The sequence below is a fragment of the Hoplias malabaricus genome, chromosome 13 (assembly GCF_029633855.1).
Source record: "Hoplias malabaricus isolate fHopMal1 chromosome 13, fHopMal1.hap1, whole genome shotgun sequence".
NCBI lineage: Eukaryota > Metazoa > Chordata > Actinopteri > Characiformes > Erythrinidae > Hoplias > Hoplias malabaricus.
The window spans coordinates 27,116,068-27,169,499 of NC_089812.1; the positions used below are offsets into that span (position 1 = coordinate 27,116,068).

The following is a 53,432-nucleotide window of genomic DNA, read 5'->3' on the forward strand; positions in this document are numbered from 1 at the left end:
GTGCTGCATTTTACTACATTTTGTAAACAACCTTCGACCAGGGAAGCCAAAAATCCAAGTCCAGTGAATGATGTCATATCAACATCACTGGTAAATACCATCATAATAAATTAGCTTTTCTCTTCTTCACATTGAAAACTGCCCTACGGTCGCAGTGGCTGGTTAAACCCATAACACTGACCATGATGTTCAGTGTTATGAGAAAGTAAATTAATAACAAATTTTAAAATTATAATTGTAATACATTATAAGGAATAATTAGCTGGCTAGCATGTGGCAAATATACATGGCTCGCTTTGGTTTTTCTAGGGTGACCAGACGTCCTCTTTTACCCGGACATGTCCTCTTTTTTAGACTTAAAAAAAATGTCCGGGCAGAATTTCACAAACGTCCAGGATTTTGTTTTTCTAGAGCTTACATAGAATTTGGAGAAGAGTTTCATTCACAAACTAGTCCCGCCCTCCCCTACTCCGTTTGGGGCGTGGCGTGGTGAAGTAGCCTAAAATTTTCTGATTGGACGGTCTGACTGTAGAGCTACCGTTATTGGTTGATTACCTTCTCTGTAAACATTTAATTGGTCAGTCTGCACGTCAGTATTCGTCCACCCCCACTTCCTCTTTTTCACCATCTCACATCTGGTCACCCAAGTTTTTCACAATTTGTAGCTCAAATGTAACGAAGTTGGAAATGACATAGTTCCCAGGTCAGACTTCCCACTTATACGCCCACTCCAGTGCAACATAGCTTCAATTTCTTATTAGCAATATTGCTAACATGTTGATACATCATATGTTTATTTGGTATGGGGCAGTTTCCACTTTAAATTTGCACTCTATGACATGTGTTACCTATAGAAACGGAGAATAGGAAAAAATACAACATTCATTCAAAAATGGCTGCTGTTTTTAGCTAAACAACATATTATTGTCCATGTACAGATAATAGTATGTCACATTTTGTGAGAACCCACATACTTAAGTTTATCTGAGCTCAGTGAACATTCATGGCAAATGTGCCTAGCTAGCTAGTGGTTACATTTCCCATTACGTAGTTTTTAGCAACATATCTCCAGTAGAAATGAGTACAAAGCAGCAAACTTTAGACAGAGACTTGGCTGATGGACTACACTTGGGCTAAAGGGAAATCTCTGACTCTGAACTGCTGTGAAGGTTAAATGCCCGAGTGCTGTATTTTTACAAGGGGAATAATGTGAGAGTGGTCACTTGTGTCCAAACCAATGCAAGGTGCTCCAGAGTTTTGTGGGAAACACAGGGGCACTTGTCTGACATCAGAAATGAACAGCGCTCAGTGAAACTCCTGCAGGCAAGTCCGACACCAATACCCCTGAACACATGCACGGGCACACACACACACACAGCAGCAACCCCCCCCCCCCCCACACACACACACACATCACTGTTCCCCCTGTCGCTCCTTTCCACTTCCTATAATGGCAGCGATTGCTGCTGAAGGTTACCTGTGCCTGCAGGGCAGAGTCTAGGAGTGTGTGTGTGTGTTCATTCCATTTTCAGCTACATAAATAGCCATTTCCCACCAGAGCAAACCCACATTTACTACATCATCTCACCACCCAACTCAAACTAAAGTCTCAGCAGACGCAGACACACACATGCACACACACGGGCACACGCGCTCCTGCTGTGATAGACCAGACAGTCTGATGTGCAAGTTTAAGCTTTGTCCCAGAGGCTTGTCTGATGATGTAAGGATGCAGGTTGTGTATTAGATGTCACAGACTGTCTGAAAAGTGTGATACCTGGAATGTACGCAATTCAAACAGTATTTCCAAATGATTACAATATTAGATGTAGAAAATAGGTTTTAAGACTTTTTGTGTAACACATAATTGGAAAACAAAATTCAAACATTCTCCTGCTCTTCTGTCAATTTTTGATAATTTGGCATAATCCTTAAAAATAAAATATTAATGCATTAACAGTCACCGTTTTCACTGGTGTAACCCACAACTCACACATACTTTTTGATACTAAACAATAAGAACAGAACAAATTAATATACATGCAGCTCTTTTTCCTTGATGGAGCTTTTTTATCAAATCTTTACCATTTTCAAACTTCATTATTTAATTTATTTATTTGTTCATTCATTCATTATCTGTAACCCTTATCCAGTTCAGGGTCGCGGTGGGTCCAGAGCCTACCTGGAATCATTGGGCGCAAGGCGGGAATACACCCTGGAGGGGGCGCCAGTCCTTCACAGGGCAACAAACACACTCCCATTCTAATTTATTTATTTATTTAATAAAATGACAATACTTTAATATTATGCAACAGTTACTAATTACAGTTATATGCTACTCAAAAAAATGCTTTAAAATTGTTTTGTAAAGCTAATGTATTACATCAAGACATTTGTCTTTCAGCCGACTTACTTGGTTAATTACTGTTCTAACAATATACTGCCCACAGGGGTACAAATTTTACTGGGGTCAACAGCAACTGGGGCCCCTGGGACTGGTCCCCATAATGAATGTAGTGCACCCCTCAGAGACAGATTAACATTTATAGCATTTGCTCTTTTTCCAGAGTGGTTTACAATTTTAAAATGTCACAGAGGTAGAGTCTTTCCCATGGAATCTTAATGGTGTTGTGGTCCTGGCCAAACTGAGAGGTGAACCTTAGCTCACAGTGTGGACGGCAGCATAGTCCCCCACTGTGATAATAATGTACTGCGCCTCATTCCTACATTAGAGCACCAGTGAGTGGGACATCGCAGCAGTGAGTAAACAGGTAAAGTGTTGGATCATTTTTTATTTTCTAATTTAAATCAAGTAAACAAGTGCACCCCTTTCTGCTGTGTATCCACAATCCATCTCTCTTCCTTCACGGCTCTCATTAAGCTGACCTTTCCGTGAATGAATGAATGACTGAGTGAACGTTTGGTTCCTCCTCCGAAAGCCGAATGTGACTAATTCAGCCGAGGAATGAACACACACTGCTCACGCAACGAGAAAACATGTTAACAAGCAAAACAAAGACCTGACACACACACTGCAATCAGAGAGAATAAGAATGACAGACATAATGACAGAGAGAGAAAGAGAGAGAGTACTACAGACAAAGTGAAAAGAGAAAAAGAGAGCAACCAATGAAGGCAGTGATGAATACAGGGAGAGAAAAAAGAGTGGGAGAGAGATAAAGGAGAGACGAGGAGGAAGATGGAGCGAGGAAGAAAGAGATAGAGAAAGGGAGGAAGATCTAGGGAAAAGAAGAAAAAAGAAAAAGAAGAGAGAGAGAGAGAGATTCCCCTGGTTAGAGAACAGTATGTTTTCAGCAGCTCTTTCATATTGTAATAAGGGATTAGAGACATGAGCAGAGTGTGCGCTGCTTCACAGAGACAAAAGAGGACAGCACACAGAGAGAGTGACAGCACACAGAGTGAAGAACCGAGAGGCACTGTTTTGGCTGGAGGAGAGGAAGCAGACCGGGTCATCAGCACATCGCACTGACAAGAAAAGCAGATTCCTTTTCAATGCTTTTTCATTTCCTGTTGAGGAAGAAGCGTACGGAGGTGGAATTAATGCAAAAAAAAAAAAAGGTGTTACGTTTGAATTGTGATTCAAATCAGCTTTTGAATGTACATTTCCTGAAGAGCACATTAAAAATCAAGTTATGGGAGTCACTTTGAGGTTTTGGTGCTTATCCAGATCCATTTTCAGATCTGAGACTTGGCAATTCGTCTATATTTGGGATTTTTCACGCTGTCAGATCAAGCTGTACAAGCTGTCTCAGCAAGCTATACGCAAACTTTTGGCCCTAATCCTGCAGTAAATGCCAGTAAAAAGTTTACTGACTGCAACTACACCGCTGTAAGACTGATATGATGACTGGAGTCATTTATTTCCCTTCACTCCTTGGAGACACCAGGTTTTGACGCCTTGAGTTCTCTGTAGAATACACATTTCTAATCAGATTCATCCACTCTGAAGCATAACTCATGTTACAAAACATTGCTATTACGCATTTCTACCACAGGGGACTCCAAATCCCCAATTATTACATAGTGCAGCTTTAATACAACACCAAGGACGTACATCTGTTTATTTTTCAGCTTGTTGGAAGACAGCAGACGTAGGGCATTGTCCTAGTACTTTCAAATGGTTTAGTTCAAATACCTGCTCTACTCCTTGGCCCAGCAGCCAGGCCTACACTGAATGAGCCGAGTCGTACTCTTCAAAAACATCAAAACGTGTGCATCTTTAACGTGTGTGTGTGTGTGTGAGGTTGTATTGCACAGCGGTACACCACACAGCAGATTAGTGTTCAAATCCCCACTCCAGGGAGCACACCATGCTACATCAATCAAATCTTTGGGCAAGACTCCCAACACTACATTTGCCTTCCACTGCCAAATTCTAAAAATGTATCTGGGTGAATACAAAAGCGATGGTCTGTTACTCACTGCTTTACATTTATTTCAGAAATGGCACACACACACACTCTCACACACACCTGTTTGTTAGTGGTGTGCCAGCTGCATCACTGATTACACTGTGCAGATGTGAAATTACCCCATTTGGGCCAATTTCCCCCCTCTTTTCCTTGATCTTATTGACCATGTGCACAAAGTGCCACGCGTATACATTCAGCTTCATTCTCTCTCTCTCTCTCTCTCTCGCTCTCTCTCTCTCTCAGACACATCCCTCTCAGTCTGTCAGCCTGATCATTAATATGCTTTCCAGAAGAGAAAATGGCCAGCTATTACCTATTGAATAGAGAGAAAAGGAAAGGAGACTGACAGGCTGCCCCCCCCCCCCATACAGACCACTGCAGGGGGAGAACAAAAAAGGATTTTGAGGGTTGTGTGTGTTTGGATTGGCGGGGGGTAGTGAGAGAAGAGACGGGGCATGTGAGGATGGGCAGGAGGGAGTGTGATAAAGACAGAAGGAACAAGGAAGACAAATAGAGTGACAGTGGCAGGGTATGAGTACCCCACCACACACACCCCCACCCACCATCTCCGCCCCCCTCTCTCCACACACAGCCCAAACATGTCATTAGGGTGCTCAGAGCTGGTAGGAACGGAATAAAGTTTATAAGTGGCATCAGAATCAAAACGTGTGTGTGTGTGTGTGACGCACTTAGTTGTGGCAAATCTGTAGGCCTCAGAGTGGTTTTGCTTGGAGTTCTGATTTTACAGACTGTATTTTAAGTTAGAAACTACCAGAACATCTCTCCATTAAAAGGCAGACCACCTTCACCCACTTTTGAATCTGCTCGAGGGGTGTAGGTCGGATGTTGCAAATTCTAAAGTAAACCTGTATGTGTGTTTCTTGCATGTGCGTGAGATGTTTCCTGGAGGTGCTGACGAAGTGCTGATCCGTACATTGCAACACTGACCCTCTGCGCCAACCTCAGGCCTATTTTCTCTCATTAAAATTCTCTCAGTTTGCACATTCTTTTTTGGAAAAGAGTAAAATAGACTTTTCTACATAAAAAATATACACGTATTTTTGTTCACAAGGAATTTTTTGGCTATTTCTTAATAGGAATAATTTGGATATTGTATAGTACTAAACTATAAGAGGGTGGTGCAGCAGGTAGTGTCGCAGTCACACAGCTCCAGGGACCTGGAGGTTGTGGGTTCGATTCCCGATCTGGGTGACTGTGAGGAGTGTGGTGTCTTCTTCCTGTGTCTGCGTGGGTTTCCTCCGGTTTCCTCCCACGGTCACATTGTTATGTGGATTGGTGACTCAAAAGTGTCCGTAGGTGTGCGTGTATTGCCCTGTGAAGGACTGGCGCCCCCTCCAGGGTGTATTCCCGCCTTGCACCCAATGATTCCAGGTAGGCTCTGGACCCACCGTGACCCTGAACTGGATAAGCGCTTACAGATAATAATGATGATGATGATAAACTATAAGAACATAATCACTCGGTAGGCAGAAAACATTATAATAAAAATATTTTATTTCATAGCATACATGGAAATGTAAATATATATTAGTTCAGTTGACAAGAATAAGAAAAAAAATAAAAACAGACAGCAACTAGAAAGTCACATCACCTGGGATACAGTATGTACAGACTAGCTAGACGACTTAAAAAATAAGGAGGATGGGGGACCACTGCTTTAGCATATCAGCCTCCGAGAGACATAAGTACTATTTAAACAGGATTAGTTTTTAAAAGGGCTTTTACCTGCTATAAAACCTACTGTTGTAATCCCAGGTTATATCAACACTGTCTGAACGGACCTGAGTGTAAACACTAAAGACCAATGATGATCATATCCAGCTGTGAAAGATGTCTGCGGGTTATCTGAATTATGGCCTGCATTTATTTACTATATTCCCTGTGACCGAGATCAAATTTAGAAGCACAGGCCTAGGTCAAACGCATGATGCTTGGCCCTGAGACCTGTAGTTTGGATTTATGGGTGATTCTGTAGTCAGCTGTAAACTCCAGAAGCAATGTGGATGCTTCCATATTATATTAACTTAAATCAGCAAGGTCATGGAATTAAATAAAGTGATGAGCATATTCGAACAGCGGTATCTTGGTGTAGGTTTTACTCAGGTATGGGAGAGTAGTCATATAAACAACCCCATAAATAACAAGGTATGTTTGTGTCTGACTTTGCTTCCATTCAGTCAAGAGCCACAAGAGTCAGAGATTACACTCACCCAGTAATAAGCTGAATGATCCGTGTGCTCCCATGAGTTCTTGCTAATTATAATTACTAATCAGAATAGCAGTTTGGCACAAATGAAGTAAACACATTTAAACACACTGTTTGATAAAAGGACAATGCTGGGTCCATTGTCCACAACACTTAGGGCCATATTCCATTCCAGCAAATTAGGCTGTTTTCACACCTAGTTGCTTTGGTTAAAGTCCAGAATTTGTTGTTTTTTGTTTGTTTTTATTAATTCTTATTTTTGTGTGGACACTGGGTTGTTGTTTTTTCATCCGTTTCTTTCACATTGCAATGATTATATTAGCTCCAATTTATACAAAGAGGTATTTGTTGATTGGTCAGGAATTTGGCGAGGACACAGGCCTCCTTTAGTAACCGAATGTATTACCAACAAATGTGTAAATAAAAGTGTTGTTGTTTTTTTTATTTTGCTATTTTTTGTTGTTGTTGATTTGGCATTTTTACCAGCAGCTCTTCCATTAGGTGCAGAACATAATGCACTGACATGCTTGTAGACAACAGTGAGGAAGGCCCTGGTGCCCCCCCCCACTTAGAGGCTTGATTTAGTCACCCCCCCCCCCCTTAAGGAATGATCAATAATGCCCTCATATGATTTAAGAGGTGATTTTACTTTTTGGATACTTCTTTTTGGATTATAATAGGATCATATGTCACTGTAGTGTGGGCCATTGTTAACGCCTTTCCACCAGAAGTCAACTGAACCAAGGCCTGATTGTTTTGTTAAAAGGTTCTAATAATTAAAAAAAAAACCCTAAAGAAAAGTCTGCGACAACAAATCAGGCGTATATCTGCATGCTTGATTATATTCTTTTGATTTATATCTACCTGAAATACTGATGCATTTGGATGGTAGTTTTAGATTCTTACGTCACAGAGCATATAGAGTTAGGGATCATTAATTGTTACAGACATGTTTAAGTGAGGAATCCTGTTCGAATGGTAGTCTCAGATGAGGAGGCTGGTTTTTTTTAAATATTGCACAATGGCGACACCTTATGGTAAAAGTAAAACCGTAAAATTATGGAGACGTTCAAAAGTGGAATCAGTGCGGTTATTAACATTTAACAGCAACAGCAGGCACACACTCACTCTAGGAACTCATCTGGGAATCTGTTCGTCACGTACTCAACAAAGTCAAACTCCTCCACTGCGAACTCCACATCTTTCCACTGCTTGGCCGTGCGGCTGCTGTCAGGAGTCTTCATGGAAAAGCTCTTTATTTTCAGACAGGGCAGCACCACCACTTTTCTCAATTTGACTTCGAACCCCCACTCCTGACAGGGGAGAAAGAGAGGAAGAAAACAAAACAAAACAATTTTTAGGGTTTAGATTTAAATCAGTGTAGAAATGCTAATGTAGTATACACACAAACACAAAATTACCAGTGAGCACGTAGCACATCTGATGATACGACCTGGCTCCCATTCTTCAAACTTCCGCTCTAAATGAACTTGCTCTCCTGTGTGATAGTAATTTCTGTAAAACAAATTAACAGTTACACAGCCATTTGGCTAACACTCCCTATTTGGCTAACAGAGCTAGCTAACAGCTAACTGAAGCTAATGCAACACAACTAAGCATTAGGGTGAACTGTTTGTGATGATTAAAGTGTGATCACTAGAAAAAAAAAATCTTCTCTTAATACCTTCTTTGCTATCTTTTTGCTAAACTGATAGCTATGTTACTGATAGATACAGTATTTGTTCCCACCGAAGCTCCAGCTCCAACAAAACTGTAAAATGTAAATCTTTTCTGAACCACTGTTTTAAATGTGACACTTTAATAAACATTCCATGTAATAACTTTATGTATTGTAGTTTTTAGTTGCAAATAACACAGACCTGGTTACTGTACAGTTCTGAGAGTAGGGTTTGCCTGGTTAATTCATTGTAGCCTATTGATTCTTTTAGCAGAAAGTAGGTTATACCAGAATGTTGCATTACTAATCAGCACTGATTTGACAAGAAATACATAAAAAGATACCAGTGGCCCCTTCTCTACCTCAAAGCTCCTGTGCTACCTAAGAATAGTTCATCACTGCCTAGATATCAATTAAATACAGACATTTTTTAACTTTTAACTGCTATTATTTTTCTTACATTTTCCCCTAGAGAGGCTGAGGAGGGACGGACTCACTTAAAGTCAGGACTGATGTTTACGTGCTGCGTGCCGTTCACCACCCTCATGTCATCTCCTTGGGCAACGGCAGTGAAGCAGTTCCTGCAGATGAACTGAACCTGAGATGGATTATAGCGTGTCTGCTTTTCCTCTCTCTGCCTGCTGGACAGAATCCGCTCCATCACAGCAGCCTTCTGCAGCTCCCACAGCTGACCCCCAACACATCAACACCACACATTAGGAGCAGTGCAGTCAGAACCACAACACAGCAGACTGGGTACCAAATCTAAAGGAACTGTGCTTGGTTTGAAATGCATACCTTCTTGTGGAACTCTCTGGGCTCCATGTTCTGCACTTGAGTGACCGCACTGACGGTCAGCTCTTCAAGATACTCATTGGTCTTTTCTCTGCGTATCTCCCTCCCATCTGCCTGCGCCACCACTGAATACACACTGTCTTGGGCTCTGGCTCGTCCGCTGGCCTGCAGCTGAGCGATCTCATTGGTCAGCAGCCCATAGCGCACCACCACGTTGCATTCTGGGATGTCGAGGCCTTCCTCAGCCACACTGGTGGAGATGAGAAGGTTGAGGCCTCCATTTCTGAACTTCAGAATGGTTTCTCTTTGCCCTCTCTTCAGAGAAAAAGAAAAAAATGTCGTACATTTTGTAATATTTGAGTCTATACATAAATCTTGATTAAGTCTGCATTTTTCTTTATTATTTTCTTTAAAACTGCATACATGTTGGTGATTTATAACAAAACTTCTTTAAAGTTGGTCCCTACCTGTGTCATGTGATTGGCACCGGTACCAGCTCCTGTGAGAATGGCCGCGTGGATGTTGGCGCGCTGCAGTTCTGGGTTGGCACACACCCAGTCGTACAGACAGCGTGTGCCCTCTCTGGTTTTGGAGAAGAGGATGCCACGTGAGGTTTTGTCTTTAAACTGCTTCACCAGAGTCTGCTGTAGCTGAGCCAGCTTGGGGTTCTCGTTATGTTTGTCTGAAGCTAGAGCCCTCAGTTCCACAAGATTCTCTGTGTGAGGAAAACATCATCAATAATGTCGGTCAACAAGTCAAAAACTAAACTAAACAGAATGTATTTCTCATTTCTCAGTTCCATACTACCATCCTTCCCTGTACCATTCTGAATACTGTATAGAAAAACGCTTTTGAATCACAACAGGTGAGAGAATAACACAAAGTTCACACCTTCAAAGAGTCCAGAAAGAAAAATATCAACTACATCAAGTGCGTTTTCGCTCCGTGAGACGTAGAACTCCTCGAGAAGCCGTAGAGCATCCACCATGCGCACGGTGTCGTTAATAAGAAGGGCGTCATTATATTTCCTCAGGTGTCGGGCACACTGAGACAAAAGCCTGTTCTCCTCACTAACACCTGGAAACACCACACAGACACACACACACACACATTTGTTGGTCCACTAACAAATACAGCATATATAATGAGTCTATTTCTACTATACCTCAGGCATTTAGATTTGACCAAAGTGTACTTCTCAGTAACAATCAACATTTATTTTCACTTCTCAGAAATATAGAGTTTAATTTAAACTCTTAACTCATGCACTGTCGCTGTCAGAAAAAACCTTGTATCTCCATAATATTTTTCAACATTTTTACATTTTAGGAACATCAACTGTCATTTACATTGTGTTCAAATTTCATTTAAATCACACCAGCAGAAACTATTTAAAATAGCTTTGAGAACAATACTATTCCATTAAATTCAACACCATTCATCCACCATGCGTTAAAGATCAACCTGCTCTTCATTTTACCACCGCAGTGGTGTCCTCTTTAACATGCAGCCCACATTCAGCATCAATGACTACCACTGACCTTTCTTCTCCAGCTCCACCACATCAGACTCATACTCCTGACTGCCCATCTCACGGAGAGCGACCTTAGACTCTGACGCCATGAACTCATGGATCATCCTCATCATCATCTTCAGATGGTCCCCAAATGGGTCCTGGGAACACGTGAGACCAACAAACATCACAAGCATGACCACGAATACAAAGACCTCTCCAAAGCTGGCCATTCAGAAAGAGCAACACCGAAACAAACACTTACGAATTGTCGCACATTCACAATGTCATAGTTCTTCATGGGTCTGGGCACAGCTGCTTTAAGCTCTGGCACATAATTCTTTGTGGACACAATAACAGAGTCCAGATTTGCACAGATCTGTGGGTGACAGTGTGTGAGAATACATCAATAATAAACCAGTCAGGTGTTTTATGACAGAAGTTCAAAGTCAGTCCAATTGTGCTAAATCAACAGCTTGTTTTCTTAATAATAATAATGCTTTTTTTTGTGACATCACAAAATCAGTGATTTCAAAACTGGCTGCTTTGGCATCTTCCATACATGGACCTGGGTGAATATATCTTGCAAGTTAGCATTTGTTTGCATACAACTTTAAACTCCAAATGATATGGCTCCTGTTTTCAGGGCTTTTAATGCATTAATATTTAATATTATTTAGTTTATACAATGGTTAGTGCTCATTCATTCTGTCTTTCCTGATTCAAGGCTGTTTCCAAACTCAGCACACACCTGTAGCACATGACTGACAGCTCCCTCGAGGGTCTTGGCCCCCCCAGTGCCCGGTGAGGCAGTCAAACCTAGAATCTGAGGCAGATTCTTTTCTCCCTTTATCTTACTCTTCACATAACGTGCCATGATCTTATTATACACGTTGTCCTTGTGCGTGTGGTGACACTCATCTATGATCAGCAGCGTGAAGTCTGAATACAGAGGAAAAGCACAGAGGGAACAGTCATTTAATTATTAAAAATTATTTCAGAATTTCAGTCAGGCTGTCTGTATTAATATCACTTACGTCAACACTAATGAACAGTAATAAGTAAATAAATTCATGTTAATGACATCACAAACATGCATATATTTGTATCTAGCTTTGTCAGCGAGCTCTTGAAACACGTTAATTGTGCTGCAGAGTTAATTTGGGGTTTTGTTCGTTACCTGTGAGCTCCACATGCTTGTCTTCCTCTGTGTTCGTTAAGGCGTTCTCTAGGATCTGAGCAGTGCAGATGACAAGGTCAGAGTCCTTTACCACACGGCCAAAAAAGTCCTTCTCCGGGCTGTCTCCACTGATCCGCACAATCTTTGCAGAGTGACCCAGGTGGGGCCGGAATTCTTTTTGATAGTGCTGGTCAACCAGGTGAACCTAGGAAAAACACACATGCACAACTCAAGTTTAACGATTGAAGATTACAAACACTATCTCTTCAAAAGCCGTTTGGGGACATCTCATCTAAGATTTATTTAGAAAATAAAGAACCCACAACCTCCAGGTCCCTGGAGCCTTGACACTTCCTGCTGCGCCACTGTTCCGCCCAACTTTTGGACATACAGGGGTTGGACAATGAAACTGAAACCACAATAATTTATTAGCATGGTGTAGGGCCTCCTTTTGTGGCCAATACAGCATCAATTCATTTTGGGAATGACATATACAAGTCCTGCACAGTGGTCAGAGGGATTTTAAGTCATTCTTCTTGCAGGATAGTGGCCAGGTCGCTACGTGATGCTGGTGGAGGAAAATGTTTCCTGACTCGCTCCTCCAAAACACCCCAAAGTGGCTCAATAATATTTATATCTGGTGACTGTGCAGGCCATGGGAGATGTTCAACTTCACTTTCATGTTCATCAAACCAGTCTTTCACCAGTCTTGCTGTGTGTATTGATGCATTGTCGTCCTGATACACGGCACCGCCTTCAGTATACAATGTTTGAGCCATTGGATGCACATGGTCCTCCAGAATGGTTCAGTAGTCCTTGGCAGTGACGCGCCCATCTAGCACAAGTATTGGGCCAAGGAAATGCCATGATATGGCAACCCAAACCATCACTGATCCACCCCCATGCAACAGTCTGGGTGGTACGCTTCTTTGGGGCTTCTTCACACCGTGACTCTCCTGGATGTGGGGAAAACAGTAAAGGTGGACTCATCAGAGAACAATACATGTTTCACATTGTCCACAGCCCAAGATTTGCACTCCTTGCACCATTTAAACCAACGTTTGGCATTGGCACGAGTGACCAAAAGTTTGGCTATAGCAGCCCGGCCGTGTATATTGTCCCTGTGGAGCTCCCGACAGACAGTTCTGGTGGAAACAGGAGAGTTGAGGTGCACATTTAATTCTGCTATGATTTTATGTTTTTAGGATACAATCCGGGTCAGCACCCGAACATCCCTTTCAGACAGCTTCCTCCTGCGTCCACAGTTAATCCTGTTGGATGTGTTTCTTGGTGGTATGCTGACATTACCCTGGATACCGTGGCTCTTGATACATCACAAAGACTTGCTGTCTTGGTCACAGAAGCGCCAGCAAGACGAGCACCAACAATGTGTCCTCTTTTGAACTCTGGTATGTCACCCATAATGTTGTTTGCAAACAAGAGTAAAAGTGTATGACAATATTTGGAAGCAACAGTAACAGTGCAGAACTGCTAACATTCATTCCTCTGTAACAGATTCATCCTGAACTGAAAGTGACTATTCCAAACAATGCAGGTACCTTATTGACAAGGACAGCCACTTTATGATTAGGATGGTTCTCCAGGTGCTTCTTGGCCACATAAACGGCAGCTCGAGTCTTTCCTCCGCCGGTAGGCAGCCAAATTATACTGTTCTCCCCTCTCAGAGCCCTCTCAACCACCTCCTCCTGGTAAGACCTCAAAGGAATCTCCTCCATCTACACACACAAAGCAAATATACAAAATGAACAGTTGTGTGGGTTATCTTTAAAAACTCAGTAACCTTTCTGTTCAGGTTAACCTGCCCGTGGCTGTGTTTAAAAGCTACAAGCTGTATCATGGGGGTAATAACCTGCCGACACGACTGGGGGAGGCCACAGCTGAGCATTTCAGATTTGAAACTGTGGTTTTCTAAAGACTTGTGGATTCAGACAGCAAGGTTTCTTGCATCATAAGGCTAAGAAACCACTCCTGTGAAGTCGCAGTCCCAGACTGAGCTGCGGATGAGTGGCAGAGGAAGCAGGAATAGATGTGGGGAGTAGTTGAAGATCCACATGCACTAAATGAAGGTAAAGAGTTATATTAAAGCCACATTTAAAGGACACATATCCTACCCCTTTTTAACTAAATTAAATGTCTGTAACATGCTTTGGTCAAAACCCCACAGCAGTGTTCTCCCCCGTCTAAACGGCCCTGTTCTGAAAGACCGGTTTCAGCACCTGTTCTTTTAAATGAGAATGAGCCCCGGTTCAGTTCAGCACTAAGAGCAGATGCTCTGTTTTTATGCCATTTTCACTCTGTTCTTATTCTGCTCAAGTCTCATTTTCTCCATTTTTAATCAGCATTCTTATTTATCATCGTTTTAGTTTCGCGCCGTTTAACCTAGTCTTTGAGGTCCCTTGTAAATGCAGATCCAGTGCTGTGATTGGAGAAACTCAGACGAGGAGGCAGGGCAATTTGAAGTCTCTGAACTTTGTGTAAAATGCTGCACAAAATAAAAATGGCATGTTTTAGATTTAGACAGCCCACAAAAAATAGTGCGCCCCAGACTTTCAAATGAAATTTTTTTAATAAATATATTATCCACCTGGGATTTATTTACTGGAAATGTGTGATTTTGATAATAATAATATTTAGTTAAATTTATATAGTGCCTTTCACAAACTCTAGGACACTTTACAGTCATAAGCAGGGAGGGGAAGAGAAAAAACATGTGAACACAGAAGAGAAATGTTTTGAGCAGAGATGTGACGTGAGACAGGGTTGAACAATTACGAACAGATGATGAAGTTGTAAGGGTTCAATCTATGATCTAAGGCTGTGGGGGGGTTCTGTTATTCACATATTGTACTTAGCCTCATTTTGTAAATGATCATGCATTGGCGTTGACAAAAATATACATAAATATCAGACATTGGCATAATTCTCATATTAGAAATTTTTAAGACAAACTTTAACTGTGATAGTGTGGTCCTGTATGATTGGTTTTACTTATTTTGCTTACCTCTATTAGTTCTATTTCTAAGCTAATTTTGATCAGAAATATTTTACATTGTTTTAACTTATAATAAATTTTTATTTGGTTATTTTATTGTGCAGCACTTTGGTTGACACTTGTCTTTTAAATGTGCTATATACATAAGGTTATCTTGTGTTATTGACACTGCTCAAATTAACATGCGCCTCCTATCTGAAAACAAACTGAGAAAGAGGAAGATTCTCAAGTAGTTTTAAAAGAACGGTTTGACAAAACTGTAAATGTTGTCAACACAGAGCACAAAATATAGACAGGACATTTTACAGAATGCTGACCCACGTCTGCACTGTTCATTTATAACACATAGCATATTTATATATAAAAAAAACATCTATCAAGGCTAACAAGAACAAGCTTATTATTATGCCAGTGAGTAAGACATCAGCCCAAAAAAAACAAGCTGACATTACATATCAATATAATCTTTATAATCCACAAACAGCTGACAACCAGACGGCTCACTCACCTCAGCTGTGCTTGTGTTCACGCAGAGCTTCCTGTGGGACCTCTCGGATTCTTCTGAGGAGCTAACATGGGCTCAGCTCTTCAAATAGAGCTTTGATCAGCATGCCGGCCTGAGAAACGAAAGTGGAAGTGGAGGAAGAAGAAGGGCCCAGTAGAAGGGGGTGAAAGATATACGACAGTAGACACCAGTACTGTACAGGACCCTGGAGCTGTGTGACCACGACACTACTCACAACAAACATATTGATAGTAAAAAAATTCTCAAAAAAAGCAGCCTACACAAAAGCTTGGTCTGTATGGATAAACGGTGCAGGAGCTTGATGTATTTAGCAAAACTGCCACTGTCCACACTGTGTGAGATCAGTAAAAAATGTTTTTAAATGCAGAAAAACAGCAATATGAAAACTATTCCCACATCCTGGTGTTTGAACACACTGTCACCGCTTTTATCTTTTAGGAGCTGGATTACTAAGCAGAGAGAAGATAAAACCGCAGAGTTAACAGGACCATTATAACGAACCCAACAAGTGACAGGAGAAACCCTTGGTGGGCCCTTTTAATGTACACAAGTGACATCAGGAAAGGGAAACTGAAGGAATTCCCCACTTGTTTCCACAACAAATATACAACAAAACACAGAAATGAAACTAAGCACAGAAACTTAAGTAAACGCACAGTTAAACAGGCTGCAGTAGCATATGAGGGGGATGTGAGAGTTCTTGACATATGAAAACATACAAAACTGACATTCTGCTCTGCTTTTATTAGCCTCTTTTGGAATGAATGGGATCAGATCATTCATTCATTCATTCATTATCTGTAAGCGCTTATCCAATTCAGGGTCGCTGTGCGTCCAGGCCTACCTGGAATCATTGGGCGCAAGGCAGGAATACACTCTGGAGGGGGTGCCAGTCCTTCACAGGGCAACACACACACACACACACATTCACTCACACCTACGGACACGTTTGAGTCACCAATCCCCCTACCAACGTGTGTTTTTGGACTGTGGGAGGAAACCGGAGCGGGGATGAGATAAATTTACATTAAATAAACAAACATTATTGAAGGGGATGAAGGACAACACATTTTCTGGTTGAATATTTTCAAAATGCAATGTTACTGATTGTAATAAACCAAGAAATCTGTGGACTTTTTATATCGTAAGAACGAAAAACAATATAGGAAAAATGTATATTATAAAAAAAAGTTTTATTTTCTTATAAACAGAAATATTCTGAATTACAGTACAAAGGACCTGCAGCAATTTACATGCACCATCAAAACGTAACCAAAGCCATGAAAACCGTCCCCTTCGTTATTTATTTATTCTTTCTTTCTCCCACCCCTCTTCAGGAAACATAATGCAGTCCTGATCATTAGACACAAGCCTGTACAACTAAATAAAAAAAGAAATAAAATTAAATAAAGGAACACCCAACCTCATAAAAACACTGCAGCACATCCTCAAAACTCTTCATGATTCAATCATTTAACAAACACAAGAACCAGGTCACAGTGGACAGAACTGCACCAATGTGTTTGCAGCCACTCTCTGGAAAGCAACTCGAAACAAAACGTCAGTTAAATGTGAGCTTCATTCGTAAAGAGTGAGGTTGCTGTGAGCATGCAGCAACAGAACAGGCACAGACACTGGTATACAGGAGTGTGTGTGTGTGTACTATGTAATCTGTGTAAGAACAACCTCTGTTCCCAGATCTGATCACTGATTTTGATTCATATTGCATTGTTAACCATTTCACATCTGGGGAACTACTGTAGAAAATGCTTATTAACTGGAAGATGAGCTTAGAGATGTCTAACAATAACTGGCACATACTGTAGAAACGTAAAATATCTTTGAAATATTGTAAAAGGCGGCATGTGTTTTTTTTTTTTTAGGTGCTTGAAGAAACCACTGAAGAAACAGGTATGACAGATATGGCTTATACTTGCTGTACACATAACCAGCGGCTCTACTGTGACCAGCAGCCCTGTCCTTACACTCCAGAGAACAGCGATACTTCAGTTACAAGGGCAGAAGCTCTGATCGTGCGATTGCTAAGAGAACAGAAAATACCCGATGCTCTCCTTCATGAATCCTGAACACCACTACAGCACCAAATATTACTAGTTGGATGGTAAACACACCCCAAAAAACTGACCACAGCTCCTTCCTGAAGAAAGCATCAATCATACAATTTAGCTTCAAGTCCAAGACGCACCAACATTTCCGCCTAAACATTTTGGCATTTTCAGTGAAAGGGCATAAAAGTTAAACTGGTCTGGAACTCCATATAGGTTTATGTATGAACAATATCCTACGCTAAGGTTACTGTTTACAAGCTTCATGACAAACAGAGTCGGTCCACAGTAAAACCAGCTAAAGGAGCCTGTTGGAATAAGCCTTCACAGATGCCTACGCATGTTTATGTCAGGTGTTATGAAAGGCTTATGTAGGACTTATGTAGCCTTATGAACAGACAGCTACAGGAAAGTGTTACTGAACATTTTGACAAAGGGCAGATGCATTTTGCAGTTTGATCAACATTGCTGTGGCATACGTACTGCAATAACTTCAATTATATTCTCAGCTCACTTTCCAGGACTTTGATTTCAGTGCATCACTATTCAGATTATTTTAGATCCCTTTAGACCCCTGCCATTCAACAGGCAAACTGTTATTAGAGCTTTGAGGCTCTAATCAACCAAAACAAGTTTCTTTAGTTTTACACTGTAACTAAGTCTAAACAAAGCTCTGTTCTTCTCTTTTAATGATGCAATGATTTCATACAATTTACTAATATGTATAAAGTGATTTTAAATATTTGCCAATAATAATCTTCAAGTCAATCATTTTTCCACTTATTCTACACCCGCGTGAGAATCTAGGGGGGTGGTTCGCCAATCTGTGTGCTTTTATTTTCAGTTACTTGTTACAATGTTAGTTCCGATACAAAACAAAAGTAACAACCTCGAACATATCTTGGCTGAGGAAAGGAAAATAATGTAAACTATTCCTCACACAATAATTCAAACCACTGGAGGGCTCCAGGGCTCTATCTCTGCCTCTCTTTGGCCAAAGCATAGCAAATACGACCTGTGAGAATCAACCTACGCTGTGTCAGTTCAGTTAAGGATCACACAGCTGATATGACACTGGTTCTCCAGAAATATGTTTCATATTCCTATCATTTTCAGTGAAATATCACAGCTGAATGTGATATCACAAGCATTAAAAAGGGTAGGAGGGCTGTTACATACGAGCCCCATCATGTCAAAGAGCAGAGGGAAACACAAATGAACATTAATGATGGGAAGAAGTCTCTCCCCAATTTGAAGAGATTCAAATCAATTACTCCACTCAAGATATGTTTCCCCCTCAACGCCATTCTAGTCACGCCTTTTCTTGCTTCATATTCATACAGTTCTAACATAGTACGTGTGAAAATGTTGTAGGCCAGCCAAGAAAACTGCTTAAAAATTATCTATCTGTGCAGTGAATGTGTTTTTCACTGTAAATAACAACCATTGTGTCTCTATGTCAAAAACGACGGTATGGTCAGTGGGTTTGAGGAACAGGTTTTGTTCCTCCTCTTAATGCAGCTGACTACATTCACTGTATTGTGTCTGCTACGGAGGTTTGGAAACGTTTAACAATGACAGCTGTTCATTCGCTCGATGTATGTTTGTATTTACTCTAATATTAGTGGGTTTTCCCTGTGCAAATATGTTAACAGATAAATAGCTTTGAATGTAATTTTGCTGTGAGAGTGGAAACCTCAGTGGTTTCTGCCACACATGCCCTGACCCTTTAAGAACTCATGTTCTTATTCCCTGGTCCCTCCAACTCCACAGGCTCCTGCCTTCACTTATCAATGAGGCCGGTCTCCTTGAGTTTAAAGTAGAAGAACTTCTCCAGCGTGTTGGCGCATTTGCAGTACTCGCTGTCAGGGGGGTTGTATTCCCTGCAGTTGGTGATCAACCTCTGGAGGTCGGCAATAAACAGCTTCTTAGTCACGTAATAGCGGTTCTTCAGCCGCTCTGTCATGGTCTTCAGATCTAAAGGAGGAAGGAGAGGTCGATTACAATGCCAACCTGAATCATGTAATGGTAACAGCACAAATGGTACTTATCCGTCTTCTGAAATTAGACACACTTCATTTCTGAAAACGAGTGAACACACTGACCAATGGGGAAACGGATGATCTCATAGTAATCTGGTGCTTCAGACTTCTTCACCGGCTCCATGAAAGGCCAAGCGTCAGGGTGGGTCTAAAATTCACACAAAACACAATCACACACTGGAGCAGCAAAACGGGAAGTCTGCATGAGTGGGTGGTCTGGAACTTCATTTAGGTTCATGTATGAACCATATCCAATGCCAAGGCTACCGTTATAGCTTCATGACGTACTGAGTCAGTGCAGAGTGACACTGACTAATACAGCCTGTTGGAACAAGCCTTCACAGACGCTTATGAACAGACAGCTACAGTAAAGTGTTAAGAGCAAGATAAGTTTGGAAATACTTAAGTTGGTATTGGGGAGGTGCACAAATAATAAAATAATAATTTAAAAACACTGGAGCGTTGAGAACGGTTCTTACTTTAATCTGGGCCAGAATATTCTTCAGAATGTTGTACAGCGTGTCAGGATCTTTCAGTTCTTTACTGGAGAATAAAATTTCACTCAAGTTATATGCTACTGATCAAAATAAACAGCAATACAAACAATCAGATATGCTTATAATTAACGCTGTTGCAGACATACTTTTTCTCTTTGGCACTGGGTTTCCAGCCAGTCTCCCCTAGAGAAGCACAGAGGAAAAAATAAACATGTATATTAGTCTCTATGTGGCAACAAACACATGCCAACACTCAAACGCATATAAACACACACTCATACGCAGCCACACTCACTGATTCCTGGAATGCTCTCCACAGGTATCTGCCGAACCCCCTCTTTAAAGCAGGTCAACCCAGGGTACACCTTCCTGATCTGACTCTGCTTCCTTTCTATCAGCTTCTTAATGATCTGCAGCACAGTACACACACGTAAACAATCATCCTCAACAAAGTGTGAGTTTGTGAGAATAACACGGTCTGATTTGTACAGGCGCCTATAGTTAGTACTGTGTGCTGCAAATGGAGCCTCTCAAAAGAGAGTTGCATACTCTTTCTGTAGGTCTTTGCAGCACAGATAACACTAAGTGTTTGATAACACTACAGAGAAGCTTTTATATGCAACAGAAAATAAATGTTTGTGATTCTTTGTAAAAATTTGTTTAAGTTTGATACTGGTTTAAAAACCCTATAAAGTGTTTAAATCCAATGATGACTGTTACTCTAGACTTTTATTGTTACTATGCAAGCATAAATTAACATCACAGAACTATAATGTCAGTCAGTTAAGCCAAAGTTCATGCCTCATGAAGAAAGATATTCATTTCTTGGCTGTAGTGTGGCTTTTACTTGTTTGGCCAATATGACCACAGAAAAAAAATAAGTGCTGCCTCAAGCTGCTATTTAATGTACCCAAGCCAATGTATAAGGACCAATTTAAGACACAGAACACATATTAAACCAAAATAGATTATGATACTATGGATGGTGCATCTTCTGTTATTTTCAACTTGACAGCCATTGAAAAAGATGTAACATTTGAGGCAATTCCCAATACCGTTATAAGCTGGCTCAAGCCGAACAACCAGAAATAATACTGTCATACACATCTAATCTCCACTGTAGAGAAGATAAATCATTTATAAAAAGCTGGACACTAACAATGAATTTGATTCTACAGAGAAACAATTAAATAAATGCAGCAGAGTAGCCTATTTTAAGGGTGTTATCATTTTTACAGTTTTTAAACTGTAAATTACCCTGACATTTCAGCTACATATTCTAATTTTAATGCAGCTTTCTTTAGAAGCATGGAAGACACTTTGGCCCATCTGGTGAAGGGAATAGAAACAGGCTTCATAAATAAAAGCCACATTCAGAATGAGTTTGAAAGTTTACCAAGTCTTAAACAAAGAAACGAACATAAAGACGACTTCCAAACTAATTATTACTGCCAATCTAAAATTAATAACTATGCATACAACTGCGAGAATCCTCGCACCTCGTCACCTCATTTTGCTGTCCAGGTGAATTTTAGATATTAAACAAGCCCAGAAAATTGGGGAAATTTACATGTGAAACTCACCTCTTTCTGTTTTTTGATGATGTGTGACAGCTCTGTGTAAGGAATTCTGGGATTGAGCTCACACTCCATCAGTGTAGCACCTTCATAATCCTTAATGTAGCCAAGGTAGCGACTCTTTGGCACTTTAATGTCTTTGGAGAATCCCTTTCATTACAAGGCAGAGAAATGTACACATTAACAAACTGCAATTACACAAAGTATAAGGATAAATATTTACATAATTGATATTCATTTTTATTAAATATTAAAACTGGGGTTATAAATACAAATGTAGTACAATAAACAAAACATTTATTGCAGTAGCGCAAATTTACCTTAATATATTCATCTTTGTGTGCAACAAAACTTTCTTTTTCAACAATAATGTGCTGATTCTGTTATCATTCTGTTATCACTGTGAACTGAGAACATGCTGTAATTGTATTTCTAGATGCAGGAGATCTGATGCTGACCAGAAGAAAGAAAGAAACCAAGAGAGAGAGAAAAAAAGAATAAAATGAAGCAGTACCTGCTTCTTGAAGTAGCCAATGGCGTACTCATCTGCATAAGTGAGGAAGTAGAGAATGCTATGCTTGATGTGATACTCCTTTAGATGATTCATCAGATGTGTGCCATAACCCTGAAAAACAAAAAATTGCTTTTTTTTTTATCTATGAAAACTCACAAATTATTTTATAGGATTGGTGCAGTACAAAAAAAAGGTGACTAACAAATCTACAGCACGCAGATCATCAAAAATAAAACAGTTATATGCACAGCACAGTCTGGCACCTTCACTGCAAACCAAAAGTCATGTGTCTATATAAATACTCTTGCAGTAGAAGAGCTGTTTCTTTTAGTAAGTGTGTGTTTTTTTTGGTACCTTGACTTGCTCGTTTGAAGTGACAGCGCAGAAGACAATCTCAGTGAAGCCCTGAGTGGGGAACATTCGGAAACAGATCCCTCCAATAACACGGCCATCTTTTATCAGCGCTAATGTCTTGTGCTTCCTGAAAGCAAACCGTAGACAGTACTGTCAGCTTTGCAAATTTGCATCTTAATTCTCAACCAAAGCAGTTACCATAGTTAGGAGAATGTAGTGAATTTAAATGAACAGAAGGGCGATTTAACATCATTTCATAAACAAACCTTATTAGAAATCTTACTAAAATGTTTGCTAAGAAAATATATGCTGTTGTTTAACTCTGAAATCATGTTTTTTTTGGAGCTGAAGTGTTAAGGTGTTTTCACACTTTTATCTGATTGAATTTTACAAGTGGTCTCTGGTGTGAGCATATGAAACATGTTCTTTAAAATGGCCCACAAACACTTCTCAGAAAACGAACGGCTTTTTTTGTGGTTCAGGGTGTGTGTGGTCTGACTTATTCATGCATTTTGAAAAACACTTAAATGGTCCTTAGACATTCAACTACACTGATCATCAAAGAAGCCTTAAGAAGAGGAATAAAGCACAACTTAAAATGGTTAAATTAAAGACTCACGGGTCAAAGACCAGCCGTGTGATGTACTCTTTGGGCATGCGCGGCAGCTGGTGTGAGAAAACATTCTGCAGCCCCACCAGCCACATCAGGATCTTTTTATTGGATTTCTGAGACAAAGAGTTCCCAATCACATGGAACTCAATAATGCCCCTCCTCTCCTCCAGGCGTGCAGTTTCATCGCGGGCTGCATTAGCTGAAAGGAGACTTGTCTGGGGAAAGAACAAAGGAATTACTGCTTCTGTCCTATCAGCATTAAAGGATGCTGGAGGAAAAATAAAAAATAAATTATATATATTTATAAATAATAGGGGTGTCACAATACACATTAATATTCCTTTTTTTTGATACTGGGGTTTCGATACGATACGAGCTGTGAATCGAATGCATTAAGATTTTATTTTAAAAACCATTCTGATTCTAAAAGCTTTGCTTTTACATAGAACTTATGTTAGCACCTTGTCCCTATATTTTATTTACTTTTATTTTTCAATGAAATTTTCCGATTTTCACCAATTATCCTTTCCTAATATACTGTTGTGTTTGTATTGGGGGCGGCACAGTGGTGCAGCAGGGAGTGTCGCAGTAACACACAGTCTGTGAGGAGTTGGTGTGTTCTCCCTGTGTCCGCGTGGGTTTCCTCCGGGTGCTCCGGTTTCCTCCCACAGTCCAAAAACACACGTTGGTAGGTGGATTGGTGACTCTAAAGTGAATGTGTGTGTTGCCCTGTGAAGGACGGGTGCCCCTCCAGGGTGTATTCCCGCCTTGCACCCAATGACTCCAGGTAGGCTCTGGACCCACCGCGACCCTGAACTGGATAAAGCGGTTACAGATAATGAATGAATGAATGAATGAATGAATGAATTGGCCTCTTTGATCTCCACATCAAAAAAAATAAAAGGAAAATTAAAATCATGTTCTTTCCCCAATAAAACTGATACTCACTGTACACTGATACCACAGATGACAAGCGTGCCAAGCTGTTCTACATAGTTCTGTAACATTCAATAAAGAGTAGGTGGAATACAAAACTATGAAACTGTCGATCTTACAGCCGTTGTCATGGAGAGCAAATGACAGACTGAACTAACAGCTTCAGTGTGTGTTACAAAATGCTGCTGACCTCTGGGCCCAGCATCGCAGTGGGGTCAGTGATGGTCATCATGACTTCGTTGACCAGCTCCATGGGAATGTCCCCCATCACCCTGATTCGCTTAGCATCCTCCAGCGTCAAAGCCTCTGGTAGCTTCCTCTTCTCTCCTGAGAGTGACAAAGAGAGTGGAGGGGGGCATGAATTAAATATAAAGAGTAAAATGATAAAGACAACAAAGAAGAAGAAAAACAAAAAAGGAGAGAGCAAAATACAGGGAGAGAAATGCAGATTAAAGAAATAAAGAAAAAGCAGAGGAGAGAATAAAAAATGAGAGAGAGAGAGAGAGAGAGAAGGGAAAAAATAAAAAACAAAAAGAGGGCAGGGGGAGAAAATGAGACTAAAATTGCTGTGTTTGTAAGTGGATGCATTTCATGTATTCTGTTATTTACCTGTGATGGGTTCTGAGGCAGCTGTATCCAGAGCAGAACCTGATGACCCTTTCCTCAGAGGAGAACCAGACACTGCCACTGGGCTCAGCACTGCAGGGGGCACCACACACACACACACATACACTAATTAACCAATCCGGAGAAGTGTAAACACCTACATAATGCCTACAGCCATCCATTTGCAATCCCACACAAACCTGTCTGAGGTCCCAGCTGTGCCCCCTCGGAGGCTGGCATGGTGAAATCTGCATCCCAGATAGGAGAGTTCTCTCCGTAGATCTCTTCTTCTAGCATAGACAGAAATCTAAAACACAAAAACAAACAGAAAGACAGGGATACATTACACTAGACTAATAACAACAATCAGCCAAGTCTCTCTGAAGCCAGGGGCCCCATAAAAGCATTAATATGATATATGTTTTAAGGATAAATCACTCCACTGAAATATGAAACACAAAAGCACTGCTGTTTTCCATTATTGTGATTGTTGTCAGTACTGTGGGTGCCGTTTTCCGTCATGCGTGCACTTTGCTACTAGCAACAAATCGATAATTATTATTAATCAATAAATCGATAAGACTGAAAACAAATAGCTGTTAATGATTCTTTACTGTTTTCTGTATTGATATAAAGAAACATCGAGTGGCCTGTTGTGTATGAATTGTGCTTTAAAAAGAACCTTGCCTTGTTTTATTAAACGCTTAACTTTCTTTGTAACAATACGTTCACCTACAAATCGCCAATAAACTGAGGTGCAAGAAACCCATTAAGTCAAAAATATGGAAAAGTCTCAATTTAACAGCATCTAAATAAAGATAAAGATTCTAAAACCTTACTTAAATCAGCAGTTACAGCTCACAGTCTGCATAACAAATAGGACTAAATTAAATACATGAGATGCATTTGGAAATCTGTACTTCATGGCTAAAATATGCCATTCTGTTGCCATGGTGACGTTTCAAACACCACTTGTGTGTTTTGGCCTTGTGGCCAGAGAAATGAAGTGCTTTAGGTCACTGTAGTTTGGCAAACATTCTCCAGAGTGGAGATTAAACTCATGAATACTCGATGCTGTTACGCTGCGTTGAGTTTCAGGACTACAAAATTTCTCATATTTTATAACTGGCCTATTTCTCTGCAGCATAATGCTTTTTTTTTGGGTTCCTGCACAAGTCAAACTAATTAACTGGAGTGTTTTCAAGAGCAATGCACAGCTGGCTACATCCCTGAAAGATTTGAAATGATGGGGAATGTTTGTAAGAGCACTCTCCACTTATGCTTATAACTAAATATTAATTAAGTGGGAAAGATGAGGGGCAACCAAAGAGGGAACAATAGGTTGGGGTCTAACCAATAAATCCCTGGGGGTTGCATGGTACAATGTATTCATGCCCTGTTTACAAATCGGTCAGGAGTGTATGCATGTGTCTCTCTTACTTGGGAAAGTGTGTAAGGATTAGTGTCCGTTTCTCCGGGGGCAGTTTGTCTTTCTCCACTCTAAACTTCTCCAGCAGCTGCCGGCGGGTCACCGTAAAGATGGACTTGAGGAGACTGCGGCCAAACACCTGACAGGTTTCATAGCGCGGCAAACTGTCATTACTCTGAGGGACATGACAGTAACACAGCCACCTGTAGAAGACACAGAAACACAAGCAATTAAATGATCAACACAACAGAAAACACTAAGAAACTATAAAGAACATGATTTCATTGCATTTAAACACAAAAATGAACCAACAGACTTCACATCCATTATTTTCGAACAGTCAATCTGACCTGAAGCTCCCATAATGAACAAAACTGTACAGGTCTAAATAAGGCTTCCTCTTTAAACAATAAATTATGACCCACAGAGCATTACCATGTCATAACCTGACATCATATGTCAATAAAAGCCTCAAGTCCACCCACACCCACCTGGTGTAGTCCACTTTGTACGCAGAAGCATCCTCTTTCTGGGCTCTCTGACGGAACTGAGATGGTGTCTCGAGCTTCCAGTAGTTCAAACACAGCAGAAACATCTTACTAAGCTCATACATCGTCTGCCTCTCCTTAGGAGCCAGGTGACTGAACTTATACTGAACAAAGTTCAGAACACCCTGAGAAAGCAAGAAAAATAGTAAAAGAAAGAAAAAAGAGAGCAAGAAAAAATGAAAAGAATAGAACATATATAACTGATATTTCTGGATATTTGAACTTATCATTCTGTTTCACACACACACACACACACTGATACCTGCTCTATGTTGGGTTTCTCGAATGGTGGGCTTCCAAGCGAGCCCTCTACTACTGGCTTCCCCATTTGCAGAATGCACTTCCTCAGCAACTACATAAGCACAACAGACACAAACACATGCATTTTAATTCCCCACTGAACAATGAGATGAATACAGCTCCATACATGGTGCACTTAGAATGTTTATGGGTAAGAGGATGGTTATTATTTACCTTAAACAGATAGAAATAAACCTGCTTGGTGTCTGTGTCCTCCTCTTTATGCACCGACATGAAGAGGTTCTCTACATCCACCACCATCCCCAACAATCTGTTAATCTCCTCCTCAGACACATTTTCCAGATGAGACACATGCTCCGCTAAACACACACACACAAGGTCATCATGTAGTGAAGCACAACAATATACCATACTCCTGAAACAGGGCATATTTTACCCCTTTTCCAAATATGAACACAGTTCTGGGGTCTTGATGATGCCTTTGATGTGATTTGGTCAAAATACCACAAAGATCAAATCCCACAGCACTGTTATCCCGTCTAAACAGCCCTGTAAGTTTCAGCACCCGTTCCTTTAAACAAAAATGACCTCAGTTCAACGTGAGCACCCAGGACTGAGGAACGAGGAGCAGAAGCTCTCTCTGTTCCCTGTGCTCATTTCCCCCCGTATTTATTCAATATTCATTTCTCAGTGTTTGATTTTCCTTTGTTCCATCTCATTTTTGCACTCTACCATCAAAGTATGTCCATAGCTGTGACTGGAGCAAATCAGACGAGGAGGCAGGACAATTCTGAAGTCCCTGCACTGAACCTGAGACGCAGTACAAAATCAGACCGACTTGTTTTATCCCAGGGTTCCTGACTTAGGCAAAACGAAAACAACACTGGGTTGTTCTATTTCACACTGTGTGGGTTGGTAAGCTCCAGATCCCCAAATTTAAGTGCACAAGCAGTGAAAATGTGACTTAAGATCATTCAGCAACTGCCATGACGTGTTTGCTATAAACTGCTATATGGCAGATGCATACCGAGAGAATGGCCACAGCTGCGGCAAGCCTCACTCAGGTTGGCCGTCTGCTGCTGGGGCTCCATCCGAGTGGCAGTGGGAGGATGAGGATTCTTCCAGCCATTACACTTACAAGAATCATTAGCCTAGGGAAACACAACATCAAGACAGTGTTTAGAAACTGGAAACTGTGCTTACAGAGTTATACCTTAATTATAATAATCTACAGACTAGAACTATACTCTCAAATACATCCTGAAATTGTGGAAAAGTAAAACTTGTGGTACAATAATAACAAAATTATCTACCAAAACAAAATCAGTAAGCAACCCACTCGAACTAAATTACAAATTTAGACGTATTTTAAAGTCAAAAACTTCCATTAATTCCTTAACAGCAGTCCCAGATTCTGTGTCCACTTAAGCCTCTGCCACTCACCTTCTGCCTGTCATGCAAGTAGGTGGGATTGGTCCCTTGGGTTCATGACGTAAAAAACACTGTCTGTCTGAATTTGCCCGTTTGAGACCGTCTTTGTTACACTGCAGAATAAAGCTGAACTGCTCAGCCATAGCGTTAACCGCTCATTTCACTCATGAGGCGCTTTCTAACGCACAACACCAAACACAGCCTAACAGTGTTGATTTTTACAAGAGGAAGAGGGGGATTAATCAAAATCAATTTTAGGTGTCCCACAATCACTGTTTACCGAGCTTAAGTTCGATTAAATTATCCGCTCGACCTACATTAATTCAACAGCTACATTTTGGTGACTGGAATACATTATTTAAACATTGTTTATATCAACCGTGAATGGTACAGCAATTACACGTACTTTGCACCATTTAAGGTGGAGCGGAAAATTCAAATGAATAAACAAACTATGTCGGTTCGTTCAGTCAGCTACAGGAGCTTATTTGTGTACCTTGCACGCCGAGAACACTCCGAGTTTCTCGAGCTTCTTGGCCCGGGGGAACGCTCGGACCTGGGCTTTTTTCTGGCTGGCCCACTGCTGCTGGCTGAGGCCGGGCCGCGCCGGGTCGCTGCTCCCGGAGCCGGAGCTCGCATTAGTGCCGGTGTTAGAGCCGGGACTCGGGCCCTGCTGGAGCCGCGGCTGTGCCGAGGTCTGAGCCGCTGGGTCCGCCATCACAGCGCGCTACTCCCGGTGCCGAGACTTCAGCCGATCAGCTCCGCTCAACACAGGCTTCCAGCCGCGGCCAAATACTTCTATTATTGTTTTGTTTTTCCAGGCCTCACTGCCGCCAGTCTCCACGAGACCGAACGGTTAAACAGCGCATGCGGAAAACCAGGGTATTCCTGGGTAATGTAGTTTACGCGGTGTACGTTAGTGTCTAAAGACACCCGCTAACTGCCGTAATACAAAGAAGTCAAAACCATTGAACACAGATTATATCCGATACGAATTCAATCCAGTATTCCCCCATGGTTCACTCTCTCTCCAGTTTGTTTGCACGCTGGAAAAAAATTCTGGGTTCGTATCCAGCCCCTGTACAAACTCAAGTGGCTCAGAGCGAGAAACACACCACTATTTCAACAAATCAGCAACAGGGGGCGCTCTTCTTCGTGCACAGAAGGAGGGTAGGGTGGGGCAACGAGACGGTAGCTGTTTTCGAAATGGCCCCCCTACTCACTTCCTTACATTTCTCATTATATTATACAACACTGAATGAAGTCATTCATCCATTATCTGTAACCTCTTAACCAGTCCAGGGTTGTTGTGGGTCCCGAGCCTGCATGGAATAACTGGGCGAGGCAGGGACACCTGTCCATGGCAGGGCAGCAGACATTCACACATACAGCTGCTTCAATCCACCCACCGTGTTTATGGACTAGGAGTAAACCGGAAAATCCAGAGGAAACCTACAGGGAGAACACACCAATCTGAATTTGGGACATACGCAAACATGAATTTGGGTGTATACTACAATCAGCACAACAGAAAAACAATTACCTTGAGAAATTACTGTTTATGTGCTAACATGTCAAAGCTCTCCATCACCAGAGCATTAAAAAAAGACTGTCATGCAAGAATTAAGTGCACACTCCAAGAGCAGCATGAAAAAGAGTGAACTTTGCACACGATCACCCGGACAAAGACGTTGCAAAACTGATTACTGGGCCATAATGGTTAGTGTTACGCACGGAGGAAAAATCTGAGACAAAGAACACCATCCTAGCTGTGAGGATTCATTTTGTTGCGAGGCGGTTTAGCTGGGAAAGAACTTGTATTTCAGACAGTCATCATGGAGGAGGATTATTCAGAAATACAAAAGCAACACCTCAAGCAAAAATGTTAGTTGTACTTCAAGACAATGGCCATAAACATTCCAAAGCTAAGACAGTGTTTTGAGGAATTAGACAATACAAGGGCTGAACAGAGACTGATTGAAATGACTCAGGATAAGACAACAACATACTGCACTTAATCAATGGATTTGCATTTAGGACATAAACTTATTTCCACACATCCCAAAGCACCCGTTACTTCATATGCTTTTCATATGAACCCTAATCCCACTAAACTTACTTTACAGACATAATTTAACTAGTACTTATATATCAATCAGCCTCCCTGGTGACTTATGCTGTACCTAGCCCACCTGGCACAGTTAAAGCTCAGTGATGTCACCAGTACTGTGGGTACGTAAGTAAATAAACTTTACTAAAGCTGTTGTGTGAAGTACATAAATAAATAAATAATGGTGACATGCATTGTGTTTAAAAATCTTTAGCATAGGTGTATGTGAACAGATCTCAAAGGAAGGCGCTAACAATTTTTGCATAACAGCAGCTCCTATATAAATTCATCATGTTCATTGTCATCAATTATCAACCCAGGGCTATTTTACACACCTACCATATTTCTAGTTTTTGCTTGCAGCTTGTCCACTGGAAGGAAGTACTTCATTATACTTATGGCTTCAGACAGTGTATGGATCAAAAACTCAAAGTTTCCAAACACCGCCTCGTCCCAAAATGACTTCAAATCAGTTTTATGATGGGAACTATCCGAGTCTATTTTAAGGAAAATCAGGTTACCATAGAAAACAAAAGTCTATTAACAGGCCTATTTTGTAATAGTTGATATAACAAGAAATGATTACTTTTGCAGGGATAATATTTGCAAAAACAAATAAGCACAGACCCCCAGAAAAATACCTTCCCCTTGTTTATTGGTAAAATTACAAGTACAAGATACATTGTTGTTTTTCTTGTCACCCCCCAACCACTAAATTACACAAATGTTTGGTCCAAACCCTGTTAAACTGGGCCTGGGCAGTCATTCTCATTTGTTATACTAATTTGCAAATGACTGAGAGGGAGAGAGGAAGAAAAAAAAAATAAGATCCTTCTTAAGAAATATGAAAACAAACAAAATACCAATCCTGGAGTGTGGGGGACGCAAAAATGATGTCACAGAGGACAAGAGATGGTCAGGGCACTCAAGACAGACCAATACAAAAACGTTGTTTCGGGGGGGAAAAAAAAATTCTCTTCACAAACAGAAAAACAGAAAGAACGAAGACGACGATTGATCCATTTTTGGGAAGGTACTGTATTGATAATGGCTAGTGACTGGGTATACTTTAGCAGAAGAAATGGAAAAAAATACAGAGTACAAATACAGCAACAGTTACTCTTTCAATACACAAATTATGCTCTTGGTCAGAGGAGGCAAAGCTTTTCTTGTATTATCACTGTGTAACACCAAGGCTGTTGTCTTGAATGTTTCAATTTTTTCCCTCATTGCATTAATGCTAAAAGACACTGGTGTTACGATGTCAATTAATGCGTTATGCATATACTGTCTGATATCTCACATGTGAATGATTTGGGGGGTAGCTAGCCTATGAAATCATTCATTATTCATTAGTTCTGGAGTAGTGGTAGTCATAATAATTACAATAATAACAACAATAGTAATAACCAAGAAAAATACAGAATCTACAGAATAGCTGAGCACGAAGGGAAAACAGACTCTCATCCACACCCCCTCATATTCCACTGCCTTCTTCCTCTTATTGGACATGGCGGCCCAAGAAAAAGTGACAAGGAATCTGAAGAGCAAAGAAGAAAAAAGGAGAGAGAAGACCTCAATACTCGTTAGATGCAGCAACTTCAGCCCAGAGAGAAATCAAGAGTTCACTCAGTAAAGATTAGACTGAACACACAGGGAACATGAGGAAATTAAGTGGACGAAAGCCTGTTTTCCCTCCAGCAGCACTTTTGATTTTCTTGCATGAATATAGACTATAACAGAACAGAACCTTACAGCTCCGCTTAAGTGCGACAGAATTGATCGTTGTTTTCCCTCCTTGTTCCCCAAAGGCATCTCTTTCTTTGTTTTAGGTGGGGGAGGGCATAACTGTGTTTACAGCAATGCCAGGCGACTGATTCTTGAACACAAGTGTTAAGGAGGAGTCTGTCTATTGGGTGGAGGGAGAATTGGTCAAAATATTTACAAGTGGTTATGAATATCAATGGCCCCTTTGGTCAGTTCAGTAGTAGAATCTGTTGGGCTGCTGATGTGCATCACAGTCTAACTGACTAGATTTCCCAGTTAGGCCGTGAATAGACATAATTGTCGGACTATGAGTTGGTACTGTGTTGATAATGTGTCTGCGTTGATCCTCGGCCATATCTCAGAGTGGACTGGATGGATGCTTAGTTTCCTCCTCCACAGCACTGGCCAGATCTGCCCTGAGGTGCTGCCTCCTGCAAGTCAACTCCACCTCTAGCTCGTCCCCCGGGCCCTGTTCCACCCTGTGGCTCATTCTTCGGAAGCTTCTTTGCTAAAAATGAAGAAAGGAATGCATGAAGATATTAAAAACAGAGCAAACTGTTTCAAAGCACAGTTTTATAATTCCTCACCAACGGTAGCTGAAGATTAAAGTCTTCAGTGGGCCCCTGCTAATGTTTTTAAATATGCAACGTTTTCAATATGTGGTGCAGCATCAGTAACCACATAAGTCTTTTTGAGATTACTTAACCACCTCATGTGGTTTAAAGCAAGTGTATGATAGGAAGGCCTACCGTCTGCATGATACTAATCGGTGGCTAAAAGGGTCCACAGCTTATAAACTGCACATGCCTCGTGGCTCCAGTGATGCACTAAAGAAGTACTACAGCGATCAAACCTGTCTTGTCTGATCAGCTACTTTTGGGGTGACCTGGAAAACTGTGAAAGTGGAAAAGGCCAGATCTTAGCTTTAATTGTTGGCCTTGCTTTCTGATGACTGGTGCTTACCGATGGCCATGAAGATCTCGTTGACATTCATGGCAGTCTTAGCGGAGGTCTCCATGAACAGCAGACTGTTGTCATCTGCATATGCCTGTGCTTCCTGGGAAGACGTGTGTAGAAGTTATAAACACTCAAGTGTGTCAGCTCGCTGATACAGGCACTTTCTCTTCTGCCTCTCTATATCTCAGTAAAATGAACATGCACACATACCTGAAAGTCAACAGCTCTCTTGTTGGCAAGATCAGCCTTGTTCCCAGCCAGAGCAATGACAATGTTGGGACTTGCCTGTCTCTGTAGCTCCTTTACCCAGTTCTTTGCTCGGGTAAAAGTGTCCTGGAATAGATATTTAAAAATAAATTAAGGCTGAGTGATATGTTGAGTGTGATGCACAATTGTTATATTGTGATATGTTTGTTTGTCCAGTTTTAGCCACATTTCAGCAACATGTCCCCTGCTCTTTTGTCATTTTATGGTAACTCGTGTAGTATTAAATATCAGTTTTAATTTCATTTATTAAAAAACAAAACACACACATACTTTTATAAACAGTATTGTGCCCAAGAACAGAACAAACCAATGCCTATAACAATATGACGATACTCATAACAAATGCAGTAACCAATACTTTCCTCTAACTTGCCATTTTCTACTTTATTTTTAAGATGTTTTATTTGTTGAATAAAATAGCAATTGTCATTTTTAATACTACTAACAGTTAAAATGACATACCTCATGCAAAAAAAGGCTTTAAATCTTACTTGTAAACTTAATATTTGTTCATCAAAATGCAGTTTATCCTGTATATTATGTCAAATGAAAATTATTTAAATATATACAGTTTAAATCCATAAAATTATATCTGAACATTGAAGTTTCCTGGAAATATTTTTGTGTCATCATTGTTTACAATATTATGAAGGCTGCCTTTTTAAAATAAATAGTGGAAAAGTGGAGAAGTACAGGCCCAGTTAACTTCCCAATTGATCACTTATTAACTTTATTAATGCAAAGTTAAAACCACTGACCCACAATGGAAATTTTTATTTGATTGTAGTAATACTGTTAGCTCTAGTCTGAATAAGTAACAGTAAACAATATCTCATTCGCGTAAAACTTACAGCTCAGAGATGTTTGCAGCAAATAAACCCTAAATACAGTCCATATTAAAGAGCATAACAGAAAACAGAGAATCCTCAGCGTAGTTAGTTACAACTAGCAAATAAACTACTAACTGTAAAAATACTAAACCCTTGAACTAATTGTTGAGAGGTTGCTTGGTGAAGTCTGACAGTACCTTGAAGACTTATGCCCAGTCACGCACAGCATCACAATCGCTGAATCTACAACATGAAATTTTCTTGACCATAGAACACAATTTATAGCCTCATATTGAAAGATGGAGTAAAAGCTATTGTTCCAGAGACTCAGCACAAAGTCAACCACTGTTAAAGCCTGCAGGAAATGTAAGGAAGTTATTTTCTCTACCACAGTGAGTAATCTCAAACCTAGCAATCAGTCATTTTAACACTAAACGTCTTAACACCATTCACACCGAGTTTATAGTGTGTATACATAAATTTCCTTATTGTGGACTGTGTGTTTGGTGTTTTGAGGAAGGGATCAATTACATTGCCAGGATATTTGTACACCAAACATTATGCTCAATATGAAAGCCTTTTCATAAGAGAAAGCCATTTTGACTGTGAAAATTGTTTGAAAACAAGAGCATGCATGACAGACCTCTAACGCTCAAGAACACAAACTTAGAGGTTGGAAGACGTAATGCTGCCTCTGTGATTTTACTTAGGGCTAGTGAAGCACATTTGTAAATATCAGTTTAAATGGAAATCACTGCCCAATATTATGAACTAAACTATTATTTCATATCATAATCTATACTGAAATTTTAGTACTGGAACTACTAAAACAACTTTTAGTCAAAAATAAAAATTCAAACAGTAATGCACAGCAAGTAAACAGAAATTCATTTCATGTGTAATTATATCAATGCTCCATCTATAAAGTACAGGAATACAACTTGAGGCTAGTGTGTATCATATAGTGATGATGCAGTGGGTGCATGTATGTTTGTGTGCTCTTACTGTGTTAGTAATATCATAAACTACAATGGCGGCCTGGGCTCCTCTGTAGTACATTGGGGCCAGGCTGTGGTATCGTTCTTGTCCGGCTGTGTCCCAAATCTCAAATTTTACTGTTGTATCATCCAAACAGACTGTCTGGGTGAGGAATGCAGCTGCAAAAAAGAAAAAAAGAGAGAAAATAAATATAAGAAATAAGCTTAGACACTGAATTAGCCCATAATTGTGAATAAGAAAAGGTATGTAAAAAGTAACCATAACTACTCTACATGTAGAATGTACCTGAATATTGGTTTAACATACTGTATGCAAAACATGATAATACACATCATCGCTGTCCAATTAAAAAGGTGCACCTCCCAAAATATTCAATTTACAGGAGAAGGAAACAAAAACCGTGTTAAATTTCAACAGAATTTGAATGAAATTAATTAATTTTGGAGCATTTCTATTGGTCATTCATCATGACATTTTACCACAATGTGGACAGCTGCTGTGTTCAAATGAAAGCTAAAAATCCACAAAAATGACAACTCTCTCTCTATTTATTTTCCTTTTCTAAATTAATGAACTGGCATCTTATCAAGAGGGTGTCCCTGCTTTGCACCCACTGATTTCGGATAGGTTCTGGACCGACTATGACCCTGATCAGGATGAAGCAGTTATAGAAGACGAACGAACAGCAATTGCTAATCATGTACTACTATCCTGAATAAACCATCAGTCTTGTGTTTTGTCCAATTACGCAATGCAGATGTTTTTGCACAGCCTATATTGAGTAATACCAGTAGAACAGGACAATAGTTTCAAAAAGAGAAGCTATATCAAAAAACAGTCAAAGCTAATGAGAAGATTAGAAGGGAAAATGTGGAAAAAGCACAATGGATGGGCTATTAAGTTTACAACCCCACTGAAGCAATGAGTCCTGAGTCTGCAGCTCTGCTCACATGACCAGTGCTCTAGAACACTTAACCAGAGCAAAGCACTCTGAAACCCTGACCCACCTGCTGACAGAAATGAAAAATTAAGGAAAGAAAAGGTTCGCTGGAAGAGAAAAAGTGCTGACCCTTTCCGTAGTCTCATGCTTACGTAAGCTTGTGGTATCCTGTCAACGACTTTTCTCTCTCTGCTCCCATCCATTGTAAGTCACAAGAGCTGACTGGACATAATCTGACCAGGGCTGAACAGCTACGCCTTTGTCAAATGGCAACAAATTCCTCAGCATCAAAAATGCACGAATCAAGAATCTCTTCCCAACAGCTCAATTTAAAGGAACAGATGGTCAGAATGCTCCAAATATTTCCCTGACCACTCAAAAGATGGGTTTACTTTGCAGACATGCACACACCAGCAGGCAAGGACACAAATCCAGGAAACCCACTGTCAATCTGCTTCCTCTTCTTTCAGCAGAGGCTGAGTAACAGTTTCCTGTCAGACTCGCCTCCCAGGGAAAACGTCAGTTCATTCTCAAGTGACATCATATAGGAGCAAATCACTTATGAAAGTGTGTCGAAGTTACACTTCTTCATGAAACTTCTGCCAAGGGCCCGGTTTGTTGAAAAGGCAGACATGGAACAATGTATTAGTTTGGAAGTTAGGGGGTTTCTGTGTTTATATCTGCCACTAAACATATACACTATTTTTTTTTTTTGGTAGTAAGTGCTTCTTTTTAGTCAAAATTCTCAATAAAGAACTAAATTAAGATCCAAAGTCAGGTATATTTCTGTTCTTTGATAAAGCAGTGTAATACAACAGGGTGATACAGCAGGGTGCTGCAGAGACTAGCTGTTTTATGCTGGAGGGAGTGTGTCTAGCTCAGGTTAAATCTTCGGTTACTAGCAGCATCCTTCTTTGGTGTACGCTTTCAACCGTGGCTCTTTAATGAGGTAGGATTTGTTATCACAAATATTCAGGAAGAAGAGAAAACAACAATTTGGAAAAATAATCTCACCAACCTTTAAAAGCAGGTGCAAAGATCTGCATGCTTAATGCAGATGCATTGTTAACCAGCAGTAAAGGCAAATGTTCACACATCCCAGTTCTCCTTAAAGTCTGCTTCCCTTATTGTATGAAATGTCATGCCACAACACACTGGCATTGTTAGCATTTAAGACACACATTAAAGGGCAACAGGAATGTTTGAAGAGCATTAATAATCTAGCTTCTTTGTATAACATTTCTAGCCTAGCACTGAGTGGGCTTCATGTGATTGTCAGGTGACTGATGGGTGGCAACCAGCTTTTCTGCCTGAATAAGGCCTCGGATAAAAGCTAAGTATGTAATAATAATGCAAGAAGCAGCTACACAGACAGCAAAGCTTCTAAGCAAAATGTTGCATATATATATAAAATATATATATAAAATTTTCATGGCTAAATTGGACCATCCTGGTGGCCAATTTTCATTAATTGCACATTGCACCAGTAAGACCATGTGCATCCAATGGGCGGTGCCGTGTATCAGGACGACAATGCACCAATACACACAGTAAGACTGGTGAAAGATTGGTTTGATGACCATGAAAGTGAAGTTGAACATCTCCCATGGCCTGCACAGTCACCAGATCTAAATATTATTGAGCCACTCTGGGGTGTTTTGGAAACGTTTTCCTCCACCAGCATCACGTAGTGACCTGGCCACTATCCTGCAAGAAGAATGGCTTAAAATCCCTCTGACCACTGTGCAGGACTTGTATATGTCATTCCCAAGACGAACTGATGCTGTATTGGCCACAAAAGAAGGCCCTACTCCATACTAATAAATTATTGTGGTCTAAAACCAGATGTTTCAGTTTCATTGTCCAACCCCTGTATATATGTATGGGGAAGGGGGGAAAAAAACAAACAAACAAAAAAACAACATGCATCGTCACCTCCAATGGTGCTCTCCTGGTACTCGTGGAACTGTCCCTTGACAAAGCGCAGGACAAGGCTGGACTTGCCCACGGCTGACTCCCCAAGTAAGACCAGTTTAAACTGGCAGATTTTGTTTCCAGCTGCAGCGGCACCATTGGTCCGTGCAGGTCCTCCTCGCCCCGCCATGCTGATAAGGACGACCCAGGAGTGGAGACACTGGCTGCCCTACACCCGCTACAGGAGTGGGTCACACCACAAAGACACCTGAAGCTCAGCACAGAAACTCAGTGATGCAGCAGAGGACACCAGGACCAAGAGCAGATAGTCAGAGACTGATGGAGGGACAGCTGTTGCTGGAGGTGTAAAACTAGAAAAGAAAAAAGAAAAAACAATAGATAAGAATACATCTGAAAACAGAAAATATCCTTCAAATTCCAGGAATGCTTTCTTTTCAGATTTACATTTACATTTTATTTGCTTCAAATGAATGTTGACTAAATTGACCAATGGCACCAGAGAACTTTAATCATTACTTTGATGACAAAAATTCACTGCAGTCTACAGACCCCTGTTAACATTCTAGGTTCTTGAGATTTAAGTTTATTTAAATAGATAATAAAATTGGGATGTGGTTGTGTTTAGAATTAACTCATCACATTCACAGCCACAGTCCAGTCCTGTGCACAGGAGATCCCCTCACAGGAGAGTGTTTGCAAGGACATGTGGGCTAACTGAATTGTACAGATGTGTTACATTAAAGTTCTGCAATGATCCATCTTGTTTTCATCTTTTTTACGTAAAACCTGGCAACTGTCCTTCACAGAGCACACGCTTGTTAATCTACCAGTTATTCAAAAACCACACTCGAAGCACTCATTGTCCCCGGACATTTTCCCTTTTCAAAAGCATAATTCAGCTACTCTTAAAAAAAAACAAGGCTTTTCTAAGTTGAAGTTGTTTGTAAGAGGATAGAAAACACTACAAATCAAACGTGGGACTTTTTTTAGGACCAGAATCTGATAAAACAATGTCAGTCATTATGACTAATGATTTACATAAGTTGAGTGGATAAGGAATATATAGTGGATATCTGCATGAACATTTTTACATTTTTTAAAGTGCAAACCCAGTGAGAGTATCACTGCTTTATATGCTCATCTCAACAATCATTAACCATTTCAGGGCCCGAAACACATTTCCCCAAAGCTTCCCATGCCAAGTCTTAATATAAATCGCCTTTAATATAAATATTTATCACAAAGTTTAAAACATCTAGTTTTATTCATGATAAACACTTCTGATAAAAAGATGGCATTGCAAAGAAGTTCGTCTCATTGTTGCCTAACCTCAATTATCAGTGATTTTATGCAAATGATATCTGGAGTATGGCAAACTAACAAATGAGGTTGTGGTTTGAGGTGTTATTTTGAGTGTGTGTCTGAAGTGCCGGTTTGTTCGTTATTGGTGTGACACACAGGCCTAAAATGAGGTGTTTACATAGTGCTTTAACCTTTCATCAGTCAACCAAAAAACAGGTGATGAAACGCCCTTGGAAGCAGAATCGTAATGCAGCGACAATGTCTTTCAGCTTTAGGGTCTTCAAAACTAAATACAGAATTTAGTGTTGTTTAAATATAGAGAAGGGCACAGCATTTGCTGAATGCCTAAATCACCAGCCCAAGAGGGAAACAATGTTGTTTTTAATTAATATCTCCTGCCTTAAAATTACACATATCCATCAGACATTCATAACAGTGGGTCAGAGTGACCAGTGGTGAACATAACTGAATAATGCTCAGGCTTACAGTAACCCTGAATGTTCTTTCTGCCGCAATAGATATAATGGATCATAATGGGTCTGAAGTAGAAAACAGGTAAAAGAACGGAGCATACAAAGCAGCTGGCCAGTGTATTGAGGGAAAACATGCAGGGCCACATTACAGCAACAGTGTGACAGTTCTGACTTCAGAACTCAGCCACTGGGAAGACTCAAAAATGAGTTTGTAGGAAACAAAATGGCAATGGGCATTAAGGGCAAAATGAATGGAATTATTAAGCCAGGGCGAGGGACGGAGATGAAGCCATTATTGTTGGCACCAAGTTCTAAGGTTGAGCATAATCCTTAGCATGTGACTGGAGTTTAAAACTCTAACTCACGCACGTTACTTTCCACAAGTAACAGTCTGCAGGAGCCTCGTCTTACAACAAACATTCAATCTAGATCAGCACAATTAATCATATTAACAGCCCAATCGCCATAAATGTATAAATAAGAGCATCAGTTCTACAACGTTTGCAGTCTAGCACTCCAAAACCCGTAATCACCAATTCAATCACAAGTGCATGCATATTTTACTTGGAAAACAATGCATTTTCAGGCCTGTCCAGGGTATTCAATCCTAGCACAAAATTACAGCAGGCTCCAAAAAACATGAAAACCAAGAACCAAGAATGCAGAAGCTACAGTAGATGAACATTCTACACACAATGCAATACATTCATTAAAAACCTTTTCCATATATATGGGTGCACAAAAGCACAGAAAACATTAGTAAATAATTATTATATCTTACTATATTCCCCCTAAACCCCTATGAAAATAATTTTGATTTAATTTTAAAAAGCTGCGTCTCTCATTGGCAAACTAACTAGATGCAACATTGAGAAAGAGGAAATAATCCATAAAAAGAGAACAAAGGTGTATATGGAGTGTGTGCGTATATCTGCCAAGTTAAAACCACAAAACAGGATTATTCTAATAAATACTATAAAAAAAATAAAAATAATATATTATATATATATATATACACATACACACACACATATACACTTCAAACCACTAAACTCTGACATCTGTGAGATCTGACCTGTGGAACATGATTAAAATTTAATTACAAAGACCAATATCATGATACTGATTAAGCAACTATATACCTTGCAGGTTTATTATAAGCAGTTACAACAATCTGAACGACCCAATTCCTGAACCAGGCTTCAGTCTCAATATACTGAATATTTGCACAAAAATAAAACAAAAAACCCAGTATCTTACACTTTCTGTTCCACTGGAACATACTGGTCTCTTGGAGTCTGAAATCAAACTATCCAGTTCAGGGTCAGGGTGGGTCCCAAGCCTACCTGTAATCACTGGGCGCAAGGTGGGAAACACACCCTGGAGGGGGCACCAGTCCTTCACAGAGCAACACACATATACACCTATGGAAAGTTTTGAGTAGCCAATCCACCTACCATTACACAGATGTTCTGTGGACATACACAAGAGTTCAGTGATTGACCAACATCCAAGTAAACCTCACATTTAAACACTGTCCTGAGTACAGATTAGTGCAAGTTATCTGAAGCTTTCTAAAGTTTCTTCCACAATTAATTATATAACAAATAAACAGAGTAATATTCCTTCCCTGTAATCATGTACTGTGTTTTTGTGTGCGCGCATATATACTAATACAAAGTCACAATGCTCCTAATATGGGCATTAATGAAAATTAATAGAAAAAGGCAAAACTTGACAAAGTGTTAAACTAAGAAATATAATCTCATCACATGTGAACAGTGAAAGGAGCAGGTATGAGCTGTTTGTTGGGATATATTTAATAACACACTTTATGAAAGTTTAAATGTTGTGAGAGAGGATAAGATAATCCTACCAGCTAGAGGGAGTTTACCTTTCAGTTTATGAGAAAGGAACAATGACCCCCCTAAGCACAAAAATAAAGAAAGGCTTCCTCAGGACTCTACACACACAGGACATTAATTTCCCAGTTGTGAATCTACCACTGAGTCACTAAGTGTGTGCTTGAGGGATAGGACTGCTAGCTTATCTATGTTAGCAGAAAGTTAGCAAGATGAGAGTCCTGCAATGGAAACAAGAGATAATGACCAATAATTGTACAACCACACGTCTTTCTTCAACCAATTATGCGAATCAAACATTTATTCGATTCATTTTGTATTGGGTCACTGGAAGAACTCAGGGTGGCACAGACTTTGAAAGGGCATATTAGTCTGTTAATGCTGTACAAGTTAATGAGCTATGGCCCAGAAAAGTTAATGAATAATTTTGCTGATAGTTTGGACCTGGGATAACTGACTGACTAAAAGAGCTATTTTATTTAATGCCTAGTTTTGCTCAGAGGTAGTTACTGCTGTATATGCCTGCTTGCAACTGCACATTATTAAACAATGACAGAACAGCAGAGTTTCCTAACAAAACAGAACAAAAACCATCTACTCATCAAAAACATCTTCACTGCTGTTTTCACCATCAATCAATCAATCTCCTATAAGAAGAAATTTAGACCTACTCTTTACTTTAGTTCCACATAGCAAAACACTGCAGCAACTATCTGTTAGGTTTAACAACTTAGAAGGAACTAAATTAATTAATTCCGCTTGGAAAGCATAGGGCAGCCAGGGTGTCTGTTACAGGATGTGAGGGATGAGGTTCAGAATTGGAGGAAATAAAAATACTGAGACAAACAGCAAACGTCAACATCCAAGTAATCATATCATCAGGTCAAGCTGCTCCAGCAGACTCCAGGAAAATTCAAGCTAATATTTCTTGTTAGCAAATGATAAGCCCACTGCACTAAGGAAAACTGATGATGATGTGTACATATAAACAGTTAAAACCGCAAACAAAAACAGTTAAAACCCCAACACAGTACAGCAGCCACCCAAGTCTAGTTTAGAGTTCACTGAAAGGAAGCACAGTACATGTACTACAAGCAGCTAAGAATGCTAAATATATTGTTTGTTAAGGACAATATATCTTTAAAAATTTCCCATAATCGTTAATAAAATTGAGACTAGGAATGGGTTTAAATCAAAGCACTGAATCACAATTTTTTCACAAAACACAATGCATAATTTTTTTATAATGCATAATAATTTAGAAATGCGTTGCACAACACAATGCATTATGACTTACCATTCACGACACTGTGTTGTGAAAATCCTAAGCAATCACTGTACGACAAGGGTATCTATGAGTACTGATTAATCAAAATGTTAGTACATAAATTATTTTTAATCAAAATAATGCAAGCTGATTTTTACCATCAGATTACTGATTCATCTGGTTTATGTAATATACTTAATAACTATATTAACACAGAATATGATAATATAGCAGGGTTAGGGAAAATAAACGGAAATTACTAGCATTATGTGCATTATTGTACCTTCTAACATCACACGTCAATTTCACCAAGGGTAGTTTAATCACAGAGGTGACTTCATAAGCGTTTACACTGTGGGGGGTTAAGGGGGGGGGGGGGGGGGGTGGAATTCTCAACAATCATGTGTTGATCCACAACATTGCACATGCCAGTTGTTAAAGCATTACTGCAAAAGTTAGATTAAATTTGAGCAGATAAAGCTCAAGGCGTGTTTGTATTCAGTCTTACTGTGTGCCAGAGAACAAAAGTCCACCCTGGTGCTATATAACATGGCCCTTGTTTTATGTGATGTCACACATAAAACCTCACTATGTATCAAAGGTTAGGAATCAGCAGTCAAAATATCAGGGAAATGAGAAGAAACTCTGACGCTGACTCAATTTGAACCGCTTAACCCATGCAGCCACAATATTTTCATAATAAATGAGACAAGTTAAGACCCGTAGGCCACAGAAAACTTGGTGAAGGCTAAAAGAATGACTCAGCTAGCTAGCCAGTCTGGTTTAGCCTCAAAGCTGCTAATGATTTCACTGTACACTTCTAAAGCCCATGTTCATGCATGCTAAAGGGACACATACAATATTTTGTTCATCCCAATGCCTTTTTACATTGATCCCTGAACTTAGATTAAGCAAAGAGTTACATTTCTGGGAGATTTCAATCTTGAACTTTGATCCAGTCAAAGGACTGTACTCATTTTGTTGTAAAGTGCTTCAAATTGATCGAGACTCATCACAACCACATGGAATGAATTCCTCCAGATTATTCTTATTATATTATCTTCTGATGAACTCTTCAGGCTTCTAAATGGTTTGTTCAAGTTTCCTTTAATGGGTTAAACCCATCTTGATGATGGCCATTCTCTTCCTCTTTTACCTTTGATTGTTCCAAGTAGAATGGCCTTTTTCAATGAAGTGGTTCTTTCCATACCATGTATACGTGCTTTGATTTAAGGGTGAGGATTGATTTCAAGAAGACTTTTGTGATTTTCTTTGCCATCCTAATTACTCTCAAGTCTTCATCCACACTAAATTTCCTAGATCCATTCTAGATGCAGTGCTGTTAATAAGTGAACCATGAGAGCAAATGGTGACCATTATATCTTCAACATCAAATCACAAAAGCAAAATAACCCTGAAAACTCATTTCCATCATCATCATCCTGAGCTATCCAGACTTAGCCAGCTAGCCACCCCATCTGGCCCATCCCTAAAAGCACCTACTTACTGGACTTCCCCAGCAGGCGTGAGGACAACAACAACAGCCAAATGTAAAAGTAGATAACAGTCTACCTTATACTTCGCAAAAGTAGAATACAATCTTTAACTGATTTATGCCTTAAACTCAGTAATATATCTGCACTGTCAACACAGCCACAGCCCAACAGCTAGCTACAATTTGCAAGTTCATGTTTGAGAAAGAAAGAATCCACTAGCAGCCAAAACTGCGAAATGTATCCTTTAACGACACAGTAAATTTAATGCGACACAGTCTCCAGATACTTCTTGTAACATTATGCTTAAGCTCTTATTCGCCAGTTTCTCGTTCTACCTTAAATGCCGTGGTTCTCTGCCGCACCATTTAAGGTGGAACGGAAAACAGGAATCCGAAGCTGGGAAATATGAAGCCAACTGCAGCTTCATTGGAGCAAGTTAAATAGCTAACGACGTAAAAAAAATCGAAAAGCAGAACCTGAAAGCTTCAGACATCAATTCCTCCCCGTAAGCTACACGAGAGGTAAATTAGGATCGGCTAACGTTATCCGTTAGCAATCTCCCCATAGAGAAGCGCTTTGTTACCATTTAATGTTAATTGTTAGCGAGCTCGCTAACTACGTAAGGCAACGAACTAGCGTTATGTCGACATTTCACCATCATTACAAGCACTCTGCAGAAATATTAGGAGATGAGGATTTTTAAAAAGGTGTTGTCAACGCGGAGATGAGTTTTGAGTCTATAATAACTGTTTAACTGAAGCAACGTAACAGGTTAACGCTAGCGTCGAGCTAGAAGCCGTTAGGCAGTAACGTTCAAGCGCGAGCGCTTTAATAACCGCCATCGGCGCAGCAGTCACCAGTAAAGAGTCCAGCCGAATAAAGGTAGACGGCCGTTACCTTCGTGGCTCTTTCTCTGAGAAAAAATGAACCGGAGTGGACCGTTCCTTCTCGCCGCCACAAAGTCGCCTCTCTCCGGTCTCGGGGCCCGCCGGCCTTCGCTTCCGCCTTCACAGAGATCCTCCTATTTCCGAGAGAATGGACTTTTACTGTTGACGGACTTGGAGAAGCTCCAGTCACATCAAACTGGCCCAAACCACGGGAAAACTACGTTTCCCACGATCTTCTGAAATATAATACATTTATCGAGGGTTTAAGCTCTGTTAAAATGTGGTGTCCACACAGCACACATTTGTGTAAATTATTGTATAACAGAGCCCTTTTCGAATTAATTTTTGGTGTCACAAACTGAGCCTATACATCTAAACATACAGCATTTTAGCTCCGCCTATTTATGCTGAAGCTATTAGCAGGTATTTCACTCAGAATATATTTTAATGTATTGAGACACTTAACAAATTATCATATTTCATTATTATTATTATTATTTAAATAAATTTTACTCTTGGAGATTTGACATTGTGTGTTTCATGCTGAGTTAAAGCTAGTAATCAGTATAATGTCAGCAGTGCATAAACAAGCATCAAAATGAATAGTTCATGATTTAAAGGTACCAGTGTTTTAATTCGCTTACATTCCGAAGCTCTGCGTCTTTTAAAGTGGAACAGTATGTTTAAGTGTTTGTAAGTTTTTATTCACTTTTTGAATAAACCCAGGTCCCCATTTGTTATTTGAAGTAGACATGTTTTTAGAATTGTTGGTCTGTGTTTAATTTCATGCAGTTAGTGATCTCCTGAATTTAGAGTCAGTTCCACCAAAAACAAGTCAATAATATCCACCTATGAAGCAGAAACAGAGCAATATCCTTCTCTCAGTTCATGCTTTTCAAGATTTGGAGATTAATATTAGTTGTTGAAAAACCTATATTAGCTGCTGAAAATGCAGACCATAGTGGTAGCGCTTTCTATTCACAGTAAAGTTGTAAGGTGTTTCAGCTGGTATTTAAAGGGGGCATATTTTAATAAAATAATTTTTTCAGTGTGTTAGTGACAGTGTCGCCCTGCGAAAGACTGGCGCCCCCTCCAGGGTGTGTTCCTGCCCTGCACTGTGATTCCTTGTAGGCTCTGAATGAGCCTTCAGACAATGAATTAATGAATTTGTTCATTTTTTTCAGTGTATTGTTAGTTAATTTTGAGAACTGCTGTGTATTCTAGCACACAAACTCTTTAGAGTTCTCCCTCTAATCACAGCATAGGACCTGCATGTATGTGAGTGTGCAAAATGAGGTTAAACTGAGCAAAACCAACACTGTGCATGAAGAAGAGTATTGATTAATTATGGAGAAAACTAGTATGAAGAAGAAAGAGGGCCAAGGGAAAATGGCTAAGAAGCAGAGATTCTATCCTCGCTTCTCACTCCTTTTGGCCTGTAATGAGCTGTGGCTCAACAGGCACTGAAACCGGCCACTCTAAAAAAAAAAAAAAGGGCTGTTTAGATAGGGGGAGAATATTGCTGTGGTGTTTGATCCTTGTGGTATTTTGAGTAATTTTTCATCAGACCCCAGAACTGTGTTCACTTGTGGAATAAGGGTACAATATGTCCCATTTAAAGCTTTTATTAAGCACAATTTATCAGTGATAGTTACGTGTTGTTTAGTGTTGATGGCTGTTTTTGCCCCACATCTCTGCTGACATATCACAGGTCTCTGACACACGTTGCAAAAATGTAATGCTTGAAATCTTGCTAAATTTCATGCCACACCGCAGATCATATAGTTCCTTCTGGAGCAGACGGACTGAGCTTCTAACAGTGTTAGCCTTAATATAACCATTGTTAGCATGCTAGCATTTTGGTGCCACACAGATCTCACATAACTCGATGTGCTGTCCTGAAATCTCCCTGACCTCCAAAAACAGGTTTCAGATAAGAACCCACAGGCATTGTTTCCTAAAGTCCTAGTGTTCATCGGCACTTGTTATTGCGTCTGAACTACCTGTCCCAAGGCTAATAGTAGAGTATCTGTAGTTACCTCTCCTCACCTAATGAGGGCGCTGCATACATGAAAATATCACTAACCTTATTCTACATGATCTATTTCTTCAGTCAGATTTAACCTCGCATTAAATTAAAGCTATCTATACCTCCCCAGATGAATTCCCACAGTTATTCTTGAGTTTTCCTACTTCCTGCAGTGAGCATGTCTCGCGTCTATTGTTTAACTTCAGCTAGACCAAGAATCAAACACGAGGCCAGACTTAACTCTCTTAATAGGTTCCTTTCCACCCACTCTCTCACTGTCAGGCAATTAAATTTGATATTTTCAACTTGGTTTCAGATGACACGGACCATGCTAATTACAGCTAAGCAATGTACACTGAAGGAGCACACAGAGTAGGCTATCATTAAAATGAAAGGGGGGAGGATGAGTACTTACACATTGGCTAACCTTTCCCTAACCACTGCTTTATGGCGTTAATAAGAGCCTGTCCTATTGCTCGAGAGCTCCTCTGTTTCCACTCGCTGTGTTTTTATGCTCTGAATACAGTGAATTACTCACACAGTGCTCTGGAAAGTAGACTAGTGTTCCAGCAGCACATTTACACTGCAGACACACACATCCTCTACATCAAAACATGTTTTATGTCAAATTAATGCGAGGCATTTAACTATTCATACAGTGTGAACAGCAGCATGAAAGAACCTGTCACCAACCCCATTTTGCTCCATCAGTAATGGATGTAGTTATTTTAGTTGCTGGTTGCTGGTGTTGTCTTGTTAGGAAACTTCTTGGTTAATCTGGGTTTCTTTTTTCATGTCTTTTTCTCTCACTCTCTCTCTCTCTCTCTCTCTCTCTCTCTCTCTCCCTCTCTCTCTCCCTCTCTTAATACTTTTTTCTCCCCATGTTTCTCTTCCCTGTGTAATAAACCCTTGTTAATTTGATTTGTGGGAATGTGCAGTTGCTTACAAGCAGCTATTTTTACTGTTAATGAGAAGGGCAGGAGGAAAGTACAGAGATTCAGCTAGACCTGACACCCACTCTCACTCAGACTCTGTACCAAACATTCCTGCTATGATTCACATGCTCTCTGTCTGTCTGTCTGTCTGTCTCTCTCTCTCTCTCTCTCTCTCTCTCTCTCTCTCTCTCTCTCTCTCTCTCTCTCTCTCTCTCTCTCTCTAACACAGGTTCATATCACCAACTCATCACAGACACAACACCAGCCATAAACACACAGCCAACTCAAACTCCGGTGAATAAATGATAGTCCTCATCCTCTTTCTATTGAACTAATTAAAACATGAAGAAACCATCATAAAAAATCAGACAGATAAACAGAGAGACACACACACAAAGTGGCAGACAGATCAAGTAATCAGATCAGGAAAGAGAAGAAAACCGAGAAAGTGAGAGCGACTTTAGAAAGTCAGTGAGAGAATGAGATGAAGAGTGAAAAACAGTGTGAGGGATGGGGAGAGAGCAAGTGAGCTTGAGGGAGAATGAGAGATTAAAGGAGGGGACGGGAAGAGAAAAGTGAAAGGGTAAAAAAAGGAGAAGGACAGAGAATGACCGCAAATCAGAGGGAGAAAGAGAACGAGAGAGAAAGGCGGTGAGTGGGAGAATGAGAACGAGACAATGAGGACAGTGAAACAGAGTGAGAGAGATGGGTGAGAGCAAGTAAACAGAAGTTAATGAAGGACATGGGAAACGAGAAAAATAGAGGGTGAGAGAGAGGAGAAAAAGAATGAGAATGAGAGCGAGAGGGAGAAAGAACAAAAGAGAGACAATGAGATGGAGAGGGAAATAGAGTGAGGGAGGGAGGCAGAGTGAGAGAGTGATGGGGAAAAGAAGTGAAGGAGAAGGGGGTGAGTGGGAGACAAACTGACAGAGAGATAGAGAGAAAGAGTTTGTGAGAGAGGGAGATGGGGGAGAAGAAGCCAGAGTGAGAAAAAAGGGAGAACAATGTTAAGTTCAGCTGTGCGCAGCCTGTTAGTGAGACTCTCTCTTGGCAGGAGATCTGCGTGGGAAGCCCCCGGACCTAATGACGCGTTTGGACTGAACTTGTACGTCCATAGCATTTAAACTGAGGGGCAGAAAATGGTAAATATGAGAAAAAGTAAATGCCCCAATCGTTACATATGTTTACAATTCTATGCGCAAAAGTACTACACAGAGACCACTTCCATTCATTCATTTTCCCCTTAAAACAGCCATTAAGTTATAGGTAATATAAATAAGTGAAAGACAAGACTAGAGAACACTAGAGACTTTTAACAAGCATGCAATACCCCGCAGACATCCAGAACCATCCCCATCAAATAAACAACAAGAGATGAACATCAAACTGCACTCATCTGAATCTGAAACAGTCCATAGATATTTCTGTCCATCCTCCCACTGAGTTAAAACAGATCAACACCATTTGTCTGAAAAAATGTGTAGCTTTAAGAAGACACTGCTGAGAAAAGGAAATATGTGTGCAAATCAAACAAAGAACCTGCTGGAACCTGTTCTTTTTTTTTTTTTTTTTGTAAAGGACTTTTAGCTTGCATTCAATTAATTGAAACAATACACATTTTATTGTACAAAAGAATAACAGTTAAACTCTGTCAGGCAGACGAATAGAAACAGAATACAAAAGCCTAGACATATGGTTTTAGGGCCATTCACATTGCCTTTACAAAGCTGTAATAATAATTTAAGGGAGCAGGCCATATGCCTTTTAAAGTCATAAAGCATTAAAGGGACACTCCAACACTTTCAGTCAGATCTCTGTCTGTTGTCGCTGCTGATTCAAAAACACACTTACAGCCGCAGGAGAGTTGCTGAGAGTGGACACTGCTTATATTACAAGTGCCTTTAATCAGTGTTTTTGTCTAAAATAAAGGGGAGTACAACCTAGCTCTGCTCTGTCCACAATTAGCATTCCACCATAGCAACTGTTGCCAGGGTAAATAAGCCTCAAAGAATGTAGAGAATCCTATTCTGTCTAATGAAAGTTCTTTAGCTTTTTTTGTGAAAAGATGGAGAAAATTGTTCATTTTGAAAAATATTTTTTATACAAATATCCTTAGATTTTTCATCGTCTTTTGTATTTTTATTTAATTCTCTTTTACACATGCGTAGTGACCCAGAACATTTCCAGATGTCTGGAGGAGCTGTAAGTACGAATGCAAATGTCTGTACAGTTGTACTAGACATTACCTGGACTTCTTGCCAGGCATCTAGTGCAAATTTCCATAAAAAAAGTGATATTTTATACAGTGGTGACAGATATAAAATTTACTGGGGAGGGTGTGAGGATGATTCAAATGTAGAGGCAAACCTATTTTGCTCTCTTCTCCAGGTGCTGTGACTGCCTGCCCACCGCTCTGTGCTCTGTGCACGTGTGTGTTCTCTGCCACAGATACAGAGTCTCAATTTTATTAACATATTTAACATATTTCATTAATTCTCAAGGCTTAAATAAATAAATAAACAAGAAACTGTTGGAGTGTTCCTTTAGCAAGCAGCAACAAAGCAGCTAGAACCATTTGTAGCACAGTCACAGACTGACATCCATATGTTTATAAAACTGAACACATAAATAAACAAATGAAGAAAGTAGAATAATCACACAGTCGACCATGTAACATTCAGAGATAATTCTTATCTAAAGGCATGGAGTTTAATGCAGCATTTAGTTACTGGTGCCTTGTAATATATTGTGCATTCCTGAGTGATAGGCCTCAGTGAGGGAGCCTGGAAAAAGTCCACCAGCAGTTCATCCAGACAGAGACGTTTCTCTGTGTGTCTGTGCTATGGCTGTAAACAACAGAAGCACTGAAGGACAACAAAGCACAGAGTGAAAGCTCTCAGTGATATCATGCAGTGTGAGACTTTAAAGGAGCAATCTTCCACTGAGTGCTGTACGCGTCATTAAACAGCCTTTATGTTCACTCTTAGTGGCCTACATGATTTAGAGATTTTGTTTTGTAAACATGGCGAACTCCGTGTAGAGGCCTCGCTCTATGGATCATAACCTGGCCCATTTACCAAATGGATTCTGTATGTTATGTGAGTTAAACTTTACAAAATATAATCACGGGGTTAAAATGACAGACTGCTCCTTTAATCAGCATAGAGTTTACCAATGCTGATGTCTCACAGTACACCACCACAGGCTGTAGATACAAATTAACCCATGCAGACACCCACAGTAGTAAAAATGGTGTAGTGTGTTTAAGAGCAGGGGTCTTTCTAAGCCCACCATGGGGAAGACCTCCGACTTCTATTAGCCACTGTCTTTCATCCACTAATGAATACGCCTTTTTAGACAGATTGAGCCGATTTGAGCTCTCAGAGGACTCCTCATCTCATCGTCCTTCCTCTCTGCCAGGGACAACCCGTTTTCTCCCGTCTCCATGGAGACCCACTATCTGTGACATTCCTCCATAAGGCCTATAAATATCATTTTGTATAAGCATTCTTTCACCCAGCTGTCTGACAGCATAGACGCTACCGTGGCAATGCATACCAGCTCCGAATCGCACCCGTCACTCCATCAGTCCATTAGTCTACAACAGCTTGAGAGTCACAAATAAATCTGTCACCTCTTGAACTGCAGACATGGTGTGGTCACTCATCGGCTGGTGCTCTAGCAAAATAAATATGGCATTACATTTCACACATTTTAAAACAAGCTTACAGTTTGTGTTTCACTGTGCTTTAGAATTTAGAGTTGAATGTACACCACATATTCAAAACTTTGTGGACACATTCTTGTCTTATATTTCAGCTTATGGAAGCAATAGGGATCTTCCCAAAGCCTGGAACTGAATTGGATTTAATGGAGCTCCATCACTTTAGAGAACACAGCTACACTGGCTGGGGAGCTGCTGTAAACCTCTTTAGCATTCTGCATGGTGACATCAGGTGTATGTTTTTTTGCAGGGATTATACCCCATAAAGTAACTGAATAACTAGTTGTCTACTGGCTTTAGGACACACAATGTACATCCAAGCCTTCAACTCTTTTTATTTGTTTGTTAGAGTCTAAACATATTTAGCTCAGTGCCAACAGAATAGTTTCCTTTTTTATTACTTTTGTTTCTCATGGAAAAGTGCTGTTTCTTAATTACGACCTTTTTCATCTGCTTGTCTTCCTAGTTGTTATTCTAGTCTGGTCTCGACTTCGTAATGTGAACATCCCATTTAAAACCTTGAGGGCTTGCTCTGGGTTGCGTGCTCTTAATCCCTGTGGACACATATGAGGTATAGACCACATGGAAATGGCCTCTGCTCTTCACATGTTGCCAGTACAAATGAAAATAAATATACTGTTCTTCTTTGGTGTGTAATGCTCTAATCGCACTCTTTCTTTGGTGAGGGAAGGTGGGATGCAGATAACAACACCCGCTGAGACTGAGCCTCACAAAATCAGCAAAATTAAACTACCTCCGCTGTAACATTTGTGCTTTATGCAACATCTTTAGGGCAATAACCACATTAAGCTTTAATTTGATCATTTGGTTTGTGATTCATTTGTGATTAATTTCTCAGTAATTACCAGAAGTGGGCAATATGGCAAAAAAAAAAAGCCAGCTGCATGAGGTGCTTTGCCATGAAACATTACTTTGAAAAAAATATAGTTTATCAGTGAAAAATAAGCTACAAATAAATTAAAACAAAGAAAAAATGTAAAATTTAACAGAAGAGCAGGGTTACATTCAATTAACGTTTGTTAATTATTATGCTGTTTCTATGTAGTTGTTGAGGTTGCTATGGAAACAACCCAAAATTTGGTCTAAACCTTTAGTCACGCTAGACATTTGAAGTGCACTTTGCTCTGCAAATTAGGTGGGGTCAGGGCAGAGCCAGGGGACATAAACTGGCCATTTTGATGCTGTTAGGTGGCAAATACGCTCCCCAACCAAAAACACTAACAATATTATTATACAGCCTGGCAGCACGGTGGCGCAGCAGGTAGTGTCACAGTCACACAGCTCCAGGGACCTGGAGGTTGTGGGTTTGAGTCCTGCTCTGGCACCCCCTACAGGGTGTATTTCCACTTTACGCCCAATGATTCCAGGTAGGCTCTGGACCCACTGCGACCC

At 40.2% G+C, this 53,432-nt stretch overlaps 3 protein-coding genes across 4 annotated transcripts; all 3 read right to left on the minus strand.

Annotated features, from left to right (window-relative positions):
- Positions 1-7,282: 7,282 nt before the first annotated feature.
- On the minus strand, positions 7,283-15,393 carry dhx58 (DEXH (Asp-Glu-X-His) box polypeptide 58). Its single transcript, XM_066642102.1, has 12 exons — positions 15,348-15,393; positions 13,386-13,562; positions 11,827-12,031; positions 11,398-11,588; positions 10,912-11,025; positions 10,675-10,807; positions 10,025-10,210; positions 9,601-9,848; positions 9,137-9,448; positions 8,836-9,026; positions 8,082-8,175; positions 7,283-7,973 (listed from the first exon to the last, which is right to left on the minus strand). Exons 2-12 carry the CDS (start codon positions 13,560-13,562, stop codon positions 7,785-7,787), a joined length of 2,040 nt encoding a protein of 679 aa, XP_066498199.1. The 5' UTR covers positions 15,348-15,393; the 3' UTR covers positions 7,283-7,784.
- A 1,203-nt stretch (positions 15,394-16,596) lies between these two features.
- On the minus strand, positions 16,597-29,862 carry kat2a (K(lysine) acetyltransferase 2A). Of its 2 annotated transcripts, XM_066642318.1 has the most exons (19): positions 29,783-29,862; positions 29,649-29,691; positions 27,836-27,959; positions 27,022-27,167; positions 26,810-26,899; positions 26,491-26,672; positions 26,011-26,202; positions 24,771-24,877; positions 24,574-24,663; positions 24,155-24,291; positions 23,035-23,243; positions 22,416-22,542; positions 22,062-22,172; positions 21,554-21,697; positions 20,266-20,380; positions 20,117-20,153; positions 19,953-20,016; positions 19,537-19,621; positions 16,597-19,408 (listed from the first exon to the last, which is right to left on the minus strand). In XM_066642318.1, the coding sequence occupies exons 3-19, from the start codon at positions 27,897-27,899 to the stop codon at positions 19,215-19,217; spliced, it is 2,094 nt and encodes a 697-aa protein (XP_066498415.1). In that variant the 5' UTR covers positions 27,900-27,959; positions 29,649-29,691; positions 29,783-29,862; the 3' UTR covers positions 16,597-19,214. The 2 variants fall into 2 exon arrangements, with proteins under 2 accessions (XP_066498415.1, XP_066498414.1); XM_066642317.1 differs by lacking the exons at positions 29,649-29,691; positions 29,783-29,862 and adding an exon at positions 28,736-29,301.
- A 1,133-nt stretch (positions 29,863-30,995) lies between these two features.
- Positions 30,996-45,695, minus strand: rab5c (RAB5C, member RAS oncogene family). The gene is made up of 6 exons (XM_066641982.1): positions 45,342-45,695; positions 38,045-38,394; positions 35,176-35,327; positions 33,284-33,406; positions 33,080-33,173; positions 30,996-32,624 (listed from the first exon to the last, which is right to left on the minus strand). Exons 2-6 carry the CDS (start codon positions 38,211-38,213, stop codon positions 32,497-32,499), a joined length of 666 nt encoding a protein of 221 aa, XP_066498079.1. The 5' UTR covers positions 38,214-38,394; positions 45,342-45,695; the 3' UTR covers positions 30,996-32,496.
- Between the last annotated feature and the right edge of the window lie 7,737 nt (positions 45,696-53,432).

Bases quoted from the DNA above. Each gene is read 5' to 3' on its own strand.
- dhx58 (XM_066642102.1), bottom strand. From the start codon at position 13,562: ATGGAGGAGATTCCTTTGAGGTCTTACCAGGAGGAGGTGGTTGAGAGG. The intron at 11,589-11,826 runs GTAACGAACAAA...CTCTGTATTCAG, and splicing joins CAAGCATGTGGAGCTCACAG to ACTTCACGCTGCTGATCATA. The intron at 9,849-10,024 runs GTGTGAACTTTG...TTCCTCACACAG, and splicing joins TCTTTCTGGACTCTTTGAAG to AGAATCTTGTGGAACTGAGG.
- kat2a (XM_066642317.1), bottom strand. From the start codon at position 28,957: ATGGCGGACCCAGCGGCTCAGACCTCGGCACAGCCGCGGCTCCAGCAG. The intron at 27,168-27,835 runs GTATGCATCTGC...GTGTGTGTTTAG, and splicing joins CAGCTGTGGCCATTCTCTCG to CGGAGCATGTGTCTCATCTG. The intron at 24,878-26,010 runs GTAAGAGAGACA...TTTGTGTTTTAG, and splicing joins ATCCTTACACACTTTCCCAA to ATTTCTGTCTATGCTAGAAG.
- rab5c (XM_066641982.1), bottom strand. From the start codon at position 38,213: ATGGCGGGGCGAGGAGGACCTGCACGGACCAATGGTGCCGCTGCAGCT. The intron at 35,328-38,044 runs GTGACGATGCAT...TCTTTTTTGCAG, and splicing joins CCAGGAGAGCACCATTGGAG to CTGCATTCCTCACCCAGACA. The intron at 33,174-33,283 runs GTATGTGTGCAT...ACGTCTTCCCAG, and splicing joins AGAGAGCTGTTGACTTTCAG to GAAGCACAGGCATATGCAGA.